We start from the raw sequence: 72,089 nt of genomic DNA, 5'->3' as shown, positions 1-72,089 counted from the left end.
GAGACCTTCTGGTTCATAGACGGCCATCTCCCTCCGTGTCCTCACATGGTGGAAAAGCTGTCTGAAGTCTCTTTTATAAAAGCACTAGTCCCCTTCATGAGGGCTCCACCCTCACGACCTGATCACCTCCCAAAGGCTCCACCTCCTAACACCATCACTCGGAGCTTAGGTCTCAACATATGAGCTTGAGGGGAACATAAATATGTAGTCTAGAGCAGCATGTGTGTGCGTATGCCTGCTACTTGTATTATGTCTGTGTCTTTTGAATTTAGTCTCTCTTCTCCTCCTCCTCCTCCTTCCCTCCCTCTCTCTCATACAGGTTTCCTTGAAAGTGAGGAGATTTGAGCCTATCCCTTCACATTTAAGAACAAGGCACTAAATGACAACTGGAAGCTCTATACGCATGATTGATCTTGACAATGGGTGGGCTTTACTGTAGCATGATCAAACTACAACCCAGCAATTTCATCGAGAACCCCTCATTCAGAGAATAGAACTCCTTTCTTAGGCTAGACAGTTTCCCCAAAAAGCAGTTTTCCAGTCTCTCGCCTGGGGAATCACCCAGCTGAGAGCATTCTGGGAACCAAGCTAGGGAAAGATGCTGAACAGATTTCACAATGCAGCACACAGCCTTTCACGTAATTCCCGTGGTTTTAGTGGGGCCCACAGCAGCCTGGGTGGGTTCAGTATTCCCCACACCAGAACTTATCTGATTCAACACCTGTACTGAGAAAATTTTACTCCAGTCTTCTTCACAGGAATTGTGTGCAATCAACACGGGCAACTGGTCCTCTGATACTTTCAAGACTTTCAAGGGATCTTCCTTTTTTCAGTCCAATTCTATACCCGGTATCTGATACCATGAACTCATTAGTTCTTCCAGGCATCCATAGGACAAATTGGCTTGGTTCTTCTTTTTTGTTTTGTTTTCTTTTTGTGAGGAAGATTGGCCCTGCGCTAACATCTGTGCCAATCTTCTATTTTGTATGTGGGACACCACCACAGTGTGGCTTGATGAGCAATGTGTAGACCTGCCCAGTGGCCTTGAGGGAGGCAGCTGAGGGCAATTCCAGGAGAGGGCTTAGAGCTAAGACCTGGCAACTGAGGTAATGGGGTCTGGGCACACAGCATAGAGTCTGCTGCATGTAGCTTTTACCAAACTTGCATCTGAACATCTGGATGAAGAAATAAAATCAAAAAATTAAAAGAAAAAATTCCAAGTGATTTACTTAGCAAGGAGAACTGACACTCCTTCTAAGACAGGCAGGGCTATAACTCCTTCTTTGTAGAGACTATGTATAATTCATCTCTTTGTCTGCAGCATAAGGCCCTCCACTTGGTTCATAGTTGATCCAGACAATATTTACTTAATAATTAAGTGAAATTAATAAGCTGGTTTTAAGAACTAGCTTCTATTCAAAACTTACCCCTAATATTGACATTATCTTTTTCAGCAGCCAAAAATAAAACACTTTTCCTGAAAAAGCAATTCAGCATATGGTCGTCCATGAAAAGAAGATTGCAACAAATAGAAGAGTTTGATCCATGTAATGCACATTGAAATGGAAAGGTCACAAAATGTCACCATCATCACAGGTGAGCGATAGAATGGAAGAGATTCCACGCAGTCCTGACTCCCACAACCGTGTCAATTTAGTCCTTGACAAAAATTGTTAAGTTGGTTTATTTAGGGAATTAATCTAATGGCCAAGAATGTCATAGGGATAATTTCAAGTCAATAAGCGGATTATCTTTTCATCTTCAATAAAAGCTAGGAATGGAAAGAGCTGAGATTAATAATCCTGAAAAAAGTGATATTTAGAATGCAGGAATAGATTTCTCTAAGCCATTACTGCATAGGGAGAAAACACTGGACAAAGGGCATCTCTGCTTTCCACTATCTGTCGTCTGTTGGTCAGTTTACTACCTCTGGATGGTGAAGCATCACAGATCCCTCTGGGCATATCCACTCATTTACATAGCCCAGTTGTCCCAGACTCAATGGTCTCATGTTAAACTAGCAAATAGCTACAAGAAAATGAATCCCTTTCAACACATATAGTTCAGAGCCATATTTTTTCTCGTGTTGATGGCTTGGAGAGCGTGCTGCTTCCCAGTTTCATACTAGACGCCTAATGTTATGCTGCATCAAGTCAAATCACATTATATTGAGTTACAGAGCAGGTCAGCACAAATGACCATGTTCAAAGAAGTCTCTGTCTTCCTGCCAAGTCGTTTGGCACGACTCAAGTTGTCATCAATTTGAATTACTTGTAGATGATTTCAGGAGATATTAAGATAATTATTGGCTGTTCTCGTAGGATAGGAAGCCAGCAAAGCACTCACTGAACCCCTGCATCCATCTATAAATTGAGGAATAGACACTTTATATCTTAAAACCATATAATTCATGTCATGGCAATGTGTGCGCCATTTCAGCTTATATTCTATTTTCCTACTATTAAATTACATAATATGTTTGGGTAATTTATCCAGTTTATATTAGAACACATGCAGCCTTTTGTGTCTAAGATACTTTCTCTCAGTGCTTGGCTGAATTTCTCCACTAAAGAGCTATTAGAGGATATATGGCACCTGGCCCTCTTACATTCAAGAAACAATTGAAAATTAGGCTTCAAAACTTACCTTTTTAAAAAGAAATATACACACAACTATTGATATTACAGAAATACTCTCTTACAGTGAATTACATTACAAAATTTCATTCAAAGACTAGTTTCTAAAATGACATTTCACATAAAAATAATACAATTATGGACCCTACAATCTGGTTATGGTTCAATACTATATTAATAATAATGTCTTATTTATGATATTGGTGCTGTCAAGAAAGTCATTCTATCCTAGAGAAAGTTCCAAGACTTCATCTCCTGTCATGATGTTCTAGCAGTAAAAGCACTCAAACTCTATACCTTCTTCAGCGACTTCTCAAGGTGCCAGCAGTAAGAGAGCGTGTAAAGAATCTCAGTTACCCCCAGAAAATCAAGCTAAAGAGAAACAGAGTGGAGATTAGCTCCTGGTAAACGTGTTCATATCCCTAAGTCAGTAAGCTTTACATGAAAAATGGAGATGGTACAAAACTAGTTAATTCTTCTCGCAACTTCAATGCTTATCCCACAGCTTCCCACTCTACCCCTCTGAATTTTGTCTTTCCATCTCTTCTCTTCCAGCTTACCAAGGGGAGGCTGTATGGTAGTTAAAAGCACAGACCAGAGTTGGACCACCAACGGTAAAAACACGACTCCGCATTGGAGACAGTCCTCCAAGGGTCTCTCACCTTTCTGCACATCTTTCCAGCAGAGGCACTGATGGCCTGTAGAGTGAACAACCTTGGACAATAGACATGGGCCAACTGTCTCTGGAGCAGAGGACATGTTTATTTGCTGTCCGGTATAGTAAAAATAATGTCTCCATCCAGGGCAAATTTGGGCGAGTTTCCAAGCAGCCCACTAAAAGCATTGGAATTTCCCAAACTTGGGCTTCTTCTGCTGTGATGCATACCCACAGCATCCCTCTGGCTCTGCCTCCACGTTACCTCCCTGGGACTTGGGCAAGGTAACCAAGAAGAACATGAAACTGCCTGCTGTGTCCTTTGTCTTTGATCTAGGAGTCTCGTGTCCTTTGCCAGCATTCATGAAACTATGAGAGGCTAATGTGTTAGCTTTCAATAGGGTAAAATCTCAGACCCGACACTCTGCCACTTACTAGGCATGTGACTGTGGAAATGAACCTCAGCTTCCACATCTTAAAAAATGAAGTTAACGATAGTCTTTACCTCGCAGGATTGTTAGATGTTTAAACAAGATAATGCACAAGTAACATTCAGCATAGTTCCTGGCACTGTAAATGTTCAAAATTAACTTAACTGTTGTGCTGTTTATTTTGTATGTTTTTTCTAACATGGATTAAAAGAATTTTTTTCTCCTCTTGTATGTACAGTTTATCTTTTTGGAAGAACACATTCATGCTTTCCATTTGTCTTAACCATGTAAGTATTAGGATGGAAGTAGAAGGTAAAATTATTCAATAAAATACAATAAAACCTGGGAATTGTATATCTAAGTACCATCTAGAGATTTACAAAGGCGAGGAAAGGAGCTTACTACTCTTGCGCTCACGGTTCAGAGCTGCAGACGTAGCTCTAAATAGGAATTACAGAGAAGCTGCTGTCTGATAGGGAAAACTCCCAGACAAATGAAGTCAGAGCGCCTTCCCGTGGGCCCAGCACTGATGGTACCTCCACGTTCTCCCAGATGACCTAAATTCAGCGGGGTAGAAAACTACTGTTCTGATCAGAGAGATTTGTCTTTTTTCTTCTAAGATGGTGGTTGAATCTTCACTGGAAGCACTTGGAGAGCTTTAAAAACTACATGTGGATGCTGTGCTCCACTCCCAAAGTTCTGATTTAATTGGTTTAAGTGAAACTCTGGCAGCATTAAAAACTCCTCGGGTGATTTCAATCTACAGCCAATGTTCGAAGCAAGAAGCTAAAGACTTCTCCTTTTAAATATTCTGAGGAGGTAGGGGAGGGATGTAATAAAACCATGAAAAATTGAAGCAATGAGCCCCCCTTTCTCATACTTCAAGGTTTGCAATGTCCAAAATCAAGTTGAAGATGCTCGCAATCCTAAGTCCAAATCAACTGGCTTTGCGCTCAGTGTGGTCCAAGCAGTTCTGCAATTCTTCCCCAACACAAAAATCAAATTGTGCACGTCGTAAAGTAAGCATTGTATATTTCTATGTTGATGACTCAAACAATTTCTGTAGCCAAATATGCTATAGACATTAGTCAGACGGGTTGTATAGACAAGTCTGTAGTTGATTCTCATGATTTGGGAAGGTTATGTTTGTTCCGAAAGAAGGCGTCTTTGTTTTTTACATCAGCATGTTTCGCTCATGTGTTTGTAAAACGTGATACTATCCAGGGTAGGAAAGTCAAAACAGGATTGTTACTGAATTATCTACAAAATAAACAGTTTCATCTGAAACAGTTTTAGACCACCCGTAGACAAGGACTTCACAGGGATCCTTCAAGTTAGACATGAATGTTTAAACCATGAAAATATGGTTTAAAAGCAAATGCTGTTTGAAAACTAGGAACCTGTGAAAACAATTTAGAAAAAAATATGATTTAAAAATTCGATTGGTGAACAACCTCTCAGTTTTCTCCCCCCAAAGTTAAAATATAATGATCAAGACAAATTAATCAATATTTCATTTTATTCCTTCTTAGTGGCATTAAAAGGGATAGAGCACTAATATTTGACTAGTTCCTTCCATATATGTCAGGCACGTTACCAACATCATTTCATCTTCTTGCATGCAACAGCCCGATTAAGTGTTGTTATTATTGAGGCTCACGGAGGTCAAATTGCCTGGGGTGGTTTAACCACCATGTGGTGAAGGTAGGAATGAGTCTCATCAGTGTCATGGAGAAGTCTCACTCTTTCTCATTACATCACTTGGCATCAACAATGGACTCAGCACACAAAGGTACCCAATGAAGGTGTTATGAACTGCGCTGTGTCTCCCCGACCCAAATTCATACGTTGAAACCCTAACCCCTAATGTAACTGTATTTGGAGATGGGGCCTGTCTCCAAGGAGGTAACTGGAGCTCAATGAGGTCATCAGGGTGAGGCCTTAATCTGAGAGGAGTGATATCCTCATAAGAAGAAGAGACACCAGAAATCTCTTTCTCTATGAGTACACAGAGAAGGGACCATGTGAAGATGTAGCAAGAAGGTGGCCATCTACAAGCCAGGAAGAGAGCCCTCACCAGAGACCAACCCTGTTGGCACCTTGATCTTGGACTACCAGCCTCCAGAACTTTGAGAAAGTAAATTTCCATCATTTAAGCCACCCAGCCTATGACATTTTGTTATAGCAGCAAGAGCAGACTGATACAGAAGGAAAGACTTCTCTAATTCATTGACAATTCAGCTATATATGTCTAGAATCATAAGCTGTTGAATAGTGAAGAAATCCCCGGACCAGGAGTTGGCAGATCCCATACCTTCTCCTCAGCACACCAGCCAGTGAACTCGGCATGCCAAAAATTCTTTGAGCCCCAGTTTACTCATTTGTAAAATGGGGATTCTACTGTCTGCTCAGCCTACCCCTCCAAGTTACTGCGAAGATGGAAGTACTAATGTTTATCATTGTAAAGAACTAAACAAGTGTAAGGGAATATCATCAGTAAAATTCCAGGTACCTGTGACAAGTATCCAGAAAATACCAATTTCCTTCAAACAGGCATGGAAAACATTTACAGTATCAATTCATCAAGTAGAGTTCACTCAGAATAGATTCCCAATGGCCTATTCTAACATACAAAATTCAAATTTCTCTGTCAAGTGGCTACTCCCTGTTAGAACCCAGAAGACCTCTTAGGGTTCCCCTGGTTGAGTGGCTGTAGGTGTGCAGAGTTACAAGCCCTCATTATGCATCACCAGCCTTTGTATTCCCTTGTTAGTCTTCCCTTCAAGGGGTTTCTCTTCTCCCTACAGCATATTTTAAGTTTTTTTCTAAATACCTGGGAATCGAAAGATGTGCATTCTTATCCCGGGTCAACCATATTCTAATGATGGATACCAGCAGGTTTAACCTCCGTGGACACAGCCTCTTCATCTAGAAAACTAAATATGTTGGGCTATGTTTAGGGTTGTCAGATAAAATATAGGAAACCCAGTTAAATTTGAATTTCATATGAACAAAAAATTTTTTAGTGTGAGTATGTTCTGTATTTTTATTTGCTAAATGTGACCATCCTGGCTGAGAAACTTCCCAGGTTCTGCACGCCCAGCATGGTATTACTTCAGAAGGTAGAAAATTATAGCAACAACAACAGTAGCTGATTTATTTAAGATCTCCTCTCTGCCAGGCCCTGTTCTTGGTGCTTTAACATATATTATCTAAGTTAATCCTTTACAAAGCCCTATGAGATAGCTTGAAGCCAGCGGGAGCACGGTCTCTGCAGGCACCAGTTGAAAGTTCAGAGTCCTCGAGACAACTCTGAGTTTCAATAATTCACTAAACGGACTCACAGAACTAACTCACTGAAAGCCGTATACTCATAATTACAGTTTATTATAAGCTAAAGAATACAGATTAAAATAAGCCAAGGGAAGAGGCACAGAGAGCAGAGTCCAGGAGGGCTGCACATGTTGAACTTCCGATTGTCCTCTCCTGTGGAGTCCTGGGCAGTGTTAACTCCTCCAGGCCATGGTGTAGGACGATACACACACAGCACTGCCAACCAGGAAAGCTCACCTGAACGCTGGTATATTTATTGGGGCTCCATTGTTAACTGCCCACATGGCTGACGTCAGTCTCCAGTCCCTCCACAGGTCAAGCTAATACCACAGAATTCAAGATCCCTGCCAGAGATCACGTTAGACTTTCCAGCATGGCTCAAAGCCCCCAGGTAAACAAAGACACTCTTATCAGGCAGACATTCCAAGGGCCTAGAGATAACCTCAAGCAGTCCAGGGAAAGGCCAGAGCTCTTTGGGCAAGGAGAAATTCTTTGCTATACAGATAAATATTAGTAGGTGCCCTCATTTTAAAGATGAAAATCTGAAGCACAAGGTCGGAGAACTCACCCCTGGTTGTACAGAGTCAGCAGCAGAGCCGGGCTTCAAACTCAGAGCCTATGCTTTGAGGTCGTGAACTGTGCTGTGTTTGGTTCACAGAGACACTCAGAACAGGTCCCACTAACTGACGCATCCTCCAGCTCTGCTACTGTCAAGCCAAGCCATCAACTCCCTTCAAACCCAGCCTGCTCCAAGTCAGGTGGGTTATAATAAAAGCCTAGTTTTAATTTCGTAATTGGGAAAACAGCCGAAGGTGATTTTTTTTGTAATGACAAAGTTCAGCACCCCAACTTTGTCAAGTATCCCCACGAATGTGGAGCATCCACTATGTACCAGGCACATGCTCTGTATAGTGCACCAATGTCCTTACTGAACCCAAGGGGAGGTTAGTTGTGAAGGGCGTTCCTTCACACTGTGATTTCTGAACGGCCAACACTTAACAGTGTTGTTCCGATTCTCAGTTTCTCTCTCCCTTCACTCTCCCTCCCTCGCTCCTTCCATCTCTCTGGCCCTCTCACTGAGGCAGGTGGTCCTAGCTGCTGGGTTTTCGCTGTTTTTCTCTCTCATTCCTCATCCTCTGGTCTATTGGGTGAGAACAGGGTCTCTGGTTTGTGCTTAAGGGAAAAACAGACAAAGCCAGCTTTGCTTTGAAGTTCCTTGGGCCTACTTAGCATTAAAACAAAGAAAAGAAAAAAGAACTGCTCAGGGTTTATCTGGGTGATCAGAACTGCCTAAATTTGGAGGCAAAAACCGTTGCTAACTTTATTTGTGCTGCCACTGTACTCTTATTTTGCTTTTTGTTTATCTCCAAGGGTAATTTCTTGAGGAGAAAAAATAGTCTGTATTTAGCAATTGCTATATGTTTGGCCAAAGTAACATCTTTATTAAAACCCAGTAGTGACCACTTCATATACCATGCTACCAAAAGTGTAGAGGAAACTGAGGACCAGAGAAGCTATGTGAGAAGGCCAGAGTCACACAGCAAGTCAGCAGTCAAGTCAGAACTGGAACCAAGGTCTCCTAATTTAGAACTCAACAAAGGCTATGCTCCATCCTCTAAAGGTGGGGGAGGGGCGTGGTGGGGCAGAGAGTCTTTGCTTTAAGTAACAGAAGATCAACCAAAAGATAACAAAACAAGAGGGGCCCTAAGCTGGCACTCAGTCAAACATATGAAGTAACTAGAAGTTTAACAGCTTAGGAAAGATTTTCTGAAACCAACAGTGGATTTTTAGTTTTTCTCTATTGCTTGCTTGTTTACAATTTCCGTGTGTCTTTAGACAACACATGAATAAAATAACCTGCGAAAGAAGTGTTTCGTTGATTGGATTGGATTTTTCGTTTGTTTTATTGGTTTTTTATTGGGAGATGTGTGTAAAGGGTAGGAGTGGAATTTGAGGTGGTGGGAGTTAGAGAAGGGAAAGGCTTCTTCGTTCTTTTGTTTCCCAGCTTTGAAATAGTCTCACAACAGCCTACTACCGCCTCAGGGCGATATTCACAAATGTGGAACTAGTACACCAAGGACGCCAGTTAATTAGGCTCAGACATCACTAGTCAGTCCAGGTGATGGCCACAGGTCGCGGTTTGGAGAAATGAGACGCTGGTGCACATGGCTGAATGTCAGTGTTTTACAACCCGTAAGTCCTAGTATTTACTGAGCACGGTTGTGGACTGAATGTTTGTGACCCCCCCCCCCACCCTGCCCCAATTCATGTGTTGAAATGCTAATCCCCAGGGTGATGGTGTTAGGAGGCGGGGCCTTCAGGAGGTGCCTCGGTCATGAGGATGGAGCTCTCGTGAATGGGATTAGTGCCCTTATAAAAGAGGCCCCACAGGGAGCTCCTTCACCCCTTCTCCCATTTGAGGACACAGCAAGAAGATGGCCAACTACAACCCAGGAAGCGGATTCTCACTGGACACCAAATCTTCCAACACCTTAGCCTTGGACCTCCCAGCCTCCAGAAATGTGGGAAATAAATGTTTGCTGGTTAAGCACCCCCAGTCTATGATATTGTCATTATAACCGTGCAAATGGACTAATCAAGTGTTTATTTTGAATGTGTCACTATTTTGCACATTATATTACTGAGTCCTCTCAACATCCCATTTTACAGACGAGAAAACTGAGGCCTAAAAAGGTGAAATAACTGCCCAATATTTCACAGCTAGTAATGAGCAAAGTTTGAATTTGTACCCACTTTCTGCAATTTCAGAACCCATAATACTAAGCATATAATACTGCCTAATAATTTGGTGACATAATCAGATGCATTGGCCACCAATAAGGACATTATTGTTTGGATAGTCTGGCTTGGTTTGTTTTGATTTGGTCAGATTTAGTTTGGTTTAAAGCCAACAGCTCCAATAGAAAATTTGAGGAATCATCATTTTGGCTTGAACTACTTTATTTGTTTTGCTTCAAAGCAGAGATGTTTCAGCATATTTAACTTATCAACATAAATTCTATAGATAAAATTTCACATAATAAAGAAGTAAAAATACTTAAATAAACTATAATTAGAGGTTGTAAAGTACATTTCATCTTTAAGGAGTTTGCCAGCATTCAGCCTATTAATTTCCCAGACCTCCGCAATTATTCTCATAGGCAGCCCGTGAATCAACTCGAGTGAAGAAGATGGTCGCTCGAGGGAGAAACCAGCCCCAAATCACAACATATCTTTGTGCACTCGACTCTTGCAGAGGCTGTACAGAGGGCAGATGGCACACTGGCCTTCCTTCCTTCAGTGAGTCCGAGGGGCTCAGGCTCCTGGGGAGGGAGACAGCGGGCTCACGCTGGGCTTGCCTTCGAGCTGTCGGGGAGACCCAGCACACAGGGCAATAATCATTCCAACATGTGGGCGGATCGGAGGGACAAGCACCCCTGAAATCAAAAGCATTACTGCAAGGCGGGAATTAACACGGAAACTAAAGATGGAAACAGTTTAAAGAATTGCTAAAGAAGAAACAATTTCGGTATGAAGAGGTTATTTGCTGGGAGACCAAATCCACATGTCGTTATTGGTTAGAATTATACATAGCCAATGTCTGGTATTACTTGAATACACTGAAACCATTACAGGAAAAAGAAGTGCTGAGAGTCAGCAACAGATCAAGAAAATAACCTGGACGTGAGAGAATACCAGTAATTACACTTTAGTAACAATTCCATAAGCGTGTTGATAAAAATCTAAACCAAATGTTGAATGAAGCTGACTGTTTTCCCAGTGTTAGCACAGTCATTTTCCTGCAATCCAAGAAGAAGAAGAGTAGAATACTTCCACCCATCATCTGTGTGCGTCTAGGTCAGATTTCTGGGCCTTTGAATTGGGCAGTGGGGAATAAAATAAGTAGCAATCAAAAATAAAAGACCACAAAGGATTGGATATATTCAAGAGTCAACAGCAATCACTCATCTAACGTTCATTTTCGGAACTGTGGGTATTCACAGATTGAGCTGTAGTGCATATCATAGTCCAAAGTTCACAAACCATAGATGTGCCACTTCTCACAGACGCATTGTGTCCACACGTAAAATCACTGAATGAGACTGTTCCTCATAATCTGAGCTGTCAAGTCTGACAACTGCCACCCAAGAGGGATTAGCCCAGGTTCCATGATAATATCAAGGTTCTCCAGCGAACATCTGTTAGCTATGGCATTCCGATGGATTCTGAGGGAATCTAGAATATTTCCTTTTCATGACAAATGAAATCAGACCAGTATATTATGAAGCAAGTGCACTATGTATGTCTATTTTAAGCAAACAGGCCACCTACAATTTCTTTCGAAGGTATTCCAAAGCAGTGCCAGTATACTACAAAACTGGCCCAGATAAGGATGCTCATGGTGAGGTTTCATCAAATAAATAGCAATGGTTAAAATTCTATGCCAACTTGCTACTGGAATTTGTATATGGCGGATAAGTAGATTTAGAGATTCAGGGTTGAAAATAAGTGAACTTCTGCGTCAAGGGGCAGAAATTACAAGCAGCAAATTCCTCAGAGATAGCCTCCAGTTGCTATGGCAACCCTAAACTGATCAAAATGAAAGTTTAGCTGGTCTCAGGCCCATCTGAAGCCAATGGACAGAAGTGAACATACTATAGAATGGAGACGCCTAGAGTCTGATTAGTTTATTTTGGAAACGACTGATCGGTTTTGAAAAAGGTATTAATTTATCATTTGTTCACCTCATATCAGGATGTTTAGGAGAGAAATTTACTCTAAAATGTGTCAGCTGCTCTGTTTTTAAGGTTGTATGTGTGTGCTGTTTGCTTTGTTTTAAAATACTAGTTTCACTACACATGTGGCAGGAATCCTACTTAATCAGGAATGGCTTAAAGGCTGTCAGTAATGGCTGACCTTAAAGCTGTCATTCGGTTGACTTGCACTAACTTACCGGGAGACAATGTAGCATCAGAAGAAGCCAGAGCATTAGTAGTGGGCAACAGCAGCTGTGTCATTGAGAGCAGAAACGGGTCAGGAGAGGAGGAGAGGGGTGGAAGACAGACATCACAGTGGACCAGAGAGGCTCATATTCAAAATTATCCCATGTTAACAATATAGAAGTTCCTTAAACTTGGGGAGTTATATATACAAAAATCAGTGATTTCATTTTAATTTTTAAAATTATATAAAATTTGCTTTTTAAAAATAAACAATATTACATCCTGAAATTTAAACTTTAACTCCTGCTAAATTTCTGTACTAAATCTCTGGAGAGCATTTTACTTTTATATATTATTTCTTTTGCTGTAATATTTTGGGTTCCTTTTACTCAGCGCACCCTTCTCCATACGTAGCCCAATCTTTAGGTAATTAGAATTATCAACCTGGAGTTAATTTCTTCACATCTTCTATTATAGATTCTGTTTATAAAAATAAAACAGCAATTTACAGAAATGTAGAGAAAAATTGTTGAAAAATAAACAGTTAAAATACTTTATTTTTCTCTCAGTTAAAAAAATCTTTATCGATGTTTCTATTTTAAAAACATTCATAAATATAAACCAGAAAAAGAAAACAAAAACTTCTCCAATGGCATATTCTAAGACATGCCAATATTTTAGAAAGTTTCTTTCTTGAATTATCTGTCTTCATAGATTTAGGTTATTTTCTAAAGTTGTTATATGTGTAATTATATATATACATATATATGTATATATACATATAAAATTTTAAAACCTTATTACATTTACCTGTACTTTCAACAAAATTAAGAATGAGTTTTAAAGATACTTGTAAATATCCGGATAACATTCTACTGAATGGATGTATCATGGATGTGGCTGGATATTGGTGCTCCTAGTACCAGTATCCACGAGCTTCTCTTCATTCCCACAGCCTTTTGAGTTAGATTAGCTCTATTCTAGCCAATGGAATGTAGATGAGACTGACGTATATCACTCCTAAGCCTATCCTCAAAATCTTCCACGAAATTTGCTTTGCTCTCTCTTCTTTCTTCTCTTAGCTGGATACAGAGGATCAAGCTGAAGACTCAGGAATCCTAGAAGATGGAAAGAGTCGGCATTGTCGAATCACCACAAAAAAGGCCATTTATCAAATACCTGATTGGACTGTGACATGAGCAAGAATTAGAACTTTATGATACTATGTCATGAAGGTGGTTATCTGTGACATCATCAGGCTTATCCTGACCAATGTATAGTTCACCCTAAAGTTTTATCTTCTAGTCAGTTGGTTATGTGGCTGTCATGGAGGTGCCCTGCTCAGATCTCCTACAAGAGCAGCTGCAGCAGGAAGCGTGGTTAACTGACAGCCCCAGCTACCGCTCCCTTGGCTCTACCATCGTGTTCACACCAAGGCCAGGCTTCTCCAGGGCTGCTCTCAGCCTGTGGCTGAGTACACAGTGGGTATTAGAGCCAGGATATTTAGACCCAAAGCAGGAATCCCACAGGCTTTGCCCTAGGACTCCACATCAACATAGCTGGCACTTTCTAAGAACGACACTGCAGTCAGAGACTCTCCCTAGCCAATCATTCCTCCTTCTCTCCTTTCACAGGTGTCAGACCTGCATCTCAGTCTGAAGGCTCTTCCAACTCCTACTCCCCCTTCTTCATCTTTCATGGGAGTTTCGTCCAATAAATCTCTTACAGTGTAATCTCACCTTCATATCCTCTCCCTGTGGGATCCAAGCCAATGCAGGTTATTTCAAAATTTTCCTTATTGTATATAAAATTGTGGTGAAAATGTTTAGGCATATTTTTCTAAATTTCCATTAAATTCTCAACAGAGATTCTCCAGTGGGCAATATGAACATTTTCATAACTCTTGGCACATATTGCCAAATAGTATTCCAAAATGTTACAATTTACTCTGATATGAATAACAAGTGGAAATGCTTATCTTACCACATCCTCCGCAGAATTACAGTTTTAAAAAAATAATGAAAGCTTTTTTCTAATTAGAAAGGCAAAAACTACCATTCACAGCGATTGTATTATGCACTTTTTCAAACCTAGAGAACTTTAACATAATTCTAGATATTTGTATATTAATTGTATTTCCTCTTCCGTGAGAATTCTATTTGTATCTTCTCTGCATTTACCTCTTGTGGCTCTTACCATTTTTTTCTATTTGAGACATTTATTTTTATTCACTAACATCTCTAGTCCTTTAATTTCCTTTAGAAAAAAGTTAAAACTAATTTTAAACACAATAAGAATAACTAAACAGAAAATATTTCCTTGTAAGTATATCAATACATGTGGCTAATGATAAAATATGCACTATTTCTAAATAACACCCTTCTGATGTGTTACGAGCTCCTTCTTTTACCGGAATGTCAACATTCATTCTTTGGCAAATTTTAAATGTTAACAATGAAAAATGTGTAGAATTGCCTATCCTGGAAAAACAGAAAACTCTGCTAAAGACACTTAAGAAAATATCATATTTCTTCTTAAATAAATTTTGTTTTCTGTTTCCAGATATAGCACTGTTGACTGTCCTTAACCATCTTCCATGTCCCCAAGGGATAAAATCAGCCGTGATTGTTCCTCAACTGTATCTTCAAAACAAAAGAACACAAGGAAAACGGCGCAAATTTTTGTACAGAATCTCTACTAGACCAGTGAATTAGCTCACACACACACACAAAACCCATAAGTCCTAATGTTGAAATACAAAAATATAGAAAACAACATTACAAACCTCTTTGTATCTACGACCAAGCTTAAGAAACAAACATTGCTGATCAGATCAAAGCCCCTTCTATAATCTCTTCAGTCTCTTTCCTCCTTGCTTCCCCAAAGGTAGCCACAAACACGAATTTAATGTTGATCATTCTTAGGCTCGTTTATATACTTTCGCTATATATGTCACACATCAATAAAAAATACACAATATTGTTTTGCATTATTTAAATTTTATGTAAATTGTGTCACATCCTACATATCCTTCTGCAACTTGTTTCTTTACCTCAAAGTTTTATGTTTGAAATTTATTTATCTTGGCAGGTTTAGCTCTAGTTCATTTTATTTTATGTATTTTTTTTTAGTTCTTTTTTTATTGAGGTACCAATGGTTTATAACATTATATAAATTTCAGGTGTACATCATTACGTATTTCCGTTCCTGTGTAGATTACAACATGTTCACCACCCAAAGACTAATTACAATCCCTCATCACACACATGTGCCCAGTCACCCCTTTTGCCCTCCTCCCTCCCCGTTTCCTTCTGGTAACCAACAATCAAATCTCTCTTTCTATGTGTTTGTTTGTTATTGTTTTTTATCTTCAACTTACAAGTGAGATCATATGGTATTTGACTTTCTCCCTCTGACTTATTTCACTTAACATAACGCCCTCAAGGTCCATCCATGTTGTCACAAATGGCCGGATGTCATCATTTCTTACAGCTGAGTAGTATTCCATTGTGTATATACACCACATCTTCTTTATCCCTTCATCCTGTGATGGGCACCTAGGTTGCTTCCAAGTCTTGGCTATTGCGAATAATGCTGTAATGAACACAGGGGTGCATATATCTTTATGCATTTGTGTTTTCTTGTTCTTTGGATAAATACCCAGCAGTGGAATAGCTGGATCATACAACAGATCTATTCTTAATCTTTTGAGGAATCTCTATGCTGTTTTCCATAGGGGCTACACCAGTTTGCACTCCCACAAGAAGTGTACGAGGGTTCCCTTCTCTCCACATCCTCTCCAACACATCGTTTCCTGTCTTGTTAATTATAGCCATTCTGACAAGAGTGAGGTGATATCTCACTGTAGTTTTGATTAGCATTTCCCTAATGGTGAAGTTGAACATCTTCTCATGTGCCTGTTGGCCATCTGTACATCTTCTCTGTAAAAATGTTCAGATCTTTTACCTATTTTTTAATTGAGTTGTTAGTTTTTCTGTCATTGAGATGTATGAGTTCTTTATATGTTTTAGATATTAACCTTTTATCAGATACATGGTTTGCAAATATCTTCTCCCAGTTGTTAGGTTGCTTTTTCATTTTGCTGATGGTTTCCTTTGCTGTGCAGCAGCTTTTTAGTTTGATGTAGTCCAATTTTTAAATTTTTTCTATTGTTTCTCTTGCCTGCTCAGATACGGTACTTGAAAATATGCTGCTAAGACCAATGTCGAAGAGCATACTGTCTACGTTTTCTTCTGGAAGTTTAATGGTTCCAGGTCTTACATTCAAGTCTTTAATCCATGTTGAGTTAACTTTTGTGTATGGTGTAGGATAGTGGTCTAGTTTCATTTTTTTTGCATGTGGCTGTCCAGTTTTCCCAATGCCATTTGTTGAAGAGACTTTCCTTTCTCCAATGTATGTTCTTTGCCCCCTTGTCGAAAATTACTTGTCCAAAGATGTGCAGGTTTATTTCTGGGCTCTTGATTCTTTTCCACTGATCTGTGTGTCTGTTTGTGTGCCAGTCCCATGCTGTTTTGGTTACTATGCCTTTGTAGTATATTTTGAAATCAGGGAGAGTGATACCTCCAGCTTTGTTCCTTTTTCTCAGGATTCCTTTGGCTATTCAAGGTTCATTTTAACTGTTGGATAGAAGCTACCTACTCCAGGTAGTGTCTGTGGATCAGTGGCATCGCATCACCTGGGAGTCTGCTTGAAATGCAAAACCTCAGGACCCACCCCAAACCTACAGAATCTATATTTTAACAAGATACCTGCATGAAGTAGATGCATATTAAGGTTTGAAAAATATTGGCATTTAATTCCATTGTATTAAAACTTCACACTTTACCCATTCTCTGCTCATGGATATTTAGGCTGTTTTGAAATTTTTAATATGCTGATTTGATATTTTGCTTGTTTTATGTTTTTGTTTTGAAGAAAACTTTCCCATCAAAGAAAACAATAAATGCTTCCTGAGTGGTCCCCATTTAGGCATGTAAACGACTTACTGAGGGAGTGGTTCTTTATGCCAGGATAAAGTGGACTACTAACATGGATAATTTGCTCAACAGACCTCAATGTGCAAGACGTGTCACATTTCTTTACTTCTACTAAACTGACTAAGATCCTGCATGTGTTGACCAAGGTCAACAAGATGTCCATATTCTAAGTTTTCATGGTTTCCTCACTCTTGCATCCATTTTAGTTATCAGTCCACCATGTTGATGATGAGAATGCTCTCTGACCATGTCTATGAAACCCTTTCAAGGGTCTGTGGCTCCACTCCCACCACGCTTCACCAGGCACCACTTCACTGAGTCTAGTGGCCATCCGCCTGTACCCACAGGTAGGCATTTGCTTCAAGGTCCTGCCACTTCCAGGGTGCTGTGGCTTGGCATGCCCTCAGTGAGCCACCTGTAGCTCTTCTGTTTTCCTTCCCACTGTTTGCAGCATCAACCTCTTGGGTAGAACAATTCTCCACTGAGAACACAAAGTATCACCAGAGTTCTCTCTTGCTCTTTGCGTCACTCTGATATGCCAAAACCTCTCCCTTTTTTTCACAAAAGTCTGGTTAATTCTCCTTTGGAAACAATGAGAGCTCAGACCTTGGGAAGAAGCCAATTTAAGTCCTCTTGTTTCTTTAGAAAGAATATGCAACACAGAAAAACAATACAAAGTGCCAATTAACTTCTCATAACTTGTTCTACTACAAGTTTAACATTTGCTAAAGTTGGAAGATCTAATTCAGAGTAAACCAACCAGGGTCTCTTCAGGGCTGATTGTCCTCAGTACTGAGTCGATACATTTTTTTTTAAACTCACTTAGAGTTTAGAACACCTTCTCTTTTATAAATTAGGAATTTGATCCAAAAAAGTATAAATGCCTTAATCAAGTTCCCACACTTGCTCTGCAAAGAGGAAGCCAGAGGTTCTCTGGAAAATACCACTTAGGAAATGGTCTCACTGGCTTGATGCAGCATGAGTCCAGTAGGCTTCACCCTTTCTGGGACCATTATGGGGATTCACTCAAAACGCTGCCTCAGCAATGAAGTTGCAATCACACTACCAGTCCCTATTACCAACGAATTACAAAAGAAATTTTAAAAAATAGAACATTTAGCTGCCTAGACAAGGTAGAAATGGATCATAGAAATTGGTAGGATTGACAGGTTGTGTGAAGGCAAAACAAGTAACCCAGCAATTATTAAAGACTTGCTAAAGTGGGCACAGCTAGTTAATTAATGGTAGAGCTGGCAAAACGCCTTAAGTCTTGCTGCCCAGGCAACTCAATTCAATAAACGTGTTCACTGCCCACTAGGTGCCAAGTACTTCATACTTTGTCACATTCAATCTATAAAATCATCCTGTAGGGGAATATAATGATCATCATCTTACATATAAGGAAGCTAAATCTCAAATAATTTTTAAAAAGGACTAGATACCTGGTAAGTAACAGAATTGAGTTTGCTCGAGGTGGAACTTCTGCTTGCAGGTCCAGCTCTCTTTCCTGGATCCCTGACTAAATAGCCAATAAGAGCACCAGGCAGTTATAGACCTCCAGACTTACCAGCCCCAAAGAAGGCATATTAACAGTAATCATCCAGATCACTCCATCTCTTGGCCCTTTTTTGCTCAAGTTGGATTCCATCCATCTGAAAAGAAGCTAAAGTATTTCTAGGAGACATGTTCTGGAAAATGTCTGCTCCTACCAAGACACAAATTCTGAAGTAGTCCTTCCTGCCAGGTATCTGCTGGGTGTTGTCAGATCAGAAGTGTACCACCAGCTCTCATCAGGTTTTCACTGGGCACTTTCATCGCTGGTTACAGTTGGGACATCAGAGAACTCAAGATTCCAGACTTGGTCTTTGTTCTATTATGTTATAGTAAAGATTCTCAATCTCTGTGTCTCTGTCTCTCTCTCTCTCTGTTTTTTCATTCTGTTAGAGAAATATCCAAATAAGGCTATTAATATTCCCTACACAAGCTTTATAGTGAAATTTCTTGTCATTTTTACAGACAACATCTTTGTCCCTGCCCCCAGCCACTGTGGTATTAGGGCACAAGTCAAATATGGGCTCAGACAGATCTAAAGGCCCAGTCATCACTCAAACTCATCTCACCTCTATGATGAGCAGGTGATATTCAATAGTCAGGCTTCTCGAACTCAGATTCTTCTTCCATCAAGGATCCACATGGAAAGAGGCTTCTGGAGATCCTACCGCAGTAGTGTTTGCAAGGCATGTCTCAGTATTATCTGAGACCAACCCCAAGACAACCCTGCAAGGATAATAAAGAAAGCCAATATTTATAGAGTTCCTGCCCTGAGCAAGCCCTGTGTCAAGTGTTGTGCTTATATTATTTATTCTTCTCATAAACCTACAGGTAGGTATCATGACCTTCGTTTTCATATATGGAAACTGAGATTCAGACACTTTAATCTGTCTGAGACTTTATAGATCATAAGTAAATTATCATTATTTTACCTCAGGTCCTTCTGTCTCTGAAACCCACTGCTATGGGTGTGTGTCTCCTGCCAAATTCATATTTTGAAGCCCTAACCCCCAATGTGACTGTATCTGGAGACAGGGTCTTTAGGAGGCAATTAAGGTTAAATGAGGTCATAAGGGTGGAGCCCTAATCCAATAGGACTGTGGCCTTATAAGAAGACGAAGAGATTCTCTCTCTCTGCCAGCACTCCCCCAACCCCACCCCACCCCACCCTGTGAGGACACAGCGAGAAAGGGTGGCCATCTGCAAGCCAAGAAGAGAGCTCTCACCAGGAACCAAATTGACCAGCACCTTGATCTTTCACTTCCCAGCCTCCAGAAGTGTGGAAAATAAACTTCTGCTGTTTAAGCCACCAGTCTGGCATTTCTTTAGAGCAGCCCAAGATGACTCAGACACTCATTCTCTTCCCTCTGTGTCCATATCATGTGTGTATGTGTGTCTCTCAAGTAGCTTCCAGGCCATTTTATCCTCCCCACAGATACTGATTTACACTTCTGTGCCCTGTGCTGTGCATGGGAAATACAATGATGAGAAAAAACAGACACAGCCCCACCCTCAGGGAGCTTACAGTCTGGTAGAAGAGTCCACAAGAATCAAATCATCATACACATGTAGAATCACATGATTACCTATATCAGGCTCCCCAGCCCCCAAGTCCATCAGACATCTATATAAATCCAAAGGCAATTTGTGAACACAATTCAAGACCTATTTTCCCTAGAGATTTCTCACTCCCTGGGTTAACCAGTAACCCATCTTGGTTTTCACGAAAGCAGGGCAGGATTCACCCAACCCCACTGCCAGGATTCATCCAATCAGCCAGGGTAAATCTGGAGCCTGCGATGCAGCAGTTGGTCTCAAAATGAAAACTACTCTGGGACAGGTAGTACATGACTATGCAGTCACACTAAGTATGTGCAAGTATTTCCTATGGTATCATTTTGCCTCAGGCCCGTCCTGGAGGAGAACTATGACTTCAGAAACTCAATGTGAGTTTAAAGTCTTAGGGAGGTGATTTTATTTCCATTTTATAAGTCTTATTTCAGAGAGTTTCAACTGCCTTGGGAAAAAATATTAGAAAGTAAGTTTGGAACATTTCCTTTGAAGGAGAACTCTTATGCTATTAGACTGTTTTGAGAAAGGTTACTTATGGCAGAATGATTAGGAGAATTTTAAGATAATTGCTGCTCAGCGCTCCAGTTTAGAATTTGAGGCCGGGGTTTGAAAGGGCAGAGTTGGCAGAAAATTTACAACATCTTAAATAAATTATGAGTGAGCACTTTCACCATATTTAAAAGAGCATTATTTTTGAGAACCCGCGAGAGTCTCTCTCAAGAGCACTTTATGCCTTTAACTGCTGTAGTGTGAGCAAATAACCTCATTTCTAAGACACCTGCAATGGAAGGAAGTGGCCGCTGGTTCGGGTCCCCAGGATCTCTAAGGAAGAGAAATAGAGAATCTGATTGGGTGGGTCACAGAGGCTTGGCTGAGGCCAGTGTCACACGTACTGAAGGGTCTGTGGGCTGGCTGGGTGATGCTTCCCTTCCACGGGCTGTAATTCTGTTTTCAAAGGGAGCTTGGAGGTGAAGTTGGAAGGAATGTGGCTCAGACCTCTGAAGCTGTCTTCTGCTGACTTGGGATAGCACGACACCCAGAGATTTGACAGAGAAGATGGTGACTTCTTTATAATTGGGGAGGAAATGATGGCATGCCAGATACAGTGCTTACTCTCACCTTGGGCTGGACAGCTCCTGAGTACATAGACACACGTTTAATAGCATTTCAGTCACAGGCTTCAGTAGCGAATAAGGACACTGCCAGTGAGCGGAGCACTCATTAAAATAGCATAACCTACAAACTCAATCATGCCACGCTCCTGCTCAAAACCCTTCAGTGGCCTCCTGATGCCCACAGAATAAGACCTGAACTCCTCAGCATGGCATACCTCTATCTAAGTAGCCTCCTATCTACCATTGCTCCTTCCCATGTTCGTGATTTGGGATGTCACCATACTCTCCTGCCTCTGGGTCTTTGTTCCCACATTTCCTCCCTCCCACCACGCTCCAACTCTTGAGTTTCTATTTATCTCTCAAGTCTTGACTCCAGTGTAATGGGGTCTTTCCTGTCTGAGGGTATTCTTGCTCTACCAGGGAGGGCAACTCCACCACCATCCTCCTCCAAACCTCCATTATGGCGCTACTTAATAATTTGTACAGTCATTGTCAGCCTTGTTACAAGAATGCGAGGTCCCTGAGAACATGATCCATGTCATGGTCTTCTTTCTAACTTACTAGTTGGGTGACTTTAGGCAAATTACTTAACTGTTTTGTACTTCAGTTTCCCTGCAGGAAGGTGGCTCCTTATGCCATATTTCCTTGTACTCTGAAAAATAAAGGGATATAAATAACGTCCAGCCTGGTGATGCTACGTGTAAAGGGGCTGTACATGAAATTCACAACAGAGAAAGGACAATTCAGAAGTCAGGACTCAAAACTAAAGTGAATCAGGAAAGCTAAGCCTCTGAGATCCTTGGAGATGTTGGGAAGGACCACAGGCATGGGGTTCAAAGCAATCTGATTACATCTTAAAGAATAAGGTTGTCTCAAGAGACTGAAAGATTTAAGGTGAGCCAACCAAACAATCGATGCATACACCTGTATTCCCTCATATTACACTATTGGTTCTGCCCTGATGGTCTCCATTTTCAAGCTTTGCCCCAGGAATTAGCTCCAACTTTTCTCACGCTTTCTGTCAGATCATGTCAGTAGCTATATATATACATATATATATATATAAAAGGACACTGGTCAGGCTGTCATCAAGCTCCCCTGGGTAAATGCAAGTGAGTCAGCACGGGTTCTTTCAGACACCAAGCTCTTTAGAGTCCACCCCAAGTACTGGGCCTGCCCCAGGACTTCAGGTATACGGAGGGATGAAAGGGCAGTCCTCAAGCCGCAGACTGCAGCCTAGAAACACCCCAGGACCAGGAACAGTGAATGCCAGCCTCTCCGGCTCCTGGAACACCTCTGTACCTTGAACTAGCAGGATCTTTATATGATCAGTGTGCATCCAATTCTGAGGTGGTTACACCAGCATTCTCAAATCCATGAAGTTGATCCCCTTTCAGTAGCTGTGGTGTCCTTGGGAAGATTATTGTCACTTTCATCTCATAGTTTCTGAGATGTTCTTGGGAGGTTGGTCATCCACTCAAAATATTAACCCTTGATATCTCCGGATGAGAGGGATACTGATAATGCTAGCCTTATAAAAATAACATAATTGAGGAAGAACTCAGTGTCGCCTTCATATCGGCCCTCGATGACCTAAAGTGTAATGGCACAACCTCCTTCCACTGTGTAAAGAACAGATACAGATCCAGTAACACCATAAAACACCCTTAGCTGTGTGGTATGTCTTTTTCCAGGACAAAATAGAGACAAGGCAAGTCTTGCAATGTTAACCCATCAATCACTCTGCAGGCCTTCACCGAAAGACCAAGCACAGCTGCTGGCCCGAGTCCTCGGAACAGGCTTTTCAGCTTCCTGGGATAAAGTTCACATGTTCCTTAAGACCCACATAAATGCAAACCATTTTGGAATGGCATCTAAGAAAAAAAGAAATTTCTTCCTTGAGATGGTCTTTTAACATCAGTAATGATTCTTGACCATTTTCTTGGTCAGTTTGGAAATCTGGTGCTTTCTCCAGGTGTGAAGGTCAGTGTTTTTGCCGGATCATGATTGCTTCTTGTTAATATTTTCAGGTAAACAATACCTGAAAGTATTATGTATATACGGTTAACATCTTTTAAAACAATATTTTGCTAGAAGTAGAAAAGATGGTTTCATGGATAGATAGTTCATGCTGAAGGCTTGTAATGACATGAATGCTGAGGCTTGAAGGCAGGTGAGCTCAAAGCCTTTCACCTGGAAAAGGTGGCAGACGGTGGGAGGCTTCACAGAGGAGAATTTCCTTTCATCAGTCCAGCATGGTCTAGGATTAGTATCACTAGCTTTCTAGACTCAGACGTCATTTTGCCAGCACACGGAAAGCACCTCTGAAAAGCACCTGTCTAGGGGGCTCTTACATGAGCTAAGCTCACACTATTACTAAATAAGACAGAGTATTATTTCCCTCTTAGAGAAAATAAGTCCAAAGGTGACAACCAGCGTTGGTGTAGTGGTTGCACTATCACCATGGACCCAAACTCTAATTCTGTACTCCACTAGTCGTACTGTTAGCTTCCATCATCAAAGTTGCCTCATTATGCAAGATGGCTATTGGAGCTCCCATAACAATGTCCACAGTCCAGGAAGAAATAAGGAAGAAGTAGAGAGCAAAAAATGGACATGATAGTTGAAAGTCTACTTTGTAAGGAAGATTCTGGAAAACCCACCCAACAATTATTGCTTACATGTCCTGAATAACTGAAAAGGAGGCCTGGATATTGAATATTTTACTGATTCCACCTGGAATAAAATTGGGGTTCAATTGGTAAGGCAGAAGTGGAGAGTGGAGATTATTTGGTGACTAGCATCTCTTTCACAAAGGTATGAATCAGAATATCAAGTTATGAATTTACATCAAGAAATATTATTGCATTATATTAAGGAAAAGACAGAACTGGGAGGGAAAGTCAAGTCAAGCCATTAAGTAGGAGCTGGCTGCAGGTATGCATATGGAAATTGCCAAGAACGGATCCCAGTCCAAACAAGTGGCCAAGTGAGAAGAACAAGACAGAACAGAAGTCAAAGGCAATAAATAAAGCAGGAAAAATGAGGAGAGGAATGTCAGTGTAACAGTATATCAAGGAAGCAGAAGCAAAAAAACCAAACCAGATTAAAACTCAAAGAATGTATAAAGGGAATACATTTGCAAAAGTAAAAATAATTCTGCTATAACAAGGTTTCTCAATCTCAGTGCCACGACATTTTAGACTGAACAATTCTTTGTTGCAGACGGCTGTCCTGCATTGCAGCATCCTTAGTCTCCACCCACCAGGTGCCAGTCATGACAATCAAAAATATTTCCGGATATTGCCTAATGTCTCCTGACCTGAGAAGAGCCAAATCACCCCCCATGTTGAGTGCTAGAAGCTTTGTTGCCGTTCCAGCAGGTTTTGTGGTTCCAACTCTGAGACTGCCTTAAAGACATTGTTACTGCTTACATTCCATCTATCTTATCTCAGGAGATGTGACTCTCAAAAGCACTGGTGGTGGCATCAGGGAGTTGGAAGTGACCTAAGAAATCTGTCACTAGAGAAGGGGTCAGTAAAGTGGTGTGGATGAATGCTCTGGAATCCTAGGCAGCAGTTAGAAGCAAAGAAGTAGATGGATGTAGGACAAGATGAGTATAACCTTTTTAAAAAGTGTTAATTTTTAAAAAATTAAGGGAGATCTATAGATTAATGTTATAGAAATTTAAAATATGGAAACACACAAAATAACCCAACAGATTTTACAAGGATACAAACCTATTGAAGGACATCCACCTATCAAACATATTAGAGTAAATACCTATGTGTAGGAGAGGAAGGGACTGGGATTGAGAATGATAGGGGGAAAATAAAATTGAATTAAGAAGGAAGCCTTGTATAGAACGATGAGTTTGTATGCCACGAATTGAAAAGAATAATGAAATTAACTCTCAGCACTTGCTGTCCAATAAGAAAAAAAGAAAGAAAGAAAAAATGACACTGGAGATCTTAAATTCATATTTTCACTAGATGGTTGACATATTGCCATGGCAGAGGCCTTCCTGACACTGAGCAAGCTCACCATTTGTGGATGAGTTATGCAACATCTTGCCGATAACTTCCTAATTATGATACGACTCCTGTGCTTTAAGTTTTATGAACAATCAAGAACTCATGACAGGAGGTGAGCTGAACTTCTACAACACTACCTGAGCTCCATTTTGATCATTGTCAATAATCAATCCATTCTTCGTGTAGAATCCATATTCTTCCTCCCTGAACTGGACATAGAGCATTGGCATATCGCTCTTCGGCCTAATGAGCAATTATTACCACTGAACTTGCTCTCAGCAATGGGGAGTGTCCACGGCTAGACTGTGGACAAGCATTAGCTCCTCTCAGTTAGTAGGTGATGGTGGAGATGACATTTCAGCCACAGATGTTCAGCCTCGGGTATTGAAGTTTCTCTATTTTTTATTCTAGAGTGATGCTGTGATGCTGTCCCGCTCTTTTCTTGAGCCTTTCATTACAAATAGCCAAAATGATTGAGTCAGGAGGCATTGTTAAGGGCTTTAGCATGAACTTAACATGTAAGATAAACAAATAGGGATGGATCTCCAAGAATTTCAGTGCCAATACAGAAGTAGAGTTTTATAAGTATGGCATTAACACCCACAGCAGGCTTTGATAGTCCTACGGCATTTAAACCTCTGAGTAGGAACTGGTTGTGGCAGACATCAAGATGCACCTCTCAGGTCCCTTCAAGAAAGGATTCACTGCCCAGCTGCAAAGACTGTGATAATAGACGGCCTCCAGCTTTTATCTCCTTTAGGACCCCCCTTACGCATTACCACCAAGGTCTCACTCTAACCAGGAAAGTCTCCAGTCAAGATTGAGCAGGGCAGTGGTGAAGGGCCAAGCCATTTTTGCCCAGCGTGGGACTCCTCTAACCATCAATCTTTGCTCGAAAATCTCCACATCGGGTTGGCAGAGTTTTCTCAGCTCTGCACAGTTATCTGATGCCTTCCTCCTGCCCAACCCCACTTCCTCCTCTTTTATTTCTACAAGTGTTATCCCTCAAAAAAACCTTTAAAACTTCTAGCTCCATCTCAGATCTGCTTCCCAGAGAATCCTACGTGTGACACCAGTGGGGCTGATGAAAAGTGTCATTTACATATTTTCATATGCCTAAGGAACTTGATCAAATTCAAGGGGAGAAAAAGTCTGCCAAAACCCTAAAACCATATAAGACAATGTGTGTGTGCATATGTAAATTTTTCTAAAGAGGCCTTAGATTTTAAAAAGATTCTTAAATGTGTCTATCACATAGAATGATGATTGTCGACCCTTCCAATAGCCATTCTTCCCTCCATTTTTAGTTGAGAACAGAAATGTCAGAATAAAGACCCTTTTCTCCAACTTCCCTTGGAGCAAGGCATCGACAGGTGGCCGTGTTACTAAATAAGAGACAGTCTCCATCCTGCTTCTGTCAACACAATGGCTGGGGCTTGACCGACCATCCTGGAATATGAGAGGGAAGTCAAGTGTTGAAGATGACAGGAAAAAAATTAGAAGCCTACATCCTTGACTATCGTCGAGGTGATGTCCTAGTTACAGATTGCCTCGGTCTGCAAGAAGGATGCCTTGCCTAAGCCATAGGTATTTGTGGGTTTTCTATCGCTTCAAGGGGAATCTAATCCTACCCACTCCAGGGTCCATGACCCTAAAAACTATGCAAAAATTCCTAATATTAATCTAATTTGTAAACTTCTTGAGGTCAGAACTAATTTTTATTTGTAGTGTAGAACACCATACATAGCACCTAATTGAAATTCAATATGCATTTTGATCTTGAAAAATGTGTAGAAAACATCTGAGCCCCACGTATTGTTGGGAGCTGCATGTTTCTGCTTTGGTCTTTCCCTTTAGTTTGTTTCTAAATTGAATGAAAGCCTCTCAGGCTATAAATCCCAGGAGGTGGGCTTTTGTCATCAAACGGTTGAATATGTCCCAAGATATCTATTTTAACCTCAGAATCTGATCTGGTTCCAATATTATTTCAGGGTTGATTTAAATTGTATACAATTATCCAGCCTTTTAAAATGGAATTGCCTTTTTATAATGGAAAAGATGGTCCCTTTACTGAATCTCTGTGAAACAAATAAGCAGATGACAAGCAGTCTTTCGCAACAGGGCTTTGGCTGGGAAATTATCATACATTAATGAACGACCCCTTTCTCTACACTGGCCGAATCACAGCTGCCTAGAGATTGAAAAGAGCTAAAATAAGAATATTGGAAGTTGGTCTTTCATGACAATCACAACAAAGAACATTTCACAGTTTTTTAAAGTTTTACTATTCACCCATAATCTTCTTCCCACCATCACTAAATACCAGCTCTGGGTTCTATTTGGGTATAGAATCTCCCCAGTTTTCTACTGTTGAATCCCCATATGTTAAGTTAAAACAAGCTCAATTTAGACCAAGAGTCTTTGGCTAGTTTTGTATCTTATAGGGTAAATCTGAAATCTGAGTAAAGCAATCATTTTAGTAAAGGATTGGAAATGAGAACTTTTCCATTTATGGCAAGTTGTTCCAGTCACTTCTCTGTTCTCTGGCAAGTCTAAATGACAACTTAACCACTTTTGTACTTTGTTCAAATCTTGGATAAGAAAAGTTATTCAAGGACATAGATCCGATGCTTGAAGTTCCATCGCTTTCCCCAGAATGAGTTACAACCTCCGCATGATGAGGACAGCAAGTTACAACCTTTTATGCCTTAACTTCCTTCCATGCCACCCTGGTCACCACAGAAGCCTCCTGAGGCTGGCAAACTGTGTCAGCAAAGCCACATGAGTTTCCATCTGTGCTGACTCTGCCCAAGATTCTATCAGGGCACCGATCCCAGACCCTCATCGGTTGCATCATTTTTGGCTGTGGTGGATCCTGTGCTGACACAGACTTGAAGATGTGTCAGCTGTGACAGTGTCAGCTTCTTGGCGCCTCAAGCAGTGTTTGTGACCAGGCTGCAGAAGTCGCCAAAGGAAGCCTTGCACTTCAGTAATAACTTTAAAAATAGAGAGAGAGTATAGCCCAGAACTCCTTACGTAGTCGACACCCTTGGAGAAACAGCGTGGAGCCAGGCTGGCTGGGTTTGCGTCCCAGCTCTGTCATCATCCACTGTGTGATCCACAGTAAGGTTCTTGTCTCTCCAGGTCTCACTCTCCTTATCTGTAAACTGAGGATAATAGGACCAAACTCTGAGGCTTATTATGAAAACCAAAGGAGCTAAAATTTGTAAAGTACTTGGAACAATGCCTGGCACATGGTAAGAATTACATAAACGTTTGTTAAATACACTTTTGTTTAACTTTCACTCCAGAGAGGATGTATCTAAGTCCTAGTTTCTTACAGGGAAATAGGCCTTTAAATTCATGCATAGCTTCTCACAAAATTTTAGTCTTGTTTCTATTTTCCAATATAAAATTCCTCTCTTATAAATAAGATCTTGTTTCGCCCGATTCGGACAGTATCATCAATGAACAAGGCCCTGGGCATTGAGGAACATGGTCCGGCAGGGTGAGCCCCAGCACCTGCCTCAGCCAACACAGGGCATCAGGCAGCATGTCATTTTATTTTTTTTTTGAGGAAGATTAGCCCTGAGCTAACTACTGCCAGTCCTCCTCTTTTTGCTGAGGAAGCCTGGCCCTGAGCTAACATCATGCTCATCTTCCTCTACTTTCTATGTGGGACGCCTACCACAGCATGGCATGCCAAGCGGTGCCACGTCCACACCCGGGATCCCAACCGGCAAACCCTGGGCCGCCTGAGAAGCGAACATGTGAACTTAACCGCTGCACCACCAGGCCGGCCCTGCAGCATGTCATTTTACGCAAGTCACTTGACCTCCCTCTCTGAGCTTGGTGGCACGTGTCCCTGTCTGTAACTAATTAATCTCAGAGGTATCTTCCAGCTTTAACAATCTATAAATCAAATAACTTAAAATAAAAGGCTGAAGGCAACGAACTAAAGGAGAAATGCAAAGTGTTGTAAGGGACCAAACGGGGAGATTATTTGTGAGCATTTCTCTAGGTTTACTTGTAATACTTCGCATACTGCCTCACCTTAAATTGTTGTCCCTTCTCTACTAATTCAGAGTATTTAAGGCATGGAGATTAGGATCAGGGGAAGCATTCTTTAGTATAAATCAGTACAATTTAAATTATGACGTATTTTAAAACTTTAACTATAGAGCTTTAAAGTACGGAGTTTATCAAGTAGAAGCCCTTTTTTAACAGTAAAGGAGATTGTTTGGCACCAAGCCTAAGTCAGACAGGTCTCTATGGTAGGGACGCTGGACTGCCCTGACTCTGGCTCCCACCAGCTTATGCAAGAGCTCTGACCCACCACAAGCTTTCCGTCTGGGTTGTCCCCAGGAGCGGGTCACATGAGCTCAACCACCAGCCTACTCACAACTGTCCAGCTGTTCAAACTTCTGCAGTGCTTATTGGATACAGCAGCCTCCCCAGTGCCAGCTGAGACCAGCATCTTCAAGGCGTCATGTTCTCCCGTGCTGATGACAGTTCCACCAGAAGCCCAGGCTGCCTTGTGCTGCTTCCACCTGGAGGGACCCCTCCCTGGACCTCCCTCAGACTCCACTGTCCTGCACAGGTGCACTCCTGGGTCGGCAATGTGTCAAACCGTGTGGTCATTTTAACACAATGGGAGGAAATCCACTCTCCCATCCACATTAAAAACTATTGGAATACTCCCCAAAAGCAGTATGTCTTGGGTCCAAAAATAGTAGAAAGTTTGGTAAAGCACTTCTTTGGCGTCTTAGTTACACACTGCTCTTCCTCCCCAGGACCCAAGCTTGCTATCAGTGGTTGGGGGACAGTCCCCACCCTGCACTAGCTGACCTACTCCCATCCAGACAGCGACAGGTCGCGTTGTCAGGCGCAGCTGGCCTTGGCGGGCTTCTCACACTAGGATATCTCCCTGGGGAGGCCCTTCCCTCTGCACACAGACTTCTGTCAGGGCATTCACCGGCTCCCCCACCTGCCTAGAGGTTTCTTAAACCAGGTCGCGTTGTCAGGCGCAGCTGGCCTTGGCGGGCTTCTCACACTAGGATATCTCCCTGGGGAGGCCCTTCCCTCTGCACACAGACTTCTGTCAGGGCATTCACCGGCTCCCCCACCTGCCTAGAGGTTTCTTAAACTTGGCAGTGAACACAGGTGAAGTCCTTTCCCAGACACCTCCTCAATCCTCCAGAAAATAGGCTTCAAATAATATTTTTCAAGCTTTGAGAAAAAACACTTGATATAAGCCACATCTTCAGTAAACCTCTAGAGAGGTGGCTGGCCCAAATTAGGAGGAAAGAAGAATGTAAAGGAAGTGTGGCCGCTTGCTAGTTATTCCTCCAAAATCCATTCTCCCCTTCTTCCCAATTATGAGAGTTTAGCTGGGCATGAGTTTGCCCAGCCAGGACCACATTGCCTGGGCTCCCTTGCACCCAGGAGTCGCCATGTGGCCGAGTTCTCAGCAACAGGACACGAGTGAAAGCAATACGTGCAACACTGGTGCCATTGGCTTAAAATGGAATTTCCTCTCTCCCCTTCCCACTGAGAGTAACCAAGCTTCAACCAAGGGAAAACGAAGCAAAGGCAGGGAAAGGAGGAAAGAAAGGAAGGAAGGAAAGGAGGGAGGGAGGGAAGTAACAAGGAAAAGAGAGAGGGAAGGAGGAAGGGGAAAGAATTGCTTTTTCAAGCACCAGAGTTTATGGACTAAGATGAACACCTACCACAATTGCTTACTAAAAGACAATATTAAGAATACTGTGATATATACTTGAAAATTGCTAAGAGAGTAGGTCTTAAATGTTTTCACCACGCACACAAAAAGGTGAGGTGATGGAGCTGATAACTAACCCTATTGTGGTAATCATTTCACAATATATATGTGTATCAAATCATCATGCTGTACACCTTAAATTTACACAGTGTTATATGTCAATTATATCTCAGTAAAACTGGAGGACAAAAAGAGACAACAGTGGGTTCACAACAAGCTAGATCAATACACGTCTATGAATGTCTCTTGAGAGAAGAAAACCTCTTCCCCCGGAAGCCAAATATTTATTCTACTGGTTCTCAAGCTTCAGTGTGAGGTGAATCGCCTGGGGAGGTGGTTAGTATGAATTCAGAGCTCCAGGCCCTCACATGCTGATTTGAGTGAGTCTTTGGTGGAGGTCCTAGGACCACATTTTTAAGACACTGCTCTCAGCATCCACAGCTGCACCATCAAACACCCAAAGATGTTTGCAATGGCCAGACTAACCCACAGTGTCGTAAAATCAAAGAATAGAGGAGATCTTGAGGATGGGAGAATCTATAAAAAGCCTCAGGAAATAATAGGCTCATTTATTATCTTCCAGCTAAACTTTACTGCTAGGATGCTCTTCTGAGAAAATAATACCATTTCCTGTATTTCCTTGTAAAAAGTACTTTCTACAGCGTATGAATTGTTATTTTGATGCTTCTATTATTTGCTTGTTTACAAGTTCTTCTTGTGATAAGTACTACAAACTTCCTTGAATCATCTCTCCAAATTATTCTACATCCCTAATTATAGAAGCCTAAATTAATGAGGCTCCCTTTACCTCCGTCTCAATTACTGTAAAATTCACGGAAAATAAAACAGGTTGGTGTTAAAAAAAAAAAAAAAAGAAACTTTGATCTTAGTCCATATTAGAATCAGAGACTTGGCAAATCATGAACTTCCTATCTGACCACTTACTTTGATACAACTTGTTAATAAAATATGCTGCTGACTCAGTAATTGCCTCAATTTCTAAAGTCTATGTGAGTGTAGATTTAAACCATTGCCTGTTCAAGGCAGGGTCCTGCAAGTTACCTAGACTTGAGTTTCTCAAAGTATGGTACCTAGACCAACAGCATCAGCATCAGCATCAGCATCACCTGGGAGTTTGTTAGAAAAGTAAATTAAGCCCCAGCCCAGAATTGCTATGGGCTTTTAGGGCAGTTCTGTGCTCACTAGAGTTTGACAGCCACCACTCTAGACTTCTCTCTCTCTTTTCCCTTTTCTGTATAAAAAGCACATCCCATCACTGTACTTCCCTAAATATTTCTCTTATCAGTCCTCTTCTTTCTCATATCCCAGTCCAACCCCTTGTCATATTTCATCCATGCTACGGAAGAAGCTTCTGTATGGTCTCCTTGCCTTTAATCTTGCTCGTTCTGCATCCACCCTCCACATAGAGTTCAGAGTTATTCTTCTAAATGCTAATTTTCCCAGTGATTTTTCTAACTAAAGTTCTTCAAATGCCTGCAGGACAAAATCCAAATGCCCTAACTTGCTGTCATAAAAGTCCTTTATTAGCCGGCTCTCCTTCAAGGCTTTATGCCTTGATAAGTAACACTCCTTACTGCACCCTGATGCCTCTTGGCCTTTGTATATGCTGCTCGCTCTGCCTGGAATGAATTACTTAAACCAGAAACTTTGATAAACAAAATAAAATCATTCTCATCTATTCACTAAAATAGAATTTCTTCTCCTTAGTCTTCCCAACTCCAGTCACTGCCCTCATCTCATGGACATCCTGCAGCAAAGCAAAATCTTATTTATTTATATAGACTCAGTAAAGTCTCACTTTCTCAGGGCAGCCTCTGTGATCACACCTGGCAGATTCCGTCGCTCTGTCCTTTGTGCTCCAATGCACTCTGTAAAAGGGCTATGCTAAGGCTTCTCAATTGCTAAGTCTATTATAATTTATAAATATAGTATTCTTTCTGTTGAGGACAGAGACTGTGTTTTGCCCCATTCTGGAGTCTCAATAACTCCAGCACCTAGCACAGTAGATGGTCCAAAGACATCAAATGATGTTGTTGACTGGTAAAACCGATGAATGAACGAAGGGGTAAACAAGTATCAAATAATAGGCGGTAAGAAAAATAGTTCGGGCTTTAAAGTCATTTGCAACTTGGAATTCTATTTTTTGCTACATGACTTTCCAGTAATGAATAATCTCCAAGGACATGTTTTATTTGGTCAGCAGTGTTTAAAAATTTTTTAAATGAATTTGGGCGTATATTCTCTCTCCAGTATCCAGGCTGCTCCATCCATTTTTGTGTGGCTTCCACCAAACTCACACATCCACGTCACCATCCGCGCTCATGAAAGCATGTGAGTCAGCCACCAGCTTATCTGCTCCTCTGGACCCTGATCCGTGGCTCCTGTTGCTCAGCCACAGCTCTTGCACTCTGTCCCACTTGCTGCCCAAGTCATGCCCTCCACCTCCCACGGGCATCCTTAGATGTGGACGTAAACATTCCAGGTCTCTCAGAATCTTCTTTGGCACTCGCCTTGGGCTTCTCTGGCTGAGTTTGAAATCTGCTGCTTCTCTAGCTTGGTGCCTCCTCATGGTCCCAGTTCAGCCTTCTCCTATCCCCCAAGGCTTGTAGGGCGATCTTTAGGGCACAGACACCGGCTATGACACATTCAAACTGTGTGACCTAAGAAGAGTCTCTATTGCCAAGCCTTGGTTTCCTTATCTGGGAATAGGAAATCAAACTTTTCCTGTAGATTTGTTGGAAGAGTTAAATGAGAAAGAATAAGTTAAAACATATCATGCAATTTTGGCAAACTAGTAGATCCTTATTAAATTCTATCTTCTTCAAGTTGGTTAAGGCAACAGAGCTCAAATAACATAACCAAAGAATTATTTATTAGTAAGCTTCTACTACGTGTTAGTCTGTTCAAACACAATATTCAATGAATCCTTACAAAATGACAACCACAAAGTGTGAGTTAAAGACTATTACTTTCATTTTACATAATATGAAATTGAAGCTCAGAGAAGTTAAAATATTTGCCCCTTATGAGAAATGTCGGACATCAGTAAGGAATGCTTTTGGCTACAAGCAATAAAAGTATTTTTTGTCACATTCCAAGGAATCAGACAGCTGATACCCAGGATCGAGTCAGTGATTCAACCATATAGGGGTGCTAGGCCGGAGTCCTGGCATCTTCTTGTCCTCTCCACCTTAGTCAGAAGATAACTACAACCATTTTATCCATTTACAGATCCAATACAGGAGGAAGTAGGGGTGGTGGCAAAAAGGAAATGACTTTCTCCTCATGTTGTTCTGTCTTTTTAAGGAAAAGATTTCCTAGAAATGCCCTGGAGCCTTCCCCTTACAGCCTAGTGGACAGAACTGGGTCACACGGCCTAGTTGGAAGGAAGGCTGGGAAAGCTGGAATCTTACTTTGTCAAGCAAGATGAGTCAAAGTCAAGGAAGATGAAGAGAGAGAAGGAGACTGGGAATGGGTGTCATGTGAGCCAAACAAGTGTTTGCCACAGGGAGATTGGGAAAACCAGGATTCTAGTACAAACCCGTTTGACTCCAAAGGCCACATCCCTTTCATTACTCTATACTATATCTTTTGTTATGTGAATGTAAATTATTTTATAGCAATTTAATATATTAGTAAAAAAATCCAAACTAAGGTCTGTATTACTGTTTTGAACTCTTTCAGACAAAGTCTGACTTCTGTCTCCAGTGGCCCTATGATAAAAATGGCATGTTATAAAGAAACGATTGTACCTTTATGGAACAGGTATATTAACTCTCTTGAAAATATGTTTTCTCTTTGATATCAAATACGAGTGATGTTATAAAGCAGGTGTCATCAAATTGGCAACAGACTTCAGATATATTTAAATTAGAGGAGGATGGCTTATACACTTTTAAAAGATCCATTTTATATTTTTGATCTTAAATTCATGTAACCTAGGTAACATGTTTCCACTACATCTTTCAACCAAATATGTATTCAACATTTTCAAATTTTAAGCCAGAATCTTATTCCAAAGGATTTTTGTGTTTGAAGACTAGAAATGCATTTCAATTTATTTTAGTAATCCAATGATATTTATCAAGATATGAATATGTAGAAGACTTGAATATTTCAATCAAAAATTTTAAAGATAAGTATTTACTTACTAAGTCAATGTCACTGTTGAAATGCAATTCAGATACAAGTTTTATTTCAAAGTTAAAATTGCCAGTCATTCAGTTTTGCAAGAGATAACTATATTTGCTTTATTAAAGGCAAAGAGAAATGAATGTTTGTTTATCTAAAAATTAACAAAGAGGTTAGTTACTTTAGGACATAAGGAAACAACCCCCTATTTTAGCCTAAAAACTCACCATGATTAACTACACTAATTGCCAATGATTGAGTAGTTTCTCCAGTTTAATATTTTAGTTTTGATTTATGGAATCACCTTCTCTCTTATCGGTAGATAAGAAAGGGGCGGATTATGAATACTGTGCTCAGATTTGTCATCTAAAAACAAGACATTTATAAAAGAACGTTAAAGCAATGTTATCCACAGGGGTGCTAAAACCCCCCCCCCCCATTAAAAGAAATTAAAAACCTTCAAGTATCTGAAGGAAACAGAGTTTATACTGGAGATGGTTACCAAATACCAAATGCTAAGTACGGTTATTGATCTCAGAACTGCCTGGTAAGCAGTAGTAGTTTAAGGCTGCGTTCATCAAATCTGAATCCAGCTCTTTGCAACAGAAAAGCAACTAAGAGTAGTTTCACTAGATAACAGCGTATCGTTTCACACAACAAGAGGTTGAGAAAGAGCAGTCAGGGCGGGGATGGCACCTAAGTGGTTTCATCAGGGGTCCGGCTTCACTAATCCTAAGGTGAAAGCCTTCATCCTCATGGTCACAAGGTAGCAGCTTTCACTGCCAGATGATCAGTCTCATTCCAGATGGGATGAAGAAGGAAGGGAGGCATGAGTTCTGGCCAATAGTCCTAGAAACACCACTGTGAAATTTTATAACATAATATTAAAACCATCGATCCTACTCCTCTCATTTTTAAGTGAAAAAACTAAAACACTGTGAGATTGAATGGCTTCCCCTAGGTGGCCCAGCTAGTTATATTTAGAACAAGAATAAGTCCTTTTAGTCCTTGGGCTGATGTCATTTCTATTGTGCCCACTACTTTCTGGATGTTGGGTGGGCTTCCTTTGGAATGCCAATAATGATGGCATTGGGGACCTCTCCATGTCTTGAAGGAGAGAAGCTAGAAAAAGTTTGGGTCACTGGCTCATAAGAACCTTTATAATAAGACAACAGGCCAGTGTGGCATCCTTCTCTGTAATCTCATCCTTCTCTATCATCCACATAGTCAGCTCTTGGTTCCTTGGCATCAAAAGGCCAGAGCATGATGACATCTTGGTGAACAGAGCAGTGGTCACAGTTATGAGGATCATGGTGGTGAAGGGGGCGGAGGCTATATGGTGAAGGAGGTGAGAGATGGGAGTGGAGGAAAGAGAATCCAATTCATTTTAAAATGTGGAGTTTCTTGGCATCTATTTTCCTCAGCTTTGTGCACCACATCAAAGCATGGAGACACACGCAAAGGTCTTATTTGACATCCTAGTACTACCCAAATAGAGAAGAGAGCTCATAATTATCATTGAAATTATATAGGTGACCTAATACTTTGACCACAACAAGCAGACTAAGTAGTTCTAGTTTGACTGAGATGAGTATTGAATTCCTGTTATCAAAATAACTGGGTCATGCAGCTCAACAGGATGACTGTCAACTGAGAGTGGAGGCATATCATTACTCAGAATTCTACTTGACGAAGCTGAAACACATCCGGCTATGTGTGGCAGATGGCCGCAGCATGCCTTCATGCTTGGTCAGATGTTATTAATCTATGACCAAAGGAGCAGGTGGCATCCAGAGACCGCACGATTTCCTTCCCAAGTCACCCGAGATACAGAAAAGTATCAACTGTCTCAACACGTTGGCATCTCCATAGTGCTTACTTTTAATAATTGTACTTTTTGAGTAAATGGAAATGAGGAACTGACATTTTATCTCCATCTTCCTGGTATCTAAGAGAGACTCCATAGAATATTTAAATAAGTAATCACTCAAACACTCACTGGACAAAAGTAATTCTAAAATAGGACATTAACTCCATAGTTAAGGGAAAATCCGTTACACCTGAGCAGTTCTTCACCATGAAATATGTTTGATTATGTTTTATAGCACGAATAGGAGTTTTCCAGGTATAAAGCATTCAGCCAAATGTTTTACAGATTAAGGTGCATTAGGAATGTAAATTATTCTAAACCAAAGACAATTTCCTGTCTGGTTCACTTCTGTGCAACCCTAGGATACCAACCCAGGACCTGACAGGTCAATACCTCTGAGAGTCTTCCTGGAGGAAGGCTCCTAAGAGGCCTCGTTGGTCCGCATTGGTACATTTCTGTAAAGCAGTTAAAATACCAGCATCGCAAATTAAAACCTTAAATTTATTACCTCCAGTTATTAAAATGCCATGGTCAGATACTATTCAGCATCACCCAAATAGCTTTCCTTTCATGTTATTATTTGTATTAGCGAAAGCCATTTAAAAATGAAATCCCATTTCAATTTATCTTTGTGTTTAGACTGTTGTTCTAGCCTAAGAAGAAGAAAAAAAACTAATCCCTGTACAAATGAAAATTGCCTTTTTGTGTTCTGAACTAATTTAATCTAAATTGTTAACTCTGCAGAAGGCGCGTTCAGAAGAGAGAAATCGCATCCCAAGGGCTAGACGGGTAACGGGTTTATCTTACTTATGCATCTGGTGCCCTAATTCAGGAGCACTGGAAACCGGACTGACCACTCAGAGCTCACAGCCGGCAGCAGCCTCCTTTCAGGCAGTAAAGTCTGCAGTGGCAACGCGAGAAGATAATCAGCCCAACTCAGCAGAGTGTCCGAGACAAACACAGAGCAATGACACAGAACTTTTGGAATTGGAAAGGAACAGCTGTCCAATATCCTGGGAAACGGCCTGGAGTTGAAGTTTGGGAGGTTGGATGGAGGCAACCTGGAAAGACAACACCCTCCCTCCCCCAGCTGCAAAGGGAAAATACAGCATTCACAGCAAACACCTCTGAATCCTAAGTATGAAGTCTGTTTTTTCCTATCATGATGACCAAAATCTGTTTATCTGTGTGTTTTAGACGCACCTCTGCAAAAATAAACACACGGCTGTTAAAGATTTCTATTTGGAGCTAAATACTGAATGCTCTCTTAGATGAATCTACCCAAGATCTGTGTCCCATTAGGTGTCAACAGAAGCCCCCACATCAGTGCCCCAGCTCACTTCTTTTCCGCTCCCCATGTAAAGCAGCATCCTATGTGGGAATCAGAAACCAGACCCTGCCAGGCCTTTTAAACACCACCATATATCTCTAGTCTGTAGGGAATTCGTTGCCTACCACTCTTCCTCTTAGCCCATGACCTAGACAGTTAGAAAAGTCCATTTAACCAGATTGTGGTAAAATATTTCATCCTAATTTGCTCTCTAATTTTAACTGAGTTGAAGGAGGACACAGGGAAGTCATCACTAACATTTTCCCCAAGCCTAGACCTTGAACAAAGCGTCCCAGGCAAGTTGGTTCGTGCCTGAATGTTTGTTTCGCAGCCCTTGTGAAACTTCTCTCAAAGTAAAGCTGTTCGACAGGTTCATGCTTAAGAGCCTCAGTAAACGTCGTCTTAGCAGCAATTACAGCACCTACTAAAAATAATCCACAGAGCCATGCGAAGTGTGCGTGAAGGTGAACAGTTGGAATGTTTCTGCCTCCTGTAGGCAAGATAAACAACTTACTGTGGTTGATTAATTCAACAAAACTACTGAACACTTGATTAACTCTGAAGCAGCTTGAAATTAAATAAGGAAATGTTTGATGTGCTGTAGCCACCACGCTGGGGTTTTCCCCTTGCTCTTTCAGGAAGCCTACCTTTGCCCGTGAATGCAGTGTGGTCGGGACTACAGGACGTGGTCTGGAATCATGTCCTCACTCTGGCCTGTCCTGGCACCTTATCGTAATGGTGCCTTCAGCAGAAAACAAAGAGCCTGAGCAGACACCAGATGGGAGCAGCCCATCCAGCACAGCAGATGATGTTCACCTGATAACACAAGATCAGTGAGGCTGCAAATACAACGTGATGTGGCTGCTGAAAATTGGGATTGTTCAAGCATCTGCCACTTGCTAGTTTTGTAATCTTGGATAAGTTTTTCACCTCTCTTTGACAGTTCCCTCCTCTGTGAAATGTGGACAGTATTTCATGAGATTCTTGTCAGGAGCAAATAAGATAATATACAAAGGACTCAGCGCAGTGACTGGTTCACAGAGGGTGCTTTACAAACCTTGCCTTTCCATTCGAATCAGATAGCCCTACCTCCCTGTGGCCGGCTGAAAAATGAACCCTCAAAGAGGTATCCATATCCTAATGCCTGGAGTCTGGAAATGTAAATTATCTGCTAAAAGGAGCCTTCGAAAATGTGATCAAGTCAAGGATTTTGAGATGAGGAGATTTTCCAAGATTATCTGAGTGGGTCTCAAGTCCAATCACAAGTGTCCTTACAAGAGAGAGGCGGAAGGAGAACACACACCCAGAAGAGGAGGCAGCAATGACCACAGAAGCAGAGATGGGAGTGATGCAGCCACAAGCCAAGGAAGGCCAGCAGCCACCAGAAGCAGGAAGAGGCAAGAGGGATTCTCCCTTTGGAGGGAGCACAGGCCAGCTGACAGCTAGATTTGGGCCCAGTGAAACTGATCTCAGAGTTTGGCCTCCAGAACTGTGAGAGAATAAATTTCTGTTGTGTTTACCCACTAAATTTGTGGTAATTTGCTACAGAAACTACAGGAAAGTAATATCCTCACTAACTTCATCAATGTCATACGTTGCAGTACAGACATTGCCACCCTCCATTCAAGACCACCAGCAATTCCTTTCACTGTCCACAACGATGACCATCTTGGCTATGTCATAAAATACAGTATACTTTGGTTGTAGCACCCAAGTAAGAAGTGTCTGTCTTCCCTTTAATTGCATATTTTTTTACCTCAAAGGAGAGAAAATCCTCAGGAGTTGGTAACATACTGCACCATCAATTGTGTTGGTTATGGGACTTTTGGGTTCTACACAACTGGATTCCAACTGAAAACTCACCATTTGTTCGCTCCCAAGCCCTTTGTACTAGGGTAGTACTAGCAATGTTCCAGAGCCTCTGGCTGGGTAGGCAGCACCAGCTTGTCCTGGGAAGAAGAACGTATATTTTCTCCTAAATTGGTATTTCCATGGTCATCTAAAGAATTCATTGAGATGATTTTAAGTAATACAGTGATGGTTTTCAGCGGGTACATGGACAGAGAGTTAAGTAGTGTCATTGCCTTTCCAATTCTCTTTTCATCCTATTTACATTAAGGAGAAAGTCTGATGGTATTTATATTGATTATGACCTCCTATTTATGGCACAGTTTTCTTTTTTTTTAACCTTTTATGATAATCATACAAATTTTCGTTCTTAAACAAATGTATTTTAGAAAAACTAATGAATCAATTTAAACAAAAGTATTAAATAAACAACACTCCAGGTGGTCGTAGGAAAAATAGTCCCCAAATGCTTAAAGTTAGGGACACACCACTCCAAAAAGAGTAGTCCATGAGAGACTGCATCCAAATCCCCAATTTCCCAGACCATAAGACACTTAACACCAAAACCTTAATCCCAGCCCTGTCTAGGTCCTAAACTGCTCTCAGGAAGTTCCAGTAGATTCTTCCAGTAGATCTCAAAGTGTGATTGAAGGCCTCTGTCCCACTGGGAAGCACTCTGAGCATTCACACCATCCTGCTGAGTCAGGCTCTGGCACATCCGAATTGTATCCTTCACCCACTCCCTGGACCGTTTCCAAACCAAACAGTCAAGAGCGTCTTTGTCAAGAGTAAATAAATACAATTCTTAAATTAAGCAATTGTCCTATATGATCTTACTACTTCCTATCCTTCCAGAAATAGAAAGGTAATTGGCTCCTATATTAGCTATCAGAATAAATCGTGTGGCAGAAGGGACTTGTGTTCTAATGGTCACTTTAAAAGAAAAATTCAGTTCAGTAATCTTAAATTATTCAGGAGTCAGTAATTACAGTAATTTTTACATAGAAAACAAAGCAAAAACGAGATAATTTTGGTTGAGTCATACTTCACTCTGGTAAGCGAAAAATGATAATGATACATCTATGGTTTATTTTTCCCTCTATGAATGATTACAAAACTATACTCCAGTATCTTTAATGCACAGAAAAAGAAAATTACTTCCAGTCTTTTGGGTACTTATGTTACACTCAGATGTGCAGAGAACATGTTGTTCCCTTAACTTAAAAGATTCAGCTTCCCTCCTGAGCCCCGTCTACAGGTGGCGGAGAAAAAACTAAATTTTAGACCAATAGAGAAATCCCAGGCCAAACCCATCATTGAAACGTCAGCTTAGGTCACACGACCTCGTTTTAAGAAAGGCTGTTCTTGATCACCTACCTTCTCCCTTCCTTCCTCAAGTTGGCAGAGGGCATATGCTAGAGACTGACATGCTTATGAAGCAAGAGGTGAAGGCGGTGGCATATACATATCTGTGTTCCTTGTGCAACTCTCGTCATCACTGAGCCTTCCAGCATTAAACAGTGAAGATTACTCTATCACTTACCTACCTCTTTCTTCAATCAGGGTTCCACAGACGTCTCTGGTTGACTCTCGTTGGCGTTGTGGGCATCCTGAGGCCTGGCCCAGGCAGTTTGCACTGTAGGTCATTGGACCCCTTCACTGTTCACGATGATCATCCTCCAGACTCTGACACCAGGTTGTCAGTTTTCAAGTCACTGCTTACTATCTGTGACCTTGGGCCAGCTATTTAATATCTTTGTGCCTCAGTTTCTGCATCTGTAAACTGGGGAAGGGGATGATAACAACAGTACCTACCTCTCAGAGTTGCTATGAGGATGAATTAATAAAGATAAAATACTTTGAGCAGTATTTGTCACATATAAGTGCTCTATAAGTGTTTATTGCTATTGTTGTCATTGTTGTGCTGGAAGGTGGTCCAGCCAGAGAGTCAGCTTACCTCCACCTCCCACGGGAGCATGTGAGACCCTCCAGATTCTTTCTAGATCACACACCAGCCAACAGAAGCTCAGAGGTCTAAACGCACATCTTCCTCTCAGGCTCTGCCCTGGAGCCTTCTCAGTTGTGACCAGCTACAGGTTAGCAGGAGAGCAGGCTGTAAGGCAGTCTTCTCCTAGAATCCCAAAACAAATCGAGAGAAAGCCCTGCCCACATCATCCCCCTTGGTTTGTCGGGTCACCAGGCCCAGGCCAAAGCCAAAGAGAGGAGCTGGGACTCAGTCTCACCTTGTCTCTCTCACCTTCTTCCCTCTCCCACGATCCTTCTGAAACTGCTTTCAGGAGCTTTTCTTTTCCTTTTCCTTCCTTTCTTCCTTCCCTTGCATCAGATCTTCCTCTTTAAGATGCTAGCTTTGTCGGGTGTGCCACCAGGCTGGACAGAGTGGAGAACTTACTAACAAATAGACGTAAGTCAGGAAACTTTCAAAAATATCATGCACATTACGCTAGCTTATAACCTAAAAAACAGCAAGAACCATCTTCAAATAGTCAGTGATGAAAGGAAAAAAGCAACAACAACTATACAGGGTTGGGGGCTGGAATTCAAAGAAGTAGCAGGAATCCGCTGTATTTCAGTCCATGGAAGTGATTCCCTGAAGACAAACCTCCCAGATCCTCCCCCAAGGATACTTGGGGAAGGAGGAAACATTTTAACTAGAAATAAAGTGCTGATTCCAGGTAACTATAAACTAAGCTTTTCTGGGAAAATTGGCTATAAGGTGGATCTTTCAAAACTGTGATGAACAAAACAGGAAACACAGCACCTTAATGAGAAACAACCTGGCATCAGGGTTCCTCACAGACCCTTTCTGCAGGAAATGCTAGTTTCCAGAGTTCATGATCAGTAAGTATTTATTTTTATGTGATGCCCCCCACCCAAAAAAAAATTAGCCCGGAAAGGAGAATCACTTGGCTCCTTGCAGAGGCCTCCCGCGATCCGTCAAGACAGGCCACACACAGAGGTTCAGGAGCTGCCTACTCAACGATCTGCCAGGCCGGTGGAGCAAAACCTGCAGTTCTGCTACAAGGAAAGTTCTTTGGGACCGCCTAGGCTACTCCTACTAAAACATAAAAATAGAGGATATTCCATAGAATGCATAAATCTAGAAATACAGACATCTCCAAACTTAATAGCTGTAAATCACCATGAGAAGCACCTGTCAACAGGCTGCAGCATCTCCTAATAAGCAGACCTCACTGCTGGTGGCTTCAGGTATAAACTGCACTGTCTCTTCTCTTAACACTGCAGCCACAAGGACATTATCCTCTTTTCAGAGGCTCTATGTGTGTATCCACGCACATGATGGAAAAGTTAAACAGGCTGAGAGTCAGAAAGAAAACTTTGGTAACTCTAATTGTCTTGCCCATTCTGTCTGCAAGGTCATTCGTTAGCTGCAATTTTATGAAAGTGGCAGGCCTGACTCATTAAAGCTATTGGTGTTTTTTAAGTGGAAATGGTTCATAACAGTTTAACAGAAGAAAAAAGCCCTGGGCATGCAGAAGTTTTCTCATTAAAAGAAAATTAACCCTGAATTTGTAGCACTGTGATTTAATAAGCAGTGGTGATACTTGCCCAAAATATACAAGATCAAAAAAGTACCATATGGCTTGATTATATGCAGCTATTGGGATAAAATTTGGAAATAATGGAATCATAGAGTTTTAGACCTAGAAGAGCTGGAACAGATCATTTCATCTAATCTGTCTAGTTTCTTCCTGCCAATCACCCCCATCCCTCTCTCCCCACATACATTTTAAAGATGACACAACCGAGTACCAGAAAAATTAAATCCGTTTTTCTGGGTTACCTATTTAAATATTATAACTGAAAGTCAACATTCTCATCTCAAAATACAGAAAAAGACGAAAGAAATTCTAGTGTAAATGACAATCTAAAACAAAAATTTGCATTATATATGATGAAGAGGCTAATATTCTTAATACATAAAGAACTCCCTACTAATCAATAGAAAAGTTTAACAACTGAAAGAGAAAATAGAGAAAGAACATTAATAGACAGTTTTAAAAAGAATCCTCAGGAATTCTTGATAAAAAATGTTCAATCTTAATAGAAAGCAGGAGATGCAAATTGAGACAATAAAATTCCATGTTCATCTATTCATTGATACAGGTTTTTTAAAAGGTTACTATTCAATATTACTGAGGATTACAGAAAGGGGTCCTTTTGCACTCTCTGATAGTCATGAAAACAGTGTAAACTTTCTGAACAACAATTTAGCAATACGTCAAGAGCTTTAAAAATATTTACGTCCTTTGACCTACTAACTCAATTTCTAACAATTTGTCCTAAAGTAATTAGAGATGTTCACCAATAATCATGTAAGAGGATGTTTATTGCAATGTTATAGGAGTGAAGAGGTTGGAATCGATCTAAATACCCAATAACAGGGATTGAGTAAACACATTTTTGTACATTTATTCAATTGACTACTACTCAATAATTGTGTCACATGACAAAGTAAATTTAATGCCACAAAAATGTTTATAAAAATATCAAGTTATAGAAGAAAAGTAAAGTGTGATTTAATAAACCAATCTATCAACAAAAAAATCAAGTACATGGATAATAGATACTAAAATGTAAGACAATAGCATTATAAGCGATTTTTTCTTCATTACTTTCCGTAATTTTTCAAATTTTTACCAAGAAACATGCATTACCTAAAGATAAAACTTAAACAGTTTAAATGACAATGCAGCATCTCTCATGATAAATCCACTTGTTTATCAATGCAGAGGTAGAGTTTTACAATCCCTAGGGACCTTCTCAGGATATCATTCTACAGTTCAAAACCGAGCCTTCAGAAAACCACATTCTCTCTTTTGAATTCTGCTTCAATGAGAATAAGACAAATGATCATATACACAAAAAAAATAACAGGGAATTATTTTAATACCGCGTTTAACCTTTCAGAGGTGTGCGGAGTAGGGACAAGGACCCAGTGTCCCTTTAAATATTAAGCATTGCTTTGTAACTGCCATCGCTGAAACAGGGTCACCAGTTTAAATGCCTTCAGCACCTGATTAATTAGTAATCAGGACAGAGTCAGATAGTTTTTCTGCTTCAGAGCTGGTAATTATCATTCCTGACACAGAATTCAACTTTCGGTAGGCAGCAGGCACACTGCTGTCACCATTATACTCTGCTCCACGCTCCAAATTTATTTTAAGGTTCTGTTTGGAAAAGAAAAAGAACCTTGTGTAGATTGTATCCAAGCAGCCTCTTACTAGAGCCATTTTTTTTCTTTCATTGGCTTCCTGTATCCATAGGTGATATAATTGATTATTTGATGAAAGCAAAGAAGTTGTGGAACACTAGTATGTGAACACTAGGGAGATAGTAAACATTTTTAAAACTCATGTTATGATTATAAAAGAAAGGGAAGCAATTTTGAAAAGACTATTGTATTTTAAGAAAGATCCCCAAAGTAGCAGGGAAAAATTAGAAGAGCTGGCTTTCTCCTTTTCACTTTTGAGCATTATGCCTGCAATCAAACGTGGAAAAACTGCCTTAAGCTATGGTTTTTCTAGGGCCTATGAACTAAAGATCCTTTTGGAAAAACACCTATAATAAGTCAATCACCATTCACATTTGGAGCACAAGTAACCAAATTACCAGCTATCGGTCCATTTTTCCATTCTCAATGTTGGATGCTGCCAAGTAAAATCAGTGAGGTAACCACAACAAAAAACATCTTAAAATTCCTGTCAATGAAAGGGTGGTCACAGCTGATACAGCCATACATTCATGAATAAACAAACAAAAAGAAAACAGACAGATACAGTGCTCTGTGGGATGCTGCTGGCATGGGTGGTCCTTGACCTGAGGTGAGTATCTGGAGTGAGGTCCCATTCTCATTACAACAGCATACCTGCTGTGCTCCGCTGGCATTTGCCATCTTCTAATTGGAATCTGAGGATATGGGGAGCCAGGCGTAAGAGGCGTTTTTTTAAGTCTATGACCCAAAATTTCCTTTATAAAGTCCATAGACCCTGGAAATGACCATTTCCCTTTTCTTTCAGATGCTGGTGCTCTTGAAGGAGAGAAGGAAGGTGTGCGTGATGCAGAAGTGATGTCTTGATGCTCAGAAACAGAAAAGCAAGTCAGATGAGAGCTGCAGAGCAGGGTAGCAGTGACACTGCAGGAGCCAGACCATGGTTGGAACATGCTAATGTACGCACGGGGACTCTGAGCTTTCGTGGAGGAGCATTAGACAAAGAGAGTGAGGATTTGTAAACCAGTTTTCTTGGAATCTGGCATGATACTAACAAGCATTTCTCTTGAACATGTTCAGAAGGTTATTAAAAAGAATTGTTGGAAGTCAAGTTATCATGGAAATGAAGATATCACAGACTTACCGAGGTAGTCAGCATAGTTTGCCAAGTATGTCCAGTTCTGCATGTTCCAGGGGCTTCTAGTGTCCTTATGGGGTGGATCCATGTGACTATATTGGATGGGTCATAAGCTCAAATGAAGTGAGCCATTTCCAGAATGGAGCATTTAATGGCCAGTGGGAGACCTCAAGCTTTCTTTTTTCCTTCTGGTGCAGTGGCTAGCCACATTCAAGATGGGCAGCTACTCTCTCAACCTGGGTTCCTAAAAAGTTATGACAAACCCAAACCCCTGCAAACTCACAATACACATTACTGAATGAGAAATAAAATTTGGTTATTTGAAGCCACAAACACTTGGAGTTGCTTGTTACCTCAGCATAACCCAATATTCCAACTGATATGTATAGTGACTTCCAAATGGATACAGCCTAATGATAAAGCTTTTACTGGCCATTCAAGAAATCAGACATAAATTATAAAAGGCACAAAAACTATAAAAATTCTAGAACACTTAGAAGTGAACAATGTAAAAAGGACAGCAAAGCAACCTTGAACTAACACATTTCAGGAGGAAAAATCTGCTAGAGGAGAGAAGGAGTAACTCAAGAGCTACAAGCACACATCCAATAAATACACATTTCCATATGTTTGCTATAGTTCTTCAAGCAAAGTAAAAACAGTTTATAGAATAATTTCTTTTCATAATCACTTGGAAATAATTCCCTTACTTTTGGTACATTGTTCTATACATAAAATGCACCATTCCATTGTTCTGACACTGTTGTCATTTTTCCCTGTGGATTACCAATTAAAAAGCTATACGATCATGCTGTTATTACATAGCCAAAATGAGCACACTGCCAACTAGTTAATCTTTCATCCTAACCCAACTTGTTTCTCAAAAAAAATGCGATTAAAAAATGAAGTAAGAATAGGGAGGATATACATTTCCATATAACCCTTAATTTTGTTTTCCCTTGTTGCTAACAAAAATTCTCTATTGATTTTGAGAGAGAGAATTTGTATGACTTAAATTGTGTGCCTTCAGCCCAAAGGTTTATTAGAACTGTGATATCTACGATATCATCTTCATAAGCGAAGAAATGGAAGCCCAGAAGCATCATGAAGCCAATTAAAATGCATGTAGGGGTCCATTTTTCAGTATTATTCAAAGTTTCTAAAATACTTGACATTCATTTTGTCATTTAATAAATATATAGTGAGCACCTATGATGTATCAGACATTGGCCCAGGTGAGCAAGACACACTCTAACCGGAAAGGCAACCATCAAGGGTAATTAAAAACAGAAAGGAAAGCCTTTGGCTTGAAGTACAGGGAGGCAGCAGTGGGGGCACACGGAGGACCATGTAACCTGGGCTGGGATCGAGGGAAGCCTTCCCAGTAGTGACGTCTAAAATGAGACTAGACTAAGGGGGCTGAGAACAAGATCTTTCCAAGAAGAGCAAAAGAAAAGAGAGTCTTCAAAAAGACCTGAAGCAAGAGAGAGCATGGCCCTTGGCTCAGTAGCTTGGGGTCCTCACAGGTCAGTGGAGGAGGGCCAGAGATGAAACCGCAGTGCCCAACTTCACAGGATTCAGATCTGAAAGCTGCTTTTAGACTTGTATTTTTGGTTAAAAGCCAGGAAGCCATTAAAGGATTTTAAGCAGAGAGATTGCTGTGATCGTACTGTGGTCGAACATGCATGGGACAGGGCAAGCCTGCAAGCCGAGTGGCTGATGGGGATGCTTTTGAAATAATCTTAATGAGATAAGTGTCCTCCAAACTAGGATAGAAGCAGCAAAGTGGGGAAAATTGGACAGTCTGAGAGAAAGAAAAGAGAGTCAAGAGAACGTCCACGGGTCAGAGGATGGGCAGAACAGTCAAGGATATCCCGCGTCAGGCAGCTCTGGGCTCACCTGCCTGGCTGGGCACCCTGCCTCCACCTCTTTCCCAACCTCTTTTGCATCAGTTTCCTCATGTAACAAGTGGGGATCAAAATCGTACTTCCCTTATAGGTTGTTTTAAGGTTAGCAGCTCCATTGAGGGCTAACATATAGAAGCCCTCAATAAACATTAGCTGTTAGGTTGCAAAGGAAATAAGTAGGATTAGGACTAAAGATGTCCATTAATTTAGTGATTTTGGGGAAAATAACTGTATCATTAGAGGGTGAGAACTGAACTCATATTTCAGTGAGCTAATGAGTAAAAGAGAGAAAGAGGGAGAGACGGCAAGAGTAGATAAGTCTTGGAAGGGGAAACAAGAGGCAAAATAGTTCCCACAGGGAAATAGGAGGCTAAAGAGGGACTTTTCTTTTAAAGGTGATATCTGTGTTTGATTAAGGGTTCATAGGAAAGAAACAACAGAGAGGGTGACCTGAACGTTCAGGGGAGAAGGGGCATGTGATGGTACAAGCCCCCCAGGAAGGGGAGAAAAATTGGGATCCAGAGCACAGCTGGGGAATGGCCACAGAGGAAGGAGAGGAGTGGCTCTTTCAGACCGAAAGAGTCTTTGCTATCCCCTTTCTCAGGCAAATTGTCTGTATATGTCCAATCAACAGAACACTTTTGTTCAATCTTATCATAGAAAAGAAGACACAAAGACACATGACACTCATGGCCTAACTAAAAAGTCACACAAATGTGAGCAAAGTGAAGAAACCAGGGTTGTAGTTTCTCTTCAGCCCCACACTGCCAGCCTGTACCCTAGTCCTCTGGACGTCACTGACAGAGCCACATCAGGCCACTGTTCAAAGAGTGCCTATGAGGTCAGGAAGAGGGGACAATGACGCATTATTGAGCAACCAGGAGAATTCAGCAGCAATTTAGCAAATGACATCAGACCAAGAAATTTAAAAACATCTAGAAATTAAACTGAGAGCAAAGATTCATAATACAAAGAGAACAAAGTATTTAGATACAGTGAAAGGCTAGGACAGGAACCAAGGTGGATTCTTGTATGAACTATTTATCTGAATGGAATGTTTAAGCTTCTATATTTTCTCAAAGAATCTTCTACCAGGCTGTTACAAAGCTAAAGCTCCCAGTAGGGCCGAGGCTCATAATACCTTCCAAGGTCAACATTCTATCAGGGAAAATATGAATCGAAACTCAGGCATGGCCACTTGCAAGGCTGTTGGCAATGTAGCAATGCAAGAGCCACTGGTATGCAATTGATTTTCAAGACCACAGTAGACATATGTCAGACCTCATACCCTTATGCATGACTATTTCTGACTCCTCCATAATGCAACATATTGGAAACCTACTGGAGTAAGCTTGGTTTATACATTGCAGAAATTTGTCTAATGGATCGTGTTCTGAAATATGAGGGAAACATGACAAATATCCTTTAAAATTATAATAACAGAACAAAAATAATAACAGTCCTTGAATTTTGAAAGATCAAAGAGCTATCTCATTAGAATAACACAGGTATTATAGGTAATTTTTTTCAAAATATGAGGTACTTATAACTGTAAACAAATTGGAAATTAAGTTAATGATATGCTTGCTGAAACATTTAGGACCGAAGCATACTAATATCTGCAACTTCTTTTGAAATCCATCAAAAAAATAAGATGCTCTGATGGATGGATAGAAGGATGGATAAATGAGACACATATGTGATTAAGCAAAAATAGGAAATGGAGCAAAAATGTTAATTGCAGAATCTAGGTGATAGATATATGATAGCTAACTTCCCAGTTTTTCAACTTTTCTGCATGTTTTAAAATTCTCATACTAAAACAATATAAAAATACTTATGAGTAATCATTTCACTCAAGTTCTTGTTTTCATTAGCTACCATCCTCTCAAGGGCTTTGTTTCGTCAATTATCCACTTTGGGCTGTCTTATACCGCTTTCTCGCTTTCTCCCTACTAGCTCTTTTTCCCTTTCAGCACTTTTAATGGATCATGCTCGTGTGCGTGTGTGCACGCTGTAAAAACAGAAACATATTCCAACTAGCCTTAGAGAAGAATTGTTTGTACTACTTTCAAGTCACAGAAACCTAATTGAATGTGACTTCAGTAAAATGGAGAATTTACTCACTTAAAAGTCCAGCTGCAGGCGTGGGGAATCAGGAAGATTCAGGCATAACTGGATCCAGGAGCGCAAATTATTCTCTCAATAATCTACCTTTTCCCACCTTTCTGCCCTTCTCTTACTATGTTGGCATCTTTTCAGCCACTGTAAGATTGTTTGAGATGTGGTTGGGTGACAGGTCGGATTGTAGTATTTTCCGACACACACATTGTAAAAATCTCTCCTATTCTGGAAAATTCCACCCTTAAATCTGTGTCTCCTTCTAGCTATCACTTTAAGACTTGACACACTTTTTGGAAGCTTCATCTATGAGTACTTTTCTTCTTTCTCACCTCAAAACCACTCCTTGGTTCTCTGCAATCTGGATTCTGCTGGCACAGCTTCCCTGAAAGGGCTTTGACAAAAGTAACCAGTGACTTCCATGTTGAGGAAGCCCGCGGGACTTTCAGCTCTTTTCTGACTGTCCTCTGCAGCATTTCACTCTATTGACCACGTACTTCTTTTCTTACTCTGGCTTCTCCCAGTTGCAGACCCCGAGACAAGGATTTGGGTTCAAGTAGTTTACTTGAAAGAGGATCTCAAGAGGCACAAGTGAGGAAGTAGAAAAAAGTGAGACAGAGAAGAGAGAAATGCCAATAGAAAGACACTAATAAAAAGAATCGCCTCAGTTTTCATCCGGTTGTGACAAGAGTCCCCTAGTGGGTCACCTTGCCTGGGTTTTACCTCTCTAAATCCGCCCCTCAAATGCACTCAGGGAAATCTATACAAATCTGACACCTCCGGCAAAGTCTTTCAGGTTTGCAGGCCCCTACCAGATAAAATCCCGCATTCAGCATAAGGCCTCCCACCACTTAACCCTTACTTGCCTTTCTGGTCACTTCCCATACTGGTCCCCACCTGTAGTTTTGGACTCTAGGACTCAACTACTGTGGGACCCCCGACAAGTCACGCTCTTTCACCCTCCTGTCTTTGCCAAGGTTCTCTCCCTCCGCCTGGAGCACTCTTCCCACCTTCTGTGCCTCAAACGTCCTACGCGTCCTTCATGACCCGATCGGGCAGCCTCCCTCCGTGTCTCACTGCATCTTGAGCAAACCTTTATGTTGGCATCATTTAATGCTATTATATCAACATGATCTGCTCCCTTTTTCCATCTCCCTTACTAGACCACAAGGACCTCAAGAATAAAGGCCATATATCATTCAGTAGACACAATAAATAACGAACTGAACTGTAAAAATACTAAAAATATCACTACTGACATCTCTCAGTTCAAGTGTATAAAATCGATTATGATTTCTTTTTAGACACGAAGTTACAAGAGCTAGTTACCGAGGGAGTGAGGGAGAGAACAGCAAGGAGGTCTGTTCCACTCTGCACGCTGGCATGTTGGAGCCTGCCAAACGCCTACGGCAGCAGCTGCTGGAGCTGAGGAAGGGGAGAGGCCCCTAACCAGCCCCTGTGCTCCTTGGCACTCTCCTTGGTGAATCTGCTGGTCTTTCCAAGATCTGGAGTTGGCCTCAGCCCCTAGGCTGAGGTTTGCTTTTATAAATAGGTACCGAGAATTGAAGCTGCTCTTTGTCTTACTTACCTTAACTAGACGTGAACTTCTACCACAAAAATGGGCGACTTGATCTTACTTGCTGAGAGTCTCAGAATAGTCTGTTAGCAGAGAACCTTTAGTTGACATTCACCATTCATTCATTCAACTATTTTGTTTTGATTAATTGTTTGAAAAATAAAACACGGACATGGGATAAATATTAAGTGGTAAAAAAAGGGATTTAGATCAGTGCTATGCAAAACATCCTTCTGCAGTGATGAAAGTGTTCTACAGCTGTGCTGTCCAATATGGTAGCCACCATCCATACGTGGCTATTCAACCTGGAAATGTGGCTAGTGCAACTGAGGAACTGACTTTTTTATTTTATTTAATTTTAATCAAGTTAAATTTAAATAGCCCCAAGTGACTAGTAGCCAACACATTAGTGCAAAACAGAGAGTAAAGCCTCTCTTTCCCTCTGTTTCCCCTCAGCCACCAGGCTCCTCTCCCCAGAAGTCTCCATTATTATCAGATTCTTGAACATATTTTCAATGATATTCTATGCATATAGAAAGATATATATATGTGCATACGTACAAACAGCAGCATACACTCACACAAACCATTTTGAATCCTGGGGCTTTTTCTTTACAAGATATTTTGTCAATATTTCCATATCAAAATATAGGATTCTGATGGTACTATATCAGAATATAGTACACATATAGGAGTACTGTATATTATTCCTTTTTATGTGCCGGCCACAGCTAGTCCTCTATTCACGGACATTTTGCTTGCTTTAATATTTTTCTGTGAAGACAATCAATAATGAAAATTTCACAGGTCCCCGAGACCATCCACATATTTTATGATTCACTAGAAGGATTATCAGGTCTCAGACTATAGTTGTGAGCACAGCTAAGTGTTATTACAGCAAAAGGATACATAACAGGATCAGCAAGGGGAAAACACATAAGTGGGGCCTGGAGAAATCCACACAAAGGCTTCCTATGTTCTCTTCCTCCTGTGAGAGGACACACTGAGTGTGTGCCTTCCTTTAGTATAAAAAGTGCAGTAACATATGGACAATGTTTCTGCCCAGGGAAACCCACTCAAGACTCACTGCCAAGGTTTTCATCTGGGACTGGCCACATGGGTACCCCCTGCCTAGCAACCACCTAAATTCCAAATTTCCAGAAGGAAAGCAGTTGTTCAATGCCCCATGGGTAAAACAGCCTTATTACTTAGGAAAATTTTCATATCAGCACAGGGAACTATTTACCAGCCAAATTCTCAGATGTCAACCAAGAACCAACCTTGGAAGCAGGCCCTTCTAAGGGGGCAGCCTCACACTTTCCACAGTAGCTCTCTTTTGCACAATAAATATCTTTGCATATGCCTGATTTTTCACATATATAAGTAGGCCTGTAGGGTAAATACCTAGACGTAGAAATGCTGCATCAAAGAACATGAACATTTCTAATATTAATAGATATAGCTGAACCTTACCAATGTACACTTGCACCTGCAATGTATGCGAGTGTTCTAAATCCCCACAAACACAGTGAAGCAAATATTTTAAAATATTTACTTTGTAGAAAGAAACATTCTAGGCTCTGGGGATATAGCGTTAAACGAGGTGGAGGTTCCTTCTTACCTTCTATGGGAAGAAAGGTAGAAATAAACAAGTAAATGAACAAGTGAACCAAATAATTTTGAATAATGGTAAATCACATGAAGAAAGTAGAATTAGATCACATAATATGTGGGGGCAAAGGGGACTACTGTGTATCCAGTAGTGGAGGAAGTTCTCTCTGATGAAACGATCTTTGAGATGAGATCTCAATTACAAGAAGAAGACAACTATCCTGAGACCGGAGGCAGAGCCCTACCAGACAAGCTCGAGGAAGTAGTCCACAGGCCCCAAGGCAGGAACAGAAGGACGGTCCCTATGACCAGAACCCAGTGCTGGACCAAGGCGGAGAATAGTTCAAGCTGAAATCCAAGAGGACAGTAAGGGCTTTCTACATCAATGCAAGAAGCTTTGGTTTCATTCTGAGTGCTGCTGGGAACAACAGTCTCATGCATGCAGACTTTTGACCCTCTCTTGGCCACATAAGAATGGGCCTTGGGCCTGGGACATTCCTTACCAAAAGCTAGTGTCCTGACAACATCACAGCGTCACTGGGCTCATTGCCCTTATGTGGGAATATCTTTCTCGTTTCAGACTCAGTGTGTACTGCTTTGTTCTGCTCAAGTGTATAGGTCATGTAGCACCTGGTCAACCCCACTACCGTATCTGTGCCCTGCAGGAGGAGGACAGCGCCCTTCTGCTCTGGCACAGGAAGGGTGCGTGTAGGCCAGTTGCCCTGCGTTGGCTGCCAGCAGGGACCTGCTGGCCAAGGAGGACTGACACCCAGTACTGAAGCTGATCTTGCTCTGTCCCTTCTCTCTGTGAGTAAAGCGTTGTTCCAACCAGCATTTGACTGTGTTGTGTTTTCCTTGGTGACTCTGATACGAAGATGCAGTGAGCAGAAGTGCTCACATTTCTCCTCCCAATGATAGGAGACAGATGCCGCTTGCTCAACAAGTGCAATGTGAAACTTTTGGAAGATTTTCAAGTAGGGGACAGAAGTGAACAGTTGGCAACTCTGTGGAGAATGGATTTTAGAAAAATAAAGGAAAAATCGGGAAGAATTTGGAAGTTATTAAGGCCTTCCTGGTGAGAGATGATGGTGATGAAGTGTCAATAGTAGCAGCAGGGATGGAAGAAGCGAAGCCAACAAGTGTTGCTGAGAGTTTGGATGTGTGTAGGGGGACTGAAACAAACATCATCTCTGTCCCTGTGTTAGACAATCTTGGGACCAGGCATATTTCCTTTTCCTTGTGTTAAACAGTTCCAAGAACAAGCATAAATAACTCAGCTTATTGCTTGAGGAAATGCTTTCTCCTTAAAGACAAGACTGTGGAACCAACTAAATAGCTTAGTCACCAAGACTAACAGCCTCAATACTATTACCCTGACATAGCTGCCCTCCAAAGTTATTACGCCATAAACTCTTCTCAACCAGTTTCTTGCCTTGAAAGATCCACTTTAAAAATCACCCAGCCCAGGCTCTAGAGTCCTGTCAACATCCTCTCCACCTTCCCCTTCAGAGACACTGCCATGACGGTCAAAGTCGTTTTCTCCCACACTACGGAAGGTCTGATAAACTTAGCTTTACTTGATCAGCATGTTTTCGTTGTCGTCTTTTGTAGAGTTGAAGGCCCAGAGTTTGTTGGGAGAAAAGGAGAAAGAAGCAAAGAGAGTCTTCCGGAAGATTTCTATCCCACCTCTATATTGTCAAGTTCTCAGAATCTTCGAATGAGATCCTGGTAGAATGAGCCCTGGATTAAAATTCAAAACACTTAGTCATTGGCAAATCTATTGACTTAAACCTCTCAATACCTCAAGCTCCTATTCTACTAAATAATGTAAAAATAAAAAGTTAAACTCTGGTCCACCTTCAAAGAATATGAAACAATATATGTAAAGCATTGAGTAGCTTGAGGGGAGAGCTGAACTTTCCGAAGTGAAGGAACTGTAATATTTTCTGATTGGAGTGGAAATTTTAACCCACATTCGACCACCTATACCCCTTTGAAGTACAAGATGAGATTTTCTGATTCCTCAGGAAGTGCCTTGAAACCAACCTAATTATGTTTTACATGAATTTAGATTCTATCAAAATAGGTGAGAGAATTAGCATCTGGGTGTTAATTTTCCTTCAAATAGTAAGAAATAGATAATCCCAGAGCCAGCAGGGCCTTAAAAATAGACATAATCCTAAATTACACAGAATGATGATATATAAAACAAAGAGTACAAATATTGGCAGATAACCATACAAAGCTTTGTCCAGGTTATGCAAATTCAATTCTAAAATATCACTTTTCTCCAAAGAACCCAAGCTTGTTATCATAGACACATTAAAGTTTCGCTGACTTTTGAAATGCACAGAAATCTTTGTTCAAAACCAAAGAAGATAGCTACACTTCTCTCCGGTTTGGATTTTTTTTCAGTGAGTATTTCTCATCAACTATTTGTGATGTCCTTCTACATTGCATGAACCAGGTGCTACAACAAACCAGAACAAGTCTTTTCAACGAAAATACAATAATTGCTCAGAAAACAAGGACCTATAAACAGTGTGCTGTGGTATACGATCTTGCGAAATCTAAATTTAGTGTGGGGTCAATTCCTTTAGGTCACTAAATAGAACCGCCGGCAAATCCAGACAATTACTTTTTGTATTTTTCCCTCTGAACATTTTCACCACCTGTCTTCATGTCTGACCTCTCCAGTCATTTCAAGCAGTTCACAAATGGAAGAAGGAAAAAACCTGGCAAGCCCATATGCCAAACTAAATCACATCCAGAAGACCAAACGCCTTCTGAATCCAAGACGTGGCTATTTATAGACCTGTAATTAGTGATTAAAACCCCAGGGAGTATCTTGTTTTCCTTTTAACCTTAAACTCCTCTCAGCTTCTACTTATTCTCATACTAAATACGATGCCGCACAGTTCTGCCATTTATTAGGAAACAACCTAGTAATTATTATGGGAAATGTTCTCTTCACAGTATGTCTAGTTTGCTTGTGGTTTTAGTGGCCAATTAGTCTTTAAAATAAGATCAGAACCTAATTTTCCATGGTTAACCATCAGAAAACTCAGCAATGTTTCACCATGTAGACATTAGGAGATACATTAAAAATGAAAAGCAAGTTTTTCTTTTTTTTTTTTTTGTTTGCTTGAGGAAGATTGGCCCTGAGCTAACATCTGTGCCAATCTTCCTCTATTTTATGTGGGACACCTCCACAGCATGGCTTGATGATAGGAATGTAGGTCCACACCCAGGATCCCAACCGTTGAACCCTGGGCCACCAAAGCAGTGTGCATGAACTTAACCACTACACCACCAGGCTGGCCCCAAAAAGCAATGTTTAGTTAGTAGTGATATTTCCGATATATTTAAGCTGAAATTATGATATTTAAGAAACAGGTGTTCAAGTAGGAAAAACAGAACCCAGCTTACTACCTTACCACAGCTTTAATAACTGAGAAGTGAGTAACGCTACATTAAAAGTTTGCTTATCTGTTATCAATTGCTCTGAAGATTTAAAGAGTCAAGGACTATATATTTGCTTAATTAAAATTTGTGGAATATAAACAGGCACTTCACTTCTAGCATTGAAAAACAAATATCAGGAAACAAAAAATTGATTAAAGATCTCAAATAATTTATGTAGATCCCTTGCCCTGAGGAGGGGCAGCACAAGGCCCCACTGCTTACATGTGGGCTGCGCATAGTCCCTTCCTCCCTAAGAGTGCAGTAGGGAGAGAGGGAACAGGCGACACTGTGCCGCAGAGAAATCTGACCAAGACACCTTAGCCGGGTGACCAAGGTCACTACCAACAGTGACAACTCGTGTTGACAGTATGTACCCTCGATATGATGTGATGGGAATGGCACTGCCCCTGTGGATATTACTTCCCCAAACTCATGAGCCCAGTCTAATCATGAGGAAAACACCAGACCAGTCCCACTAGAGGGGCCTCCTACAGAATGCCTGACCAGGATCCCCCAAAACTGCTAAGGTCATCGAAAAAATGAAAGTCTAAGAAACCGTCACAACCAAGAGGACCCTAAGGAGACATGACAACTAAATGTGGTGTGGTATCCTGGATAGAATCCTGCAATAGAAGAAGGACATTAAGCAAAAACTAAGGAAATTTGAATGAAGTATGGACTTTAGTTAATAATATATCAATATTGGTTCATTAATTGTAATGAACGTGCTATACTAATATGTCAATAATAGGGGAAAATGTGGACTATGTGACTACCCTCTGAACTACTTTCTCAATTTTCTGTAAATATAACTATTGTAAAAACTAAAGTGTATTAAAAATAATAATAATAATAATACATGTGAGCACATCCAGCATCCAGATCCTGGTTTCTAGTACCAAAGGCTCCTCAGAGAAATGGCTGATTCTTGGACTAGGGCAGGACATAAAACCTGGCACATCTTGTAGTGTCAGAAAGTAAGACAGTGCTCAAAAGAAAAAAATCCATGATGATGAGTGCATGTCAAAAGGATACAGGAACCAACTGAAAAAGCTTCTAAGGGCCAAAGCTGAAAAGAAGTTAATCATTTAGCTTTTGCCACTAACACAAGGAGGGAAGAAACTCATTGATTGCAGGCTGTTTATGAACCAGGCACGATGTTGAATGCTGAGCATTCACGCCCAATTTAATCCAAGGAACCACTCTGTGAAGTAGATGTGATTATCCCAGCTTTACAAACGAGGAAGCTGCAGGTCAACAAGTTTAGCTATACCTAATGTCACACAGGTCTCAAGGATAAAACCAGGTTTGGGAAGTTTTTTTGGCAAGGAAGATTGGCCCTGAGCTCAAATCTGTTGCCAGTCTTCCTCTTTTTGCTTGAGGAAGATTGTTGCTGAGCTAACATCTGTGCCAGTCCTCCTCTATTTTGTATGTGGGATGCTGCCAAGCATGGCTTGATGAGCGGTGTGTAGGTCTGCGCCCTGGATCTGAACCCAGGAACTTGGGGCCACAGAAGAGGAGTATGCAAACTTAACCACTACGCCACCAGGCTGGCCCCAACCTGGGGTTGCCTAGCTCCTGAGTCCATACTTTTTTCACTATCCCATGCTACCTCTAATTCAAATTCAATCTTCATCTGGTCATGAAACTTAGTCCAAATTATATAAAATGTTTTTGTAAATATCCATTAAAAAGTTAAAAAAAATTGGATGGGGGAGAAGTGCCTTATATTAGAATTTATTATTATTATTCCTTTAGTGATCATTATGGACAAATTACAAACAAAAAGAGCTGCAGAGCTGAGGAAATGAAAAAGATAACCATCCCGATCAAGGTACCCAGTGCTTCACTGTTCTTGGAGCTTGACTTAGCATCCCAGCGGTGGCATCTAATACTTACTCTGCTTCTTGAAAATCAGAGTGTTTCTGCTTCATTTCTGCTTACTTAGCCTCCGAAAGAACCAGTTTCAATTACAAATTGATGAGTAAACACCTAGTAGAACCTTTGTGTAACCTCATCAGAGGAAAGAACCCCACATAAGGCCATTCCCATCAAGCTGCCGGCCTGGAAAGGCCAGAGGGGATCTATTTAAACAGAGCTTCACCAGGGAAGACTTGATGCACAGTAAAAACACAACTCAGCATCTCACACACACACACTGCCCGTCCAAGGTCACGTCACCCCGCCCACATCTCCACTCCCGTTTCCTCTCCCTGTCGCCTCCAGCCACACCACCTGGTTCTGGGTTATCTTGTCACCCAAAGGCCTCAATATCCAGACACTGACCCAGGGACTGGCCATCACTGGGCTTAATCTATACTCCTCTGCATCGCTTTTATTGAAATTATTTCTTCTTTGTGGGTAAATCACTCACATTGGTTATTTTGGACTATAAGAGTTTTATCTAAATCTTTTCTTCCTTAAATCTCTTTACCTAGTGGTCCATTCCAACCACATTTTCAAAGTCTAATTTGAACATTATCCCAGGAATTGTGTAGCCTGAAAAGTTTAAGTCCTAGACAACGAGCAGGTCTATGGGGTATCCCAGAATATATTTTTCTGGCTTGGAAATTGCATCCTTTTGGACCCCTTTTTTCCTTCCAAATTATGCTCTTTATCATTGTTCGATTAGTCACTTTTACCTGTGGATCATTTTCATTATATCTTTGTAAACAAGTACTGTATAGTATATGAAACAACTTTTTAAACCTCAGAGTCCAACCATGTTATTTTCTTATTTTCTTTGCATATACAAGCCCTAACTCATTGAAGAACAGATGAAGAGGTTGAAAAATATCTGGCACCAATATAGGTAAAAACAGCCTTATTATCCTGAGAAGGCATCTAAGGCCTTCCACATTGGGCTTCCAGACTCTGGGAAAGCTGGATGAGACCACAGCTCAGATCTAAATGGCTTGATGTGCAGAAAACCAACTCGAGTTTCTCTGTCAAAGAAAAAGCCCTGTCATTGGGGATGATTTGCTGGGGTTGGTGGTGATATTAACTGATAAAGATTACTAATCTTTCTATAAATAAGTTATGGAACAATTTTAAACAATTCATTTTTCTTCTTTAAAGAAAATTGTGTGGCTAACTTCCAAATAAAATGTATATTTTGCCCGCCTTATAAAAGTTAACAACAATATACATGACAGAATTCTAAGCAGAGCTTGAAAAATATTATTTCTAATATTTTCCCACAGTAACAGTCTGGAGAACGTTTTTTCTTATTAGACAACGAAGCAGCCAGCCCTGTGTAACATTCTGGCAATTTGCCTCTCTGGACGAGGGTGGGAAAAGCAAGTATTCAAACTCTGGGAAAACCCATCTCCAAGGAAACCCCCATGTTTACCCTTCTTGGGGGAAAGTGTGTGAGCGCAGGACTCTCCGTGTCCAGGCAGGTGACACACAGAAAGAGCTTTCAGAGATGGGGACTCCAAAGCCCTCCCCAGCGAGTGCTGGCAGTCATCAGCTTATTAGGCTTCTTTGGTAATTAGATGTCTGTGTAACTGCCCAAAGCCACATGCTACCATGAAAAATGACATCTCTGGGAACTGAGCCCCTGGATTTAACGGCTGACAGAGAGAAATGGCCGAAAAGAAAGAGGGGGCTGAGGAAAGGGTAGAACCAGTTGCAGAGAGAATGGGGCAGAGCTTCTCTCACACAAAAAAAGATCAAATTGTAGCATCCAGGGTTTCTAATTAAACTTGGATTATTTAAAAGCCATTCCCTCTCCTGTCACAGACTGTTTTAGAAAGGATTAAGCACATGCCAAAGAAGAGATTTGGGGGTCACAAACCATTGAACAAATAGCACCCTTTTAATATAATAGGTCAAATATGAGCCTGGCTCCCAGTATAGAAAAACCTAGAAAATGTACATACTGGTTAATATTAGATTTTGTACAAACGAGTATGGGAGAAATAGCCAAACTGTACCATGGATACAACTGCGTCCTTGCAGCCCACTTAAGAGATCCACTGTAAGCTCTTAGAGAACCAATTTTAATGGATTTTTAAAACAAGATTAAGATTCAGTCCTTTGTCATCAAAACACATGTTGTCTGGTAGGGTAAAAAGGAAAGCACACTCTGTGATCAGAGCAGCAATGGAGGCTCAGAGAGGGATGGAGAACATGTGGTTAGGAGTAAGAGTAAAACCTTTACGGATGAAGCATATTTGAAATAACCCATGAAGGAGAAAGAGTCTTGAGTTTTGATAGGTAGAGATGGTGAGAAATAGTGTCCAGGGAAAGAGGCAATAGCCAATAATTAATAACAAGGGTTTTAGGTCCATGGAATCAGCAATCTGTTTAGAGCAGTGGTTATCAAAGAGTGGTCCCTGGACCACAGTATCACCACAATAAGGAAACGTATTAGAAATGTTAATTCTTCCAAAGAAGATATTTAAATGGTCAACAGGTACGTAAAAAGATGGTCAACATCATTAATCATCAGAGAAACGCAAATCAAAACCACAATGAGATATCACCTCACAACTGTTAGAACAGCTATTATCAAAAAGACAAGTGATAACAAGTACTGGAGAGGACAGAGCGAAAAGGGAACCCTTGTGCACTGTTGGTGTGAATGTAAATTGGTGCAGAGACTATGGGAAACAGTATGGAGGTTCCCCAAACAGTTAAAAATAGAGCTACCATATGATCCAGCAATTCCATTTTTGGGTATGTATCTAAAGAAATGGAATCTCTATCTCAAAGAGGAAACTGCACTCCCAGGTCCACTGCAGCATTATTTACAATAACAAACACATGGAAACAACCTAAGTGTTCATCTACAAATGACTGGATAAAGAAAATGTGGTACACATACAGTGGAATATTATTCAGCCATAAAAAAGGAAATTCTGCCATTTGCAACAACATGGGTGGACCTCAAGGGCGTTATGCTCAGTGAAATAAGTCAGACAGAGAAACACAAATACTGCATGATCTCACTTATATGTGGAATCTAAAAAATGAATTTATAGAAACAGAAAACAGATTGGTGGTTGCCAGAGGCTGGGGTGGGGGCAGCATTTATTCTCCTCTTGTAATGGTATCTATTCCTATTTTGTTATTTTAACTCAAGCATTTCAAACAAATGTGCTTTTATAGGGAAACTCAAGGCCATTTTTGAGGTAACTAGAAAACAAATATGCACATAAATACTGCAAATGTTTCCCAGTCTGGGAAACAATAGATGCAAAACTGACCATTTCATAGCAGACTGCATCGTAATTCAGGGATATTAATACTCAAAGAATAAAATAATTTAGTTATTTTTAAAATAACAACAACTATGCAATAAAGAAAATGCAGGAATAAACATTGAAAAGAATCGATGCTCTGACATTCAGTGCCTAACTGCAGAAATGTACCCAAGTTTTCCAAGATGGGAATCAATAAGGCTTCAGTGGTGAGAAAGCAGCCTGAGCTAGAGAATTGTTACACTTGGAGACAGGAGGGCAATATGGCGTAGACGCTAGGAGTGTTGGCTTGGAGCTTGAAGGGACTCCCATTGATCTCACTGAGACAATTTCAGGATCCAAATAAATAATAAAAGCAATGGATTATAACCCATTAGAGAAAATATAAATCCATGAGTGCAACACTATACAAATAAATAAATGAATAAATAGAAAGTTTGATAAGAAGCAGAATATTTTAGAATTTCAACATACCTTTGCAAAAATTACTTACTAATTGTAAGAAGAGAAGAAGAATTTTATAGCAGAGAAGCCTGGCTGACCCTACCTGAATTAAGAGATCAAAATGAACAGCATTAGATGCAAGACAAATGGAAATCAGGTGCCACCTGAGAGGCTGCAGTGAGAAGACACAGCATCACTTCTGAGATAGCCCAAAGATGCCTGAATCTAATCATGAAAAACACAAGAAACAAACCCAGATTTAAGGGCATTCTAAAAATAACTGGCCTATAATCTTCCAGCATTAAAGTCATGAAACTCAAGGAGAGGCTGAGACACTGTTTCAGACTTAAAGTGGCTAAAAAGACATGACAACTAAACGCAACATGTGATTCTGAACTGGATCCTTTTGCTGTAAAGACATTGTCGGAACAACTGAAGAAACTTGAATGGGATCTCAGCATTCGATGTTGACCATACGTGGCTGTTAACTTCCCAAGTTGGGTGGTTGTAGTATGGCTATCTGTGAGAATGTTCTGAGCTGTAGGAATTACACACTATGTTGTTTAGAGGGGATGAGCATTGGGTGGAGGATTTATCCTCGAGTAGTTCTGGAAAAACAAAGTTACTGTACTTCCATCTTTCCCATAAGCTTAAGAATGTTTCAAAGTAGAAATTACTAATAAAAAATAAAACAAAAAGTTCTTGCTTTGGAAGGCCTGCGCTGGTTGCCAGTGTTTGAAATCCAATGTGAGGTCACAAACCCAATGGATAGTCCCGGACTTTCAGCGACGCCTGCAAGCAGGGGAGCAGGGTTCCAGCAGGGGGTGGGGCAGAACTCAAGAAGCTATTTTGAGTCCTATTCAACAAGACAAAGCTTCTGGAGGGCCTGTGCTCAGTCCCAGGGCAGGTCAGGCAGGATCAGAGCTCCACCCTGCATGGAGTTCCGCCAAGACTCCATGGAGTTTCAGGAAACTTAGGCACAGGAACAACACGGAAGCCCAGCTGGCCCAACATGATAGACAACAGGGCACAAAGTAATCTTCAGAAGCGGAACACAGCGGGGAGACTCTGAGTCCCACAGCATTCCTTAATCGCTCCCCCTCTATTCATTGCAGCATTCTTTTTAATACCAAAACCTGGGTTGGGGGGGGGAGGGCCGGGTAGTTTGAATGTCCACCAATAGATGATTGGTTAAATAAATTGTAATACAGCCATACAATGAAATACTTCTCAACTATTAAAAAGATGTGACTTACTAATGTGTTCTGACTATAAGTCCATGGGAGCAGGCAATTTCTCTACTCCATCGTTTACTCTCTATCCCTGGTACCTGAAAACAGTGTCCCATGTAGTACTTAATCAATAAACATTTGTTGAATATATGAAGGAATGAATGAATATGAAATTTTAAAAAGCAGGTTACAAAATAGTATCAATAGTCCAATCTCTTCAAACTTTTACCTGGATTTCTCAAGCCCTCCAGTGTTTATCCTTTTCCTTTAAATACTGGAACCTAACAACCCTCGCCCTAATCACGTTAACCTTTTTCTCATGGGAGGCACATTTCTAGAGGAGAGAGGGCTTGTACTCTCGTAGGAGCTGCCTGTCACCTCTCATTCCAATTTCCTGCTCGGTCCTGTCTCAGCTCTCACCCCAGGACATCTCTGTCCTCTTGGACACAGGCATGGCCTGTCCCCCTTCTTCATTGCCTCTGTCACCACTAAGAAAAGGCAGTTTTGTGCAGCATGTTTTAGTTGAAGTTCTGTGAGCAAAGGAGGTCATTTGAGCTTAGTACAAAGAACAATTTGAAAATAAATAGTAGGCATCGCTCACTGTCCCTAAACTCACAGGGCCTTCTTTCACTCACAGGAAACTGCTTTCCCATACTTGTGGCCTTCCTAGTTCCCAGTGTAGGGGAGGAAGACATTTCCTCTTCCCAAATGGGGGTTCGTCTGGCCGGAGAACGAATTAAATTCACATGAGACAGAATAGCAAGAGAAAATTAAACAAAGCTTTATGAGGAACCATGGCCCGGGGCCTTTCTTCTCGAAGGAAGAAAGGGCACCCAAGAAGTGGGGTGCACATAGTGGTTATATACCCCCAAACAGGGTGTTTCACATGTGATTGAAATGTCCCTTTTACAATAGTCACGAGGTTGCTCTGTCAGCACAGCTCTTGATGGAAATGACAGATAGGTCTGCTGTCTCAGTGAGCGCAGCAGGGTGGCAGGTGTGTTACCTCGGGCTGGGGGGTCACAGATGAGCGCTGCAATCGGTTCCCAGCCTAAAGAAAGATGCTTAATCTTTAAGGAGATGCCAATGTTGGGAGGGGGAGGGAAGTCAGTTACAGGAGGTTACCAGACTAGCACAATAAAATGTAGATTTGAGTCTTTGCCTTTGGTATTGATTAAGAGTTTTTAGAGAGAAGGTCATCTCCTTTCTTCTTCCTGGTACAGAGAGGGAGGCACCTTTGCAGATAGAGATTTACCTTACAAATGTAAACGTGTCCTAAGGAAGGGCAAGTTCCATTCCTCAGAGCCTCCTTCCCTGTCCCAGTTTGTCAAAAGCAATCAGCCTCAAATAATCCTGATGCCAAAGAGACATACCTTGGGGTGGCCAATTCCAGGTCCCCACACCAGCATCCCAAGTCTCCTTCCTCAGCTCTTCCCTGCTGGGGTCTGCTCTCACATCTCCCGTTTCCCACGTACACGGCTTTCTTCAATGCACACCCCATGCTTGCTCTCATGCAGCTCTAGAAACAGTGAAAACAACTATTACTTTACTCTGCACAGCAATTTTGGTCTCTTCTTGGTCTCAAGTTCTTCCATCCAGCTGAGCCCTGAGTCTTTCCTTTTCATGGGCCACTAAACCAACCCATTATTGTTTTCTCCCATCTGAAACTACTGTTTCATCTGATTTTAAGGAGATTCATGCTGTATCTCCCTAAAACATTTTCTGCCCTCCTAGATCAGTCTGCTCAAAGTGAGGGCTATTTTGGAACTAGTAAATGTTCTAGCCTCATTATGCAAATATATAGTCAGGGAGAATATACACCAAAACATTAGCAGTAGTTGTATCAGGCAGGTGGGGCACCAGGGGTTGAAATCAACAGGGCTAGGCAGGCAACAAAATGGATTGAATCAGGCTGATGTAGGAAAGATTTCTTCTAAAGAAGCAACAAAGTTTGCAGTAACATTGCTTTGACAGACATGATTTACTCTAAAAAATTACGAATATTAATATAATGTATTCAGGTTACCTCCATAGACATAGGTTTCCCTAAAATTAATATAGATACTTGCTTCAAATTTTCATAACTAAAGAATAGTCCACCCAAATCCTCAATTAGAGCCCAGAAGAGCCAGATCTGGAGATTTTACCACAGACATCTGAGATTCAGGTATATACATAATCTCTTCTGACCTCTAAGTAATAGCTTATTTAAAAGAAAGTGCTAAAATGACAATTCACCCAATTAAAAAAGGGACAAAGGAACTGAAGAGGCATTTCTGCAAAGAAGAAATACAAATGTCCAGCAACACATAAAAAGATCATCATTAACCATCAGGGAAAAGCAAACTGAAACCACAATAAGATACCACTTCACACTCACTAGGATGACTAAATGGAAAAGCCAGATAATAACAAGTGCTGGTGAAGATGTGGAGAAATTATAATCTTCATACACTGCTGGTGGGAATGCAAAATAGTGCAGCTGCCGTGGAGAACAGTTTGGCAGTTCCTAAAATGGTTAAACATAGAGTTAGCACATGATCCACCAATTCCACTCCTAGGCATACACCCAAGAGAAGAGAAAACAACATTCACACAAAAGCTTGTACACAAATATTCACAGTAGCCGAAAAGTAGAAACCTCCCAAAGGTCCACCAACCGATGAATGAAAAAAGAAAAGGTGGTCTATCTGTACAATGGAATATTATTCAGCAGTAAAAAGGAGTGAAGTACTGAATACATGCTATGACCTGGATAAACCTTGAAAACGTTATACTAAGTGAGAGAAGTCGGTCTCGAAAGACTACATATTATATGACTCCACTAACGTGAAATGTCCAGAATAGGCAAATCCACAGAGAGAGAGAAAGCAGATTAGCAGTTGCCAGGCGGAGGTACCTGCAAAGGGGTTCACAGTTGTTTTCTGAAGTAAACAAAATGCCTTAAAATTGCTTGTGGTGATGAATGCACACAACTCTGTGAATATACTAAAAGTCACTGAATTGTACATTATAAATGGGTGAATTGTATGGTATGTGAATTATATCTCAATAAAGCTCTTTAAAAAGTACTAAGCGAGCCAAACAAAACACATCTGCAGGCCTGACGTCACCGACAGACCCTCCAGTTGGGGATCTTCGCTTTATCCTTTCTCATTTACACAATGTTTTTTAGGGAGCATTGTCTTAGTAAGCTCTCTCTGCCATAACAAAACGCGACAGAGTTGGTGGCTTAAAGAACAGAAATCTATTTCCCATCACTCTGGAGGCTGGGAAGTCCAGATCAAAGTGCTGGCAAGGCAGGCTTCATTCTGCAGCCTCTTATCTTAGATAGTAGGTGGCCACAACCTCTCTGTGTGCTCCTGACACCTCTCCTCTGTGCATATGAGGGGAGAGAGAGTGAGCAAGCTATCTGGGGTCTCTTCCTACAAGGGCAGGAATCCCATCATGAGGGCCCCATCTCCATGACCTCATCTAACCCTCATTACCCGCCAAAGGCCCCATCTCCAAATAGCATCTCATGCAGGTTAGGGCATCAACATTTGAATTTTGAGAGGACACGTTTGGTCCACAACAAGCATGAAGTACTCTGTAATTTTGAAAACTCTAACAAAAATTTTAATAAAAATAATTAAACTTTTACTTCCTATAGTCTGGCTTTATCCTAAAGACTAGAATGCAAGCTCCATGAGGACGGGGATGTACTCACCAGCGAATCCTAGCTATCTGACACAGAGTTGGCGCTCAAAAGTATTTGCAGAAAAAAGGAAGAGAGGGAAAAAGGGAGGGAGGGAGGGGGGACTAACAAACAGGGGCCTAGGACAGAGCCTGCAGGTGGAGGTGAGGAACACAGAGGGAGGGGGGACTAACAAACAGGGGCCTAGGACAGAGCCTGCAGGTGGAGGTGAGGAACACAACGCTATGGGACCTACAGGGCTGCGGAGGCCAGGAGTCAGGCCCTCTGGGACCTTCATTCCTGAATTTCACCTGCTCATTCAGGTACGGTCCTTGCCTGAGTCTACCCTGCTTTAAAGACAGGCAGTGAGCTGAGGTTTAGGGAACTCACCTCTAAGGGAATCCTTGTGCCTGCCTTAAGTAACTTCAAATGACAGATGTAGCAAGGCCATCCACACATCGACGTGAACCAACACAATGAATTAGAGGTCACCCAGGAGAGCCAGAACAAGGCTCCCCGTGAAAGGAGATGACAGTGTCCCGCACAGGCAGGGGGCGCTCTCTGGTGGACCACGTCAACTCGTGTGGCAGCAGGGAATGAAGTCAAGGGTGGGAGGTCTACTGAAAGCAGCCGTGGGATTTCGTCTGTGACTGGGTGGTGCCTGTAACCCGTGTGCCTCAGCTGCCAGGAAACAAGAGTTCCCGGAGTTGCCATAAAGGAGCGTGCGCGTGAGCTGCGCGGCGGATCGCATCTCAGTTTTGCTCCTCCAGCGCTGTGAGCCTCGCCACGGCGCGTGTCACTGGCTCACTTCCTTTCCTCTCCACTCTCCACCTTGGTCCATGCGTTATCTGCCAAAGGTAGGGTCTGACATCTTTCACTTAACAGTAGTGTCTAAAGTAATATCCAACATGATTCAGCTTTCGAATCACACAGGCAGAGAACTCACCGTTGGGGGAGAAATTTCCAAGAACAGCGAAGAAATCAGCACTATGTTGCAAGGCTGCGCTTTAAAAGAAACGCTACCTTCTATTGTCTAATACATTACACACTACAAAGCACCTTCCCATGTTTACCTCACCTGAACTTTTTGTATCTCACAGGATTGTCATCTGGAAGCTGAAGCTCAGAGAAGGGAGATAATGAAAATATTTAAGACTGATTGAGTTCTTACGCTGCGCAGCCACCACTCTCAGTGTTTAGGTGTGTGAGCCCATTTGATGCTCACAGTCACACTGCCAGGAAGAGAAGGTTATTAGGCAGTCAGGGAACGTGAGGGAATGGCCCCGAGAGGCTCCTACCTGGTCAAGTCTCCCACACACACAGGAGGCCGTGGGAAAATGGGCGCAGACCCAGCCCTGCGGCTCTGAGCACCCGGGCTTGTCCTGTGCACCTGGGCTCCCTCTGTGTGCAGCGCAAACAGAATTTAAAAACCACCTAGAAGGCATTATGTTAAGTGAAATAAGACACAGAAAGAAGAATACAGTACAATTTCACTTATATGTGGAATCTAAAAAAACCCAAAACAAATGAACAAACAAAACAGAAACAGACTCATAATACAGAGAACAGACTGCCAGGGGGTGGGGGCTGCTGGCAAATAGGTGAAGGGGATTAAGAGGCACAAACCTCCAGTCAGAAAATAAATAAGTCATGGGGACATAATGTACAGCATAGGGAATATAGTCAACAGGATTCTAATAACTTTCTATGATGACAGATGGTTACCAGTCTTATCAGGGTGATCACTTTGTAATGCAAATAAAGGTCAAATCACTATGTTGTACACCTGAAGCTAATACAATACTGTTTGTCAACTGTACTTCAGTAAAATAAACAAACAAATAAATAATAACCGTTCTGTCGATTCCAGGACTTTTCCACCATTTGCTAGTCAAGATCATCACTGCTTTTAGAGAGAGTGCTGAAGTGGTGGGAGTATTTGATTTGAGTTTTAATAAAGATAGATGATTTACAATCTTGCCTTTCTGGACTTCCATATCCTAAAAAAGACATTGTGTATCTTCCCAAATCCCTTTAAAATAGGCTTCCTGAAGGAGATGGAAATGGAGTCTGAGTGGAATGACTGTGCAGTTGGCTCCTTTCCCTTAAGGAGCTTTCATTTTCAAGGAGACAAGTTTTGCAGATTTAAAACAATTGGAGAGCACCATTAACACAAGTGCTAAATTGTATGGTAGAGACAAATGGTTCTCATCCTGGGCATGAGGATCTAGGGCCCAGTAGAGGTTGCTGTGTATAAGCTACATAGTGGTACATGCCAGCCTCGTGAGGATCCTTTTTCACTTATCAGTTTGTGTGTGCATGTGTGTGTAGGGCAGGGGAAGGTATATGATTGTATGGTTGTGATTGTACATTTAGTCTTTATTGATTGGGAATGTAAGTATGTGTGTAGATGGGTTCAAGAACACCTTGGTACCTTGCAGATTGCTGGGAGGATGGTGGTGTAGGAGGACTCCGAACTCACCTCCTTCCACAAATGTAACAAATATACAACTACCTACGGAACCATTACCTCTTAGAGAGAACTGGAAACTGGGTAAAGAGAACCCCCACAACAACAAACAACACTGGCAGAGGTAGAAATATCCCTCTGCTGAGGAAAAAAACTACATCCTAGCCAGGGTGCTTACAGCTAGGAGCAATCTTAAGGTACGAAGCTTTCCGTGGTGGACCAGGAGATCTGAGTGGGAGAGGTTTGCCACAATAAGCAGCCTTTGAATTCTGCACAACCAAGACAAATGTCATAATACCTGGCTTTGCTGGCTATTAAAATCAACAGGGAATACCCCTAGAAAAGTTATTCAACATAAGAGAAAGAAAATACTGTTCTTAACAGGCCCACACAGAGATTCACTTATTCTGGAAATGAACTCAAAATTACCAGAAAGGTACACAGTCCTTTGGTAAAAGAGACTCACCTGATTAGCTCTGAGTGCATCTCAGAAAGACAGGAGGTGGTTGGGACTATCTCTCCAGGGACTGAGACACTGGTGGCAGCCATTATTGTGACCAGAACAGGTGTGCTGACACAGAAGCTGGCAGACACCATTGGATTTCTTCCTCTAGCCTGTTAGCACAGGGTTTGTCCCATCCACTAGAGCACTGATTTAATCCAGCTCAGCCAGTGCAGAAAGGCTGCCCTAGGGCCTGGCCTTCCCACCAGCAAGCCCACAGGGAGTTTCTAGGCCCATGTAGGCAAAGTGTATAGGACTTCTGTAGCAGGAGAAGTGGATCTGCCTTGGCAGGGCAGGGCATGCACATGGGGTGGGACTGCATTGGCAGAGTGTGTGAGCCCACAGGCAGTGAGGTGTGTCAGTCACACAGGGGATCTGCCCCACATTGCAAAGCCTGAAAGGACTGTGTGCTGCCACGCCCAGGGCTGGCACCTCGCAGCTGCATTCCTGAGAGAGCTGACAATAGCCTTGCAGGCCACAGGCCTACAGCAATTGTGAGCCCCTGAGCCTAGCAACCAGCCACACTTGAGGCCTGACTCACTTAACAGCAAGACAGCAGCAGGTGTACCCTATTAGACCTTGCAGCCAGCCGTGCTGAGGCTTGCCCCACCCAATAAAGTGACCAACGTTACCATAGCAGCTGAGCCTCTCAACTAGCTGACTCCGGGACCAGCCTAGCCTACCCATGCACCTGCAGCAAGAACAGCCCTGCCACAACAGAAGGACACACTTAGCCCACACAGAGGACGCTCCTGGAACACTTGGAACTGGTGATGATAGGAAAGTATATTGCTGGCCCTCATAAGGCATCTCTTACATAAGGCCACAACTTCAAGATGGGCAGATGAAGCTGACCTACCTAATACATAGATACAAGCACAGAGAAGTAGGCAAAGTGAGGAGACAGAGGAATATGTTCCAAATAAGGGAACAGGACAAATCCACAGAAAAAGAACTAAATGACTTGGTGGGCGGAGCAAAATGGCGGGGTGAGCTGACCCGGGATTCTCTCCCCTCCAAAATACAACAAAAGATTGGAAGAACTGAATTTCAGAGAATAAACATAATGCCAGCTCATTAGAGACCTACAATACCAAGAAGGCGGAGATCATAACCTTGCTTACACCTTCGGAGGCGCTGGAACGGTAGGAGAGAACATCGCTCCCTCCCCTAGAGTCTGCGATCACTGCGGCGCGGGTCGGGAAGGAGCGGAGGAGGGGCCGCGCGACCGGGGGATCATCCA

At 41.4% G+C, this 72,089-nt stretch overlaps 4 long non-coding RNA genes across 5 annotated transcripts; all 4 read right to left on the bottom strand.

Moving 5' to 3' along the window:
* Positions 1-12,537: 12,537 nt before the first annotated feature.
* On the bottom strand, positions 12,538-18,841 carry LOC139076224 (uncharacterized). Its single transcript, XR_011527605.1, has 2 exons — positions 18,563-18,841; positions 12,538-13,116 (listed from the first exon to the last, which is right to left on the bottom strand). It is a non-coding gene; the product is annotated as an uncharacterized lncRNA (long non-coding RNA).
* Positions 18,842-19,116: 275 nt separating this feature from the next.
* LOC139076226 (uncharacterized) lies at positions 19,117-19,897 on the bottom strand. The gene is made up of 2 exons (XR_011527608.1): positions 19,773-19,897; positions 19,117-19,272 (listed from the first exon to the last, which is right to left on the bottom strand). It is a non-coding gene; the product is annotated as an uncharacterized lncRNA (long non-coding RNA).
* Positions 19,898-32,815: 12,918 nt separating this feature from the next.
* LOC139076223 (uncharacterized) lies at positions 32,816-42,377 on the bottom strand. Its single transcript, XR_011527604.1, has 4 exons — positions 42,204-42,377; positions 41,794-42,022; positions 40,262-40,347; positions 32,816-33,791 (listed from the first exon to the last, which is right to left on the bottom strand). It is a non-coding gene; the product is annotated as an uncharacterized lncRNA (long non-coding RNA).
* Positions 42,378-64,955: 22,578 nt separating this feature from the next.
* On the bottom strand, positions 64,956-71,140 carry LOC139076225 (uncharacterized). Of its 2 annotated transcripts, XR_011527607.1 has the most exons (4): positions 69,173-69,308; positions 66,579-66,707; positions 65,572-65,717; positions 64,956-65,249 (listed from the first exon to the last, which is right to left on the bottom strand). It is a non-coding gene; the product is annotated as an uncharacterized lncRNA (long non-coding RNA). The 2 variants fall into 2 exon arrangements; XR_011527606.1 differs by lacking the exons at positions 66,579-66,707; positions 69,173-69,308 and adding an exon at positions 70,811-71,140.
* Positions 71,141-72,089: the final 949 nt, after the last annotated feature.

This window comes from Equus przewalskii, chromosome 15 (assembly GCF_037783145.1).
Source record: "Equus przewalskii isolate Varuska chromosome 15, EquPr2, whole genome shotgun sequence".
Lineage (NCBI taxonomy): Eukaryota > Metazoa > Chordata > Mammalia > Perissodactyla > Equidae > Equus > Equus przewalskii.
Note: the sequence above shows the minus strand (reverse complement) of the source record. Positions and strands in the feature narration are given on the sequence as shown.